Source organism: Sminthopsis crassicaudata, chromosome 2 (genome assembly GCF_048593235.1).
Source record: "Sminthopsis crassicaudata isolate SCR6 chromosome 2, ASM4859323v1, whole genome shotgun sequence".
NCBI lineage: Eukaryota > Metazoa > Chordata > Mammalia > Dasyuromorphia > Dasyuridae > Sminthopsis > Sminthopsis crassicaudata.
In genome coordinates, this window is record NC_133618.1 from 373,401,310 (window position 1) to 373,473,398 (window position 72,089).

Genomic DNA, 72,089 nt, shown 5'->3' on the forward strand with positions numbered 1-72,089 from the left:
ATTCTACCAATCCATGAAAAGAAAAAAAAGGCCCCTCTTCCATAGGTATTTTGTGGTGGTGGTTGTTGTTGTTGTTGTTTAGTCAATTTTCAGTCATGTCTGACTTTCTATGGCTCTTTTGGGGATTTCTTGGCAACAATATTGGAATGGTTTAATATTTCCTTTTTCAGATCATTTTACAGATGAGGAAACTGAGGCAGAGTCAAGTGAGTTGACCTGGATCACATGGCTATTATGTGTCTGAAGTTGGCTTGTACTTAGGAAAAGGAGTCTTTTCGACTCTGGTTCCAAAACTTCATCTACAAAGTCAACCTAGCTGCCCTTTATATAGTTTTAAGGTTTACAAAACACTTTCTTTACATTACTTATGCAATTTTTATTATTCCTATTTCAGATAAGGAAAATGAAGCTTATTGAGTTGACTAGAATCATGAGTAATCATGTCAGACTTGTTTTGAATCTGTCTTTTTATTTTAAGACCACCTCTCTTTGCATGTCATGATACTCACTATCTCAAAATAATTTGTATTTCTATAGTGTTCTAAGGTTTATAAAATACTTTTTTTTTGAAACAAGGTTTGCATGATAGATAGTAAAAGCCTTATTATCTCCATTTTACAGATGAAAAAACTTAAGCTCTTAAAGAAAGAATTAGCTTATTCAAGAATATTTAGCTAGTAAGTGTTTCAAATAGAGATCAAACACAGTGTGCCTCCATTATGGTACACCACACTACCTGAGAAGAAATAACACAGAAGAAACCTGAAACATATGATGCATGTCTTTGGTATACTGGACAGGATATACAATGAAAGAATTTTTATCCTTTCTTGATAAAAATCCTGGACTTGGAATGGCAAAAGAATACTAGAAGAGAGTGTCTACATGGACAGTATTGAAGGAAAATATTAAGTTTTCAGAATAATTAACAAGGAAGCTAAGATTTTGACAGAATCAAGACTTAGAAAGGATGTCAGAGGTAATCTGGTCTAACTCCCCAGTTTCATAGAGAAATAAGGATTTAATAAGAAATAAGGATATAATTTCATAGAAAAATAAGATCATGATAAAGAAGATAATAAGCCAATCATAGCTATCATTTTATTTCGTGCTGGAGATGAGCTAAGGCTAGAGCACAGCCTTCTTGTATTTCTGCAAATACTAGACCATAGCAAAATCTTGCTAACCCAAGAACTGGAGGGTCAGCCATGGCTACCATTTTGTTATGAATGAACACCAAGTGATAAATGTACCCCAAGTAGTTCAGGGCTCCTTAATTGGATGATTTTTACATATGCATCTTATTATGGATGGGAAGTCCAGTATTAAGTAGAATGTTGTGAAGTCTGAGAAAGACAAGATAGTACAGTGGAAAGAACACTGTATTAACTAATTAAAGGAGTGAGAAAACCTAGACTTTTATCTCTGATTCTCTAAGCAAGTTACTTCCCTTCTATAAATTAAAGCTAGATGCTCTCTAAAGTACCTTAAAGTTCTAACATTGGGTCTTTCCTCCCAGACTGACTTTTTTATGAAGGCATATTAGGCCATCTTTTGCTTTAGTACTTACCACAGAATATCATATGATACATTACTATCACCATTTAAATGTCAATTATTATCTTCCTCTCTATTCAAAAACCCAGACTTAGGTCTCCAGCTCCAGAGATGAAGATCCATTTTGCATGGTTTGTGTCCTTTCTAATCCATGCCATAGCTGGTCTTGGGGCTTGATCCTGTCTCAATCTTGTAGAAACCAAGTGGATTCCAGACTGGTCTAATTGACCGAGTATCCTTTTAAGAGGGTTCTATCCTGGAATTCACATTGACCAACATCTCTCAAGATGGCAGCGTATAGTAATGAGGAGTTTGAGTTCTGGCTCAGTAATTTCTTAGCTCTGTGCCCATGGGCAAAGTACTTTATTTTCTCACCCCAAAATGGGGTGTTCCCTTCCATCCTGCTCTCCCTTCCCTCAGCTTTCCTCTCCTCCCCCTGCTGTCCTAGGGACAGCATTGTAGTGATCCAATAAGATAACAGATAGAAAAAACCTTTGGAAATTTTAAAACATTGTACAAATGTATGTTATAATGAATGGCCTGGTTGCCATAAAGAAGATATACTCACCCTTTGGCCTAGATTTTTATTTGATTTGAATCATTTGAAAAATGATTGCACTGTCAAAAGACAAGAAGATAAATGTGTCTTTGCTTTAACTTGTTCTAAGCATCTCTGACCACAACATTGTGCAAAAGTACTTGCTCAGTGTATTAGAGTCAAAATATGGACCCATGTGAGAGGTCTTCTTATAAATGACTGGTTTTAATACTAAGGATTTGAAAACCTTACATTAAAAAGATACAACTTTTCATTGAGTGAAAAGAAAGAACATTTTTATCAAAAGTAAGTGTATAAAGACTGTATAATAGTGACCTGTCTCCATTTTTTATGGTGTCAAAAGAATCAGGATCCCTTTTTAAAAAAAATCCAGGGAATGATTCTGGGGCAATTTTTAAAGTCTGCAAGTGTATAACTATACTGCATAAGAATATTTAACTATTAAAAAGACATATTTGATTACAGTTACAAAGGATCATCTAATATAGTCCTCATTTTACAAATGAGGAAACTGAGGTCTAAGGGATTTTAGTGTATTCCAAGGTCATACAGGTAGTAAGTGATGTCTAAGATGAAGTCAAGATCTCTAACTTCAAATATACTGCCTTCTTTGAACCAAATTTTCAGATTTTAAAAGTAGTTCACATTTTATAATACTATATTGTGTCTATGGATGAAAAACTCTTTAACTCTTGATCAATCAATCAATCAACAAGCATTTTTTTTAAGCATCTAATATACAGGTTAACTCAGACTATTTCCTGGAAGATCAAATCCTGGAGCTAAAGATCCACATGATGAAAAGATGGGACTCATTAGAAAAAACCATGATGTTGGAAAGATTGAAAGCAAAAGGAAAGGGGAAGGCAGAGGATGAAATGGATAGATAGTTCCATCAAAGCAATGAACATGAGTTTGGATAGTTTTTGGGAGATGGTTGAGGACTGAAGAGCCTGGCATGCCCATGGGTCATGAAAAGTTGGACATGTCTGAATGACTGAACAACAAAAATATATTTTTATACCTTCACACAAATGCACATATGCTATGTATGTGCACACATGCAAATTCACATACACACATACATTTGGTTCAGAAGTACAGAGACACTTTCCAGCCCATGGAAATGAGCAATTGGTATTATAACTTTAATATAGTTTAATATGAGTTTAATACAGCTGCCAGGGAAAATCAAAGATTAGGTGACTTGCCAATGGTTAAGTGTGCCTCAGAGACAACACTTGAAAAGAGAACTTTCTAATTCTATATGCAATGCCATGCTGCCTCTCTTTAGAAATATGGTACAGATCTATCCTGTCTGTCTGTCTATCTATCTATTTATCTCTCGATGTAGGGAGATATAAAGATCTATTTCCATTTATATATAAATAGACATTGCTATTTATCTATTTCCATCTATATATTTAGATATGTATACACACATACAGAGACTCCTCTCCCTACACTACATCTATATGTGTGTCTGTAACACTTATATTTATATCAACACCCATATGTATATGTGTCTTGATGTAGATAGAGACACCAGGAAGGTCAAGACTGACCTTGTGATTTTCAGACCCTTGACAAATCTCTTAACCTCGAAGTGATTCAGGGAAATCTCAAAGACCACAAATGGCAAAAGAGGGGACAACCTGCCTCTGAGCTTTCCCCAACTAGATCATTCTCTATAAGAACAAAAGCATAGGTCCAATCTTTATCTTTATAAATAGAAACTGCATGCATTTTTTTTCCTCTGTATCCCTAGCCAATAGTTGTGTCTTTCACAGAATAGACATGATAAATATATTTTGAATTAAGTTAAATGTTAGACATATTTTTCAACTATGAGTTAGACTGGATGACCAGTAGGTACTTTTGAGATCTGAAATTCTGTGACTTGGTGAATTGAACCTGTGCAGCCATGTTCCCTACAAATCCAAATGTAAACACGATGCCTGAGGCATTTATTGCTTTTGTTGTTGTTGAGCCATTTCAGTGATTTCCAACTCTTCATGATCCCATTGGGGTTTTCTTGGCAAAGATAGCAGAGTGGTTTGCCATTTCCTTCTCCAGTTCAATTTACAGATGAGAAAACTGAGGCAAACAGGGTAAAGTGACTTTCCCCGAATCACACGCTGTCTGAAAGCCAATTTTCAGCTCAGGAAGAGGAGTCTTCCTGACTCTAGCACTCTACCTAGCTCCCCTAATTGAATCTAAATGTGTATATTTAACTAACCCATGCATATTTCAAGATACCACAGAGAAGAGAAAAAAACACTTTTATTAATAACAGAATGATATTTGAATCAACAGTGTGGACAGCTGTTTCTTTTTGGCAGTACCCATCCTTTTTTCCGCTTCTCTGTTAAGAAAATATATCTGGTGAGATGCTATCTCCATGTAATATATCCTACAGCCCCTCCTATATGGAGAGATTAGTGTAGTGGGAAGTGCAGTAGACAGGCAATTGGAAGATGTGGGTTCAAAACCTGGATTTATCAACTTATACTGGATTCTAAATTCTATAACAATAGGAACCTTTTTTTTTTTTTTTTTTTTTAAAAATACCCAATGTTGCATCTTCTCTGGCCTTCTTCCATGCCTGGTAGGTACTTAATAAAGATGAATTGAAGTGAATTAAATTTTGGTTCGGCTCTTTTCTGTATGACTTTGTACATTTCATTAACATGTCTGGGTCTCAGTTTACTCTTGTATAAAGTGAGAGGGTAGAGTGGACTATATGATCTAAGGTCCCTCCCAGCCTATAATTTTTCTATATACCATGAGGACTAGGTTTTTAAAAATAGCCTATCCCAGCTATTCTGTGAAAATCCTGGCTCTTTTTTCCTGCACTACCAGAACCTAGAAAGTTTCATATATACACCATGAATTTGGGGAGGTTTTTCCCCTAAGGGGGAAAAAAAAAGTTTTGATTGTTCATGGAAGTGGGAAACATTTCCTCTTGGACAGACTCCATGGCTGGAAGCCAGATTGAGAGGAAGAATAGAGGCTATATGCCCCCTGAATATGAGATTGAACAGAGCATTGGTCCGAGTTAATAAGTCCATTAAACATATATCACAGGGGCAGCCCAATTGAAGACCAGAGACTATCATGTCCATGGATCTGGGAGCAAAATGTGGAGCAAGTGGCTGCTTTATGCAAACATTTTCCGGCTTCAGAAACACACACTAAGTCCTGTGCTGTTTAGAGAATCTTATTACTTCCTTTGTTGCCATTTTAAATGTGGGAGCACACAATTTCTCTTGGGGGGGATAATGCCCAGGGATTAATTAGTGTAATTGGTTACTGCATTAAGCCAAGTAGTCAGTGTCAAAAGAGTAAAGTAAAAGATACTTTCCCCATTGAGGAAGACAAAAGCTGCCCTCTCTAATGGCTGATGGTGGTTATAAATACAAAACCGGCTTTGATAAAGTTTGCTTGAATAGCCTGGGAAGGCCTTTTGATTTCTCTAACAAAAACGCTGTCTAAATCCGCAAGCTATACAACGCCTGGAAAAGGGGGTTTCTTTTGCTAGAGGCAGCGCAATGTGTGGGATAGAGATGGAGGTCCAGATGCCTCCTGTTACAGCATTAACCCTTCTTCTGCCCTGAGAGTTTCAGGAATGATGTCCTTTGAAGTGAGAAAGTCCTTGTAAAAACCATTTGGCTATCTTTTAAAAAATAGCTAGTGCGATTTCATCCAATGTTATTTCTCTCTCCTTGCCCTTCCTGCCCCTTCACCCAGATGGAAATGTCTTTCCTTCCTTTGTTCCCACATAGCTTGGTGCAGTGTAACGAGTGATGGACTTGGAGTCAGAGAACCTAATTCTGTCTCTGCTATTTATCTGTGTGACCACAAAGAAACCATTTGACTTCTCTGGGCTTCAGCTTCCTTAATTCTAAAAATGAAGTTGAACTAGATGACCTCAAATGTTCCTTCCATATTTTAAATGGTGATCTCTTTTACAGATATGAATGCCCTAACATTATCATATTATTCTTTAGTTCTTCTCTTTGACCTTTAAAGATAAATGCAAATTATATAGGTAAAAGGGAATGATTTAAAGTTTTTTAGTTGGGAGAGTTGTACCACAAAAAGATTATTCTGGCAGCTGTGTAGACAATGGATTAGAGAATGCAAAGACTGAAAGCAAAGAGACAAATTAGAAAGTTATTGCTATTAATAATAGTTAGCATTTATATAGCACTTATGCACTAGGCACTAGGCTAAGTGCTTTACAAATATTATCTTACTGATCTTCACAACAACCATGAAAGGATTTATTATTATTCCTTATACAGTTGAGGAAACAGACAGTTTAAGGGACTTGCCCAGAGTCACACAGCTAGGAAGTGTCTGAAGCTAGATTTGGAGTTGAGTCTTCCTGACTCCAGGCCTAGCACTCTATCCATTGCCCCTCTCCTCCCCCAAAGCTGCTTGCTAGTGAGCTAGTATTATGGCACCATTGTTTGAGAAAATGGAATAGATGTGAGATAAGTACTGGAGGTAGAATCAATAAGACTGCTTATTTGGCTAATTGCAGGGTTGAGGGAAGGACATGTTAAAGACAACACCAAAATTTTGCTCCCCTCAATAAAAATAGTTAAGTTTGGAAGAAGGTAATTTGAAGCAGGATGATGATGGGAGTTCAATTTCAGACATGCTACTCTTTGATACATCAGTATCTCTACTGGGTCTGTATCCCAAAGAGATCATAAAAAAGGGGAAAGGACTCACATGTGCAAAAATGTTTGTAGCCCTTTTTGTAGTGACAAGGAACTGGAAACTGAGTGGATGCTCATCAGTTGCAGAAAGGCTTGAATAAGTTATGGTATATGAATGTTATGGAATATTATTGTTCTATAAGAAATGATCAGGAGGATGATTTCAGAAAGGCCTGGAGAGACTAACATGAACTGATGCTAAGTGAAGTGAATAGAACCAAGAGAATATTGTACATGGCAACAAGATCATGTGATGATCAATTTTTATGGGCATGGCTTTTTTCAACTGCGAGGTGATTCAGGCCAGTTCCAAATGGTCTTGTGATGGAGAGAACCATTTGTTCCCAGAGAGAGAATTATAGGGACTGAGTGTGGGTATATATAATATATTATAATATTTTCATTTTTTTGTTGCTTGCATTTTGCTTTCTTTCTCACTTTTTTCCCTTTTTGATTTGATTTTTCTTGTGCAACATGATAATTGTAGAATTGTAGAAATATGTATAGAAGAATTGCACATGTTTTAATATATATTAGATTACTTGCCATCTAGGAGACAGGGTTGTGGGAAGAGAGGGAGAAAAAAATTTGGAACACAAGGTTTTGCCATTGTGAATGTTGAAAACTATGTATGTGCTTTGAAAATAAAAGCTTTATAAAAATTTTTTTTTTCAGACATGATGCTGAGTATCATGTGCTAGTAGGCTTAAGAGCTCCTGAGCTCTTAAAGGTAGGAAATGAATGAGGACTCAACAGAGAAGACTGAGGAGGAATAATCAGGCACAGATAAGAGGAGAATCATGAGGGGATAATCAAGAGAAGAGAATATTTAAGGAAAAGGTATTATCCATAGTGTTGAAAGCTGAAGAAGGGTCAAATTGGATGAGGCCTGTGATGATGGATAAAGTCATGATGTTTAATTATTAAGAGACAAATATATTTGACATAATATATTTTAATAAGATCATGGGTCACCATCGAGAGACCAGTTTCATCAAAGTGATGATGCTGAAAGCTAGATTATAAGTGGTTAGAAAATGAATGGAAATGGTAGAATAGGAAATGATGGAAATGGAGGATGGGGAAGGGAATAGTAGTAAGGAAATGAAGGAAAAAATGTAAAAAGCTTTTTCTTGGAGTATAGTAGTAAAAATAGAGTAATTTGAAAGGATAATAATAGCTAATCATAGGGTTTATAAAATTCATTACTTACAACAATTCTATGAGATAGAATGCAGAAACATAATTATTTTCAATCATATACAATTCAGCGACAGAGGTAGGATTCAAATTCAAGTCTCCTGACTCTTAAGACCAGAATTCTTCCAAATAAAATTTCATACATCTCTTATAAACTTAGCCAATTCTAATATTCACTTTTATAATCTCATTTGATCTTCACATACCACAGTGATAGAGGCAGGAGAGATCTTTTTTTACCTTCATTTTACAGATAAGGAAACTGAGATTTAGATTCATAAAAGAGTTTTCTAAAGTCATATACCTGATAACTGGTGGCAGGTAGATTGTGAGCAGATACATAGCCCAGGATTTTTCTATCTCTAGTTCAGAGTTTCATTCTTTTGTACCATGTATTTATTTATCATTTATTTACCATGTATTGTATTTATCTCTAAAAAAATGAGAATATGTTCTTGATTTGTGTCAGACCTCTGTTTGGAGAGTTACTTTACATTTAGGAGATATATGTAATATATGCTCCAGTGAGCAGGGAGAGAGGGAAGAGGAGGAGATACTTTGAAGGGGGAATAATCTTCTTAAGTTGTATAGGCAACTATACAATAGTCTTGTACTGAGTCAAAAAGAAGAGATGTAGTCTTCCTATATTAATTTTCCTATTTATCATACATTATTACAATCATACTTTGTGAAATTGTATTACACAAAGACAAATGGTTTTGAGTTTGCAATTACAATAAGACTGATTTATACATAGAAGGAGAAGTGATACTTTGTGTGATTCATAAAAGACATCATCTTTGTTACTAACTCATGGTGCAGACCCGCAAGATCTAGGTTCACATGGCCAATCATGGGAGGTTATTGCTAAATCACTCTGGTTTGTTTGTTTTGCCCCCATATAGTTTTCTATGGGACTCTTAGAATTTAGTTTGTGTCTCTATATAGGTATAAAATAGGATCCTCAGCTCCTTTGCAAGCAATCAATTAGTAATCCTTTCAGTTACAGAGAAACTTTTACTTTTCTCCAAACAAAGAATAAAATATAACATATTATATTCTTAACAATCAAACCCAATTATTCTTCCCTCTCTGGGACCTTCGCTCTAATAGTTTTACACAATTCTTTAGACATATAGCATTGCTCCAAGAGTCTGGACTACTCCAAAAAGAAATTTGGCATTTAAGGTTACTGGAGAGGCAAACAATTTTCCTCTTCACCCATCCTGCTTCCATATATCATGGGTCAGCCTCTTGTTGTTCCTCTACCAGCATAGCCAAGTGCTTGTTCCTCTTCCCTCCAGAACTTTGATGCTATCATAGATTCACTCTTTTCTCAATGTGTCAGAAATCTCAGCAATCCTTCAGATTTCTGGAGTTTTTACTACTTCATACCACTACTCCTTGGTCATTTCCTCCTCTTGAGCCATGTGACTCTCTCCTCTTTTAGAGCCACATGATTCTTCTTTGCATAGTTTCCATTTCTTTATGCAAGAGGTTCACCATTTCTTCACCCTCTTTGCTTTCTAAGCTGCTCTTTCTGGCTTCTGGCCTCTGGAATTCTCTCTGACTCTCTGGAAAATCTGTTTGCTTCACATTCTAAGCCCCAAACCCAAGAATTAGCTCAGATCTTCCAATAATCTAATATGAACAAATGAGTCAATAGTATGTTGGATTTTATCCCAGATTCAATGTCCTGATCTTCAAATCTTGTGTTACCTAAGTTTATTCCTAATCACGGGCAACAAGGTGGTACAATGGATAAAGCACCAGGTCTGCAGTCAGGGAGGCCTGAGTTCAAATTTGGCCTCAGATTCTTATTAATTGTGTGAGTCTATGCAAGTCATTTAACTCTATCTCAACTTTCTCATTTGTAATATGGAGAAGGAAATGGCAAACCACTTTAATATATTTGCCAAGAAAACCCCAAATGTAGTCATGAAGAATTCTGGATAGAAATAAACACCACCATCATCACTCCTAGTCATACTCCCTATAGCCAATGTCTATATGAGACCTAGGGGTACCATTTTAAATCAAAGAGCAAGCAAGAAATGTTTAAAAATTCTTTTGACTTCTAGAATGCCTGAGTTTAGAGAGAATTTGGGAAGCAATTAAATCTGTGATTTCATTGGCACAGGTAACTCTTAGATGAGACATCTCCCCAGAATGCTGCAGAGGCTCTAAATAGAGACAAACCATGTTATATGAATGGCACAGCCAACAAAGAGCCCAAACCTATAGCAGGAGCCATGAACAAACCAGTATCCAGTTCAGGATCCAGATACCCAAGTTGGCACCATGGCAGGAAGTAGTGCTAGATTAGTGCCTAGGCAGCCCATACAAACCTTAATAGAAGATATGGCCAGACTAATGGACCAGCACTGAGTCCAAATAACCCTCTTCAGTACAGACATATAGAAAACAGAGTCCTGCCAACGTATGTGATAATTTACCTGAGACAAAGTAGGAAATCAGGCTAAATCAGCTCCTAGATAGCACAGTGTCTAATCTGACTGTTCTCAAGCATAGAAAGAGACACTGCTAATCCAGAACTGAAGCAGCACATGCCCAATGTAATACCCAACCCTAATTCAGAATTCAGGCAGTGCATGCCTGTATCATAGAAAGAGATAGGGCTAATCCAGTGAATGAGCAGCCCAAAATTCAGACAGTCTATGCTGTTCCCATAGCAGGGGAAAAAATGGAATGGCAACGAGGAAAAAAAAGCACCTAAGAGCTTGTGCAAAATCTGCTACCACATTATTAACAATATCTAGTTGGGGCCTGTCAAAATCATCAAATCAAAAATCAAGAAGCAGAGCCAATTCCAAGATTTAAAGCAGAAATATTAAACTCTAATAGAAATAAGGGCCACTAAATCATATTTAAGGATCTTTGTGAGTTGCATATTGACTTAGAAAATTATATAATAATTTTCCCTATTTTACTGTACTTTAATTTTTGTTAAATATTTCCCCAATACATTTTAATCTGATTTCTATTGTATATTTGACACTTCTGTGTTGGAATGTTCAAGGGAGAAAGAACAGAAAGGGATTGAGGCCAAAACCTAAAGTAACCTATTAGTAGACTAAACCTAAACCCAGAAATTCTTGAAGAAGGGTCATCTCATTCAAGACCAAGCAGGAACTACCTATATCATCTAAGAGTGCAGAAATTAACAATTTGATGCAAACATAAAACACCAATATAGAAATGGATTCTGCAAATGTGATTAAAGCCAAAAAAATGTTAAATACAGTGAACAAATATCATGAACTGAGAGAAATCTAAGAGATGAATGCAAAAGTAAAGTAACTCCACAATAAGTACAAGCCTCAGAAAATAAGACAGAATCAGAAGGACTATCAGACTATCTTGAAGAAATGAAGCAAGAAACTGAAAAATTACATTAATGTTAACTAAGTAATATAATCAAATGAAGTAAGATCTAGGGAAAAAGAATAAGGAGAAGTAATAACTTATAATAAATAGAAGATTAATGATACTCAACAATTGGAGTCTGAAAACTACAATGGTCTAAATTGAAAGCAATGATCTATGAGACAACAAGAAATATTTTTAAATATATTGAAGAAAAAAGAAGAAAATATAAAGTATATGCTATCAAAAATAACTGAACCAGAGAACAAGTCAATGAAAGGTATAGCCAAGAATCCTCACATTAGCTGAAAGCAACACAAAAAAGTTTAGATAACATATTTCCAGAAATCCAGAACTGAAACTTTACTATTTCTATTAGAACCAGAGGTCAAAGAAAAAATAGAAAGTATCTATTAGTCATCTCCTAAATGAAACCTCAAAATGAAAACTCGCAGGAATGTCATAGCCAAAATAAAAAGCTTCCAGATTAATATATATATATATATATTCTATACTATAAGCAACTAGAAAGACTTCAAACAATAAGGAACCACTCCACTTGGAAGATAATGCTATAAAAGAAGAGACTTTAGAACATGATATTCCAAAAGGCAAAAGATAAAAAGTGACAACTAATAACACCATCGTTGTGTCATTTCAGTTGCATCTGACTGTTAGTGGAATTTTTGGAATTGAAGCAAACTAGGTTAAATGACTTGCTTAGGGTCACACAGCTAATAAATATCAGACCAATTTTGAACTCATAAAGATGAGTCTTTCATCTCAGTTCTCTATCTACCATGTCACCTGACTGCCTATAACTTATAATTTACTCTAAAAATATGAATATAATTTTACAGGTTAAATGTAGAATGTTAAATGATGTTAAGAGGAAAAATAAAAAGGAGGGAAAAGGAAATATCAGAAAATGAAGGAAGGGGAAGGGGAGAGAGCTTATTAGTTTTAAAAAGTTTTTCTTTTTTTTTCTTTTTAAAGCTTTTTATTTTCAAAACATATGCATAGTTTTCAACATTCACCCCTGAAAAACCTTGTGTTCCAATTTTTTTTCTTACCTTCCCTCAACCCTCTCCCCTAGATGGCAAGTAATCTAAAATATACTAAACATGTGTGGTTCTTCTATAAATATTTCCACAATTATCAAGCTGCACAAGAAAAATCAGATCAAAAAGGGAAAAAAAGATGAGAAAAAAAACAAAAACAAAATGCAAGCAAACAACAAAAAAGTGAAAATACTATGTTGTGATCCACACTCAGTCTCTCTCTCTCTCTGGGTGCAGATGGCTCTCTTCATCACAAGACCATTGAACTGGCCTCCGTGTTGAAAAGAACCATGTCCATCAGAATTGATCTTGTTATTGTTATATATAATGTTCTCTTGGTTCTACTCACTTCATTTAGTATCAGTTCATTCAATTCTCTTCAGGCCTGTCTGAAATCATCCTGCCGATCATTTCTTACAGAACAATAATATTCCATAATATTCATATACTATAATTTATTCAGCTATTCTCCAAATGATGGGCATCCACTCAGTTTCCTATTTCTTGCCACTACAAAAAGGGCTGCTACAAACACCTTTACATATACTGGTCCTTTTCCTTTTTAAAGATATCTTTAGGATACACTGCTAATCAAAGGGTATGTATGCATAGTTCCAAATTGAGAGCTTACTATTTCATATAATAGTCATGCCATATACAAACAGAATTAATGGTTCAAAAAGCAAGTCATAGAAATAATAGATATATTCCAAAACTTTTTGAATATAGCTAAAGCAATGCTTGGGGGGAAATTTATGTAAGCAAATGCTTTCATCAACAAAAGAGAAAAGGAACACATTAAGTAACAATAACAACAACAACAACAAAAAGCAAAACAACGTAGTATAGCAACAAATCAACCCCCTCAATTAAACACGTAATTGAAAAATCTGAAAATCAAAGAAGAGTTGAATAAAATTAAAGCTTACAAGGAAAAAACCTCCATTAACTTGATAAATAAAACTAGTATCCTTTAAAAAAATAATCAGCTCTAAATAAACATTCTGGAAAAAGAAAGAAAAACTAAATGTTGGCACCAAAGGAATGTTCACAACAATTGAAGATGAAATAAAAGGAAATTATCAAAAACCCATCTGCCAATTATATACCAACAAGTGATCTTAGACAAAACTGATGAATATTTGCAAAAATACAAAATATAGAGATTAACTTAACAAGAAAGATAATTTCAATAATCTTATCTCAAACAAAGATATTAAACAAGCTCAAAATGAAATTCCAAAAAAAAACTTCCTGGAGCAAATGAATTTGCAAATGAATTCTATCAAACATTCAAAGAAAGAAATAACTAAAATGCTAGATGGAATACAAAAAATAGGAAAAGAAAGGATGTTAATAAAATCATTTTATTATATAAGTACGTTGTTATTACTTGAATCAGGGAGAGAAAAAAGCACGAGAGAGAGAGAGAGAGAAAGAGAGAGAGAGAGCGCTATAGATCACCATCTTTAATGTACATTAAGGCAAAAATATTGAATAAGATATGAGCAAAGAGCTTAAATAACATTTTATAAAGAACAAAACACTATGACAATTTTGATCAAATAAAATTAAAAAGGCTTCACTCAAAACCAAATGCAGGGAAAATTAACTGGGGAAAACAAATATTTGAGTAAGTTTCTTCAATAAAAATTTCATATTCAAGAACCATTCTCCAACAGCTAAATGGTCAAAAGATATAAGCAAGCAATTTTTAAAGGAAGAAATCCAAGATACCAACAATTGTACAGAAATGCTCCAAATAATTAATAATTAAAGCAATACAAATTAAGGCAACTCACATCTATCAGGTTGGCCTAGAAAATAAAAAAGAAAAATGGCAATATTTGGAGGGACTGCAATTATGCAGGAAGTCTGAGGCAATCAATGTTCATGGAATTGTGAGAGAATCCAGCTATTCTGGAAAGCAGTTTGGAACTATGTTCACAAAGTCACTAAACTCTGAATAACATTTAATGAGACAATAACTCTACTGGGTTTATAATCCAAAAAGACCAAAGAAAAAAGATAAAGTACCCATATGCACAAAAACATTTGTAGCAACTCTTTTATTTTTATTTATTTTTTTAAACAAAGAACTGGAAACTAAGGAATGGGGGTGGGGTGGTAAGTGCCTATCAAATGGGGCAGGGCTAATTAAATTATGGTATAGGAATGTAAGAGAATAATATTGTGCAATGGCAATGATTGCTTCAGAAAAGGCTTGTTTGAAATGATACAGAATAAAGTGAGCAGAGCCAGGAGAGCATTTTTTACAACATTATAAAGAAAAACAACTTTTAAAGACTTAAGATCTTTGCTAGATGAAATGACCAATTATGGTTCAAAGGACTGATGAGAAACACACTACCCACCTCTTGACAAAGAAAAGATGGACTCAAAATGCCAAGTGTGAAATTCATCTTTTGACATGACCAATATCCTAATTTGTTTGACATGACCCATTTGTTTTGTTTTACTAATCATATTTGTAGCAAAGGTTTCCTTCTTTGCTCCCTCCATCTTTCTTTCTCTCTCTCCTTCTCCCCCTCTTCCTTCCTTCTTCCTTCCTCCCTTTTTTCTCTTTTCTTCCTTCCTTTCCTTCCTTCTTTTCTTCCTTCCTTCCTTTCTTTCTTCCTTCCTTCCTTCCCTTTTGATGCTTCTTCTTTTCTTTGTTCTTTCCTCCTTCCCTTCCTTCTTCCTTCTTTCCTTCTTTCCCTTTCTCCCTTTCTTCCTTCCCTCCTTTCCTCACTTCCTTCCTCCCTTCCTTCTCACTTTCCATTTCTTTCTTCCTTCTCTCCCTTCCTTTCTTTTTTCCTTCCTTCCTTCTTTCCTTCCTCCCTTCCTTCCTTCCTTCTTCCCTCTTTGTGTCTCTCCCTCCCTTCCTCTCTTAGTTTATCTCTTCCTCCCTCCCTCCCTTTTCTTTCCTCCATTCTTCCCTCCCTCCCTTTTCTTTCTTTCCTTCCTTCCTTCCTTCCTTCCTTCCTTCCTTCCTTCCTTCCTTCCTTCCTTCCTTCCTTCCTTCCTTCCTTCCTTCCTTCCTTCCTTCCTTCCTTCCTTCCTTCCTTCCTTCCTCTTAGAAATTCCTATCATCACATAGTTCAGTCAAAATCCAGTGTTTAATCCACATATCAGGTCTACATGTAAGCCTTTGCCCTTTTCTAAAAACTAAGGATATTGGGTAACTTAATGCTTTAAAACATTGTTTTGGTGGAATAAAAAAACAATTTGCTTTAAAAGCTCAAGCTCAATCTTTAATTTTTTTTCTTTTGGTTTGTTGAAATGATCTTTTTTTTAGGTGGAAAATATCTATTCTTTTTGGCTTTACAAATAATAACTCATGTCCATCTGAAATTGGGCCCTGTAAACACTGACTTTAATCCATATAACTGTGAAAACCAAATGAACAAGTTCCAAGAAGAGAATTTATTATGTAAAAGGAACTTTAATAGCAAGGAAACCAATAACTCAATTCCTTTCATTTTGAAAGTGGGGGGTAAGGGGAAGGGGGAAGGTATGCTTAAGGGTATTGGCATTGATACTGCCACTAGGCAGGGAATAAGTCTTTATGTCAGCCAAGCAAAGGGCTCTGGGCTGAAGTTCAGACGTGACACTTAATAGTTTTGTGATCATCAGGCTATATCCTCTCAAAACCTTGCTTTTGCTGTCTATAGAAAAAGGGCAAAGAAATCCTTGGACATCCTACCTCACAAGACTTCTAAGTATGCCTCCTCTTTAGTCATGTGAATAATAGATAATGTTGTGATTGTACCTGTGTGGATGGGCAGCAGACAGAATAGAGGGAGTTCCAGGGAAGCTGGGCTCGGCTTTGCAAATCATCGAAACAATCACTGGACTTAGAGGAAGTGGTCACAGCATTTTAGCATCATTGATTTGGAGCTAAAAGTGACCTTAGAGATCCTAGAGTCCAGCATTGTAAAGTATAGGGATGAATAAATAGCAGAATTGTGATTCAAATCCAAGTCTTTGATTTCAAATCCATAGCTCTCTGCACTACATCAGCAACTAGATGGTGTAGGACAGTTGAGAGTACTGAGTCTGGAGTTGGAAAGATGAGTCTCCCTGAGTTTAAATCTGATTTCAGACACTTTCTAGTTGTTTGACCTTGGGCAAGTCACTTAACTATGTTTCCCTCAGTTTTCTCATCAGTAAAATGACTGGAGAAGAAAATGGCAAACTACTCTAGTATCTCTGCCAAGAAAACCCCAAATGGAATCATGAAAAGTTGGATATAACTGCACAACAGCATCCAATAAACTACTATGTCCAATGTATTTTTTTCTTTCAGATCCAGGAGAGAAAGCTATCAAGAATTCTCAGGAGGTGAAATTGGATTTGTATAATTTCAGGTTCAGTCCTTTTTTCCACGAACAAGGGAAGAGAACATGCATTTATTAAGCATCTACTATGTGACAGACACTGTGCTAAGTATTTTACAATACCATCTCATTTGATCCTCAAAGCTACTCTGGGAGGAAGGTGATATAAGTTTTGCTCATTTTACAGTTGGGGAAACTGAGGGAGAAAGAAATTTTTTTTTTTGGTTGTTGATTTGTGTGTGTGTGTGTGTGTGTGTGTGTGTGTGTATGTGTGTGTGTGTGTGTGTGTGTGTGTGTTTGTGTGTGTGATTTGCCCAGAGTTACAGCTGGATTTTCCTCTTATACTTCTTCCCTAAAAAACTAATCATTTAACCTTCTAGTGACTCAGTTGCTTCAAAAGTACCTCTGAGTTACTATCAGACTCCAGGTCTATGATCCCATAATCTTGTGACCTCTGTGACCTTGAGTTTCTCTATTTGTAAAACAGATTGAAAAATTCATGTGCAATCTTTCACAGGCATATTGTGAAGATCAAAACAGATAATATCTGTGAAGTGTTTTTTAAAACTATATAGATATAAATTGACAGTCATGATCTATTATGTCCAACTAGACTCCCATCTCTCTGCTATCAGAAAGGAGGCATTAATTATTTTTTCATCAAGACCTTCATTAGTTCCCATTACTTTCATGTAATATAGTTTTTAAGTCAGTTCCTATAATTAAGGTGGCAAAGGACATCAATTCTTTGTTCTTTTTTGGTTCTTTGCTTTTACAAAGATTGTTGCCATGCAAATTTTGCTTTATCCTGGACATTTGTTTCTATATTTGACTTTTTTGGAATATATCCCTAGTAGTGGGACTGCTTTATCAAAGGGTGTTGACAATGGGGCCACTTTTCTTGTGCAATTCAAAATAGACATTGAGAACAGTTGAATCACTTCAAAGTATATAACTGCCTGTTTTCCCATTGCTGCTCCAACATTGATCAAAGATGGCTTTGTGTGTGTGTGTGTGTGTGTGTGTGTGTGTGTGTGGTCAATTGCCATGGTATGAAATGAATTTTCAAAGTTGTTTTAATTTACATTTCTCTCAGTATTAGGGAATCTGTGCCAGCTTTGTCACTTTTCAGTAGTATATCCTTTTGCAATAAAGATCCAATAATTTAATAACTCTTGAGGTAAGCACTATTATATCCCCCCCCATTTTATAGATAAAGAAACTGAGGTTTTGAGAAATTAAGTGATTTACTAAGCTATGATCACTTAGCTAGCAAATATCAGAGGTGAGATACTTAAATCCAGATTTTTCCTGACTCCAAGTCCAGGAGTTTTCCATACCATATCACCTTTCCTCTGGGTTGTCAGATCATAAAATTATATAAAATCATAAAATTATGATTAAAGATTCATATATAAATATGAACCTCTTAAACTCAATATGGTCAAAATGGAATTCATTGTCTTTCTCTTTAAACCTTTCCTTCACTCCTATTACTTTAGTTCCCTATTACTGTTGAAAACAATACCATCCTCCCAATTCCTCAGGCTTCCAATCTAGAAGCCATCCCAGATTCCTCATCCCAACATCTAAGCTGGTTCTAAGGTCTGTTGATTTCACTTCTGCAATATCTCTTGCATACACTTCCCTCTCTCCTTTGACACTGTCCCATCTCTAGTGTAGTTCTTTATCACTGCATACCTGAACTAATGTAATAGTCTGATTGCCTCAACTCTAATGCTATTCCAATCCTTTCTCATTGCCAGTAAAATGATCAGATCTGATCATGTAGCCCTTCCTACTTAATAAATTCCATTGGCTTTCTATTTTCTCCAAAAACAAATACAAAACACTCTGTTTGGCCTTCAAAACCCTCCATAACCTTGTATTGTCCTGTCCTACTTTTCAAGTCTTCTTTTATCTCACTCTTTGACATGTATTCTTCTATCTAGTGACACAAGATACTCTATCTCTTAGTTCCAGGAATTTTCTTTGGATCTCATGATTAGAACCCTCTTCCCTCCTCCTTTTTGACTACTGACCACAGTAATTTCCTTTAAGTCTCAACTAAAATTCTACCTTCCCCAACCCCTTTTAATTCTAGTGCTTTCTTCTGTTAATTATCTTTTATTTATTCTCTATCTAGTTTGCTTTATGCATTTGTTTGCATGTGGTATCTCTCATTAGATTATAAATACTCTTTGAGGGCAGGAACTACCTTTTAGACTCTTTTTTGTATCTCCAAGGCCTGGCTTCATAGTAGGCCTTAAAATATTTGTTGATGAATTGAGTTGGGTACATATTTGTGTAGATCACATGTTTTTAGTTCAATGTATTATTTTCTAGTAAAGACTCACTCGACAAGAATGTAAAAATTATGTTTTCCTAATCACAATAAAAGGGGCTCAGAATCTTACAAAATCTGTAATACTTCAGATCTTCAAGGATCTGTGATTTCATCAGTTTAGGTCTTCCACTTCCACAGATGTAGATTACAATTCTTCAGTATCTTAGCAGATAGACTTCTTGAATTTATGTAGCTAAACAAAGTCTTCTTCTGATAGGCATTCTTCTGGCAACAAGTCTCTTGTGACTGAAGCTGGTCCTCAGAAGGCATTCACACTATTTGTTATATGGCCTGTAATTAAAGCCTTTCTGACTCTATGGGGCTTGTCAGAGCCTGAGCATGGATAGAAGAAACTAATGAAACTCAAGCTCACTTCCCATTAGAGGAGTAGGAGCACAACCATCATAATGGCAGAAGAATCTCCTAGGTGGCACAATGAATAGGGTATTGGAACTGGAGTTGTTTAGTCATTCAATTGTGTCAGACTCTTTGTGACCCTGTGGAATGTAGTACACCAGTGCTACCCACAGAGTTTTCTTAGCAAAGATACCGGAGTGATTTGCCATTTCCTTCTCCAGTAGATAGATTATGTGACTTGCACAGGGTCAACCAAGTAGTCAGTGTCTGAAGCTGAATTTGAACTCAGGTCTTCCTGATTGCAGGCTCAAAACTCAATCTTACAGAGCCACCTAACTATCTCCGAACTTGGAGTTAAGAAGACCTAAATTCAAATCTAGCCTCAAACATTTATTATCTATGAAGCCCTGGGCAAGTCATTTCATCCCTGTTTCCTTTTCCTCATCTACCTCCCAAAATTGTTGTAAAACAGAGGTATCAAACTGTGGTCATTGGGTCCCGAGTGTAACAAAAGCAGATTAAAATATAATTAGAAAATGTTTAATAAAATAAATAAAAATATAATCAAATAATATATTATTTATGTAATAAAATATAATAATAATAATAAAATGATTTAAAAAATAAAACATTAATATGCAGTTTTCTAAGTCAATTTGTACCCTGCAGGCCCCATTTCTATTTCAGTGTGACACAACATCTAAAAAGATGTCAAGGTCTGGTATTGTAAAGGTCCGGCCGTCTCTAAGTTATCCTTGGGAATTGCTGTCTCAACTCAATCCCAGACTAGACTGACTCCTTGCCCTCCTGCCCTCCTCTTTTATTCTAGCAGAGATTGTAGTGAGAACTCAACAGGGCTTGTGAGAAAATACTTCAACCAATGAACTTGTTCCTTTTAAAGGTTGTGTAAACTCCTTTTCAGAAGTTCAAAGGTGTAAACTCCCCCTAAAGGCCGGAACTAAAGGTGTGAATTCTGAGCTAGAGAATTGCCCAGACAACCTGAGTTCTCACCTTGTAATCCTAACAAAAAGATAAACTGAAATGACATTTGTAAAGTGTTCTGCAAACCTTAAGTTACTATATAAATGTAAATCAGTGTTATTAATGGAAGAAACAGGTTTATTCTCCTCAAACAAGAAGTTTCAGCAATAGTTTAATTAATGTTTCTTGCTTTTACTGCTAATATTTCTTTTCCCTCATCAACTAATGCAAATATAAAATCAGTGTAAAGAGAAAATAATCAATAAGTAAACAGTGTTTACTATGTGCTAGGTACTGTGTTAAACTCTGGGAATATAAAGATTAAAATAGCAACTATAACAATAAGGAAAACAAAATCTATTTCTTATATTCCAACAGCTACAACAGTCTATCAAGGGAGCCAGCATATATGTTAAATAAGTATTCAATGAATAAATATAAGGTGATTGAGGAGGTACTAGGAGTTGGGGGATCAGAAAAAGTCTCATATTGCACGTAGTCTTTGAGCTGAACTCCACAGGTAACTTGAGATTCTACAAGGAAGAGCTGTTAAAAGAGCTCATTTCAGATCTAAAGCATGAACTGTGCTTAATTAATACTTGTTATTGTTGTTGTTTAATTGTTTTTAGTCATATCTGACTCTTTGTGACCCCTATTTTTTGGCAAAGATACTGGAATGGTTTGCATATCCTTCTCCAGCTCATTTTACAGATGAAGAGATATATTTAGCCTTGAAAAAAAGATTTGGAAGGAAAAAATAGCTGTCTTCAGATATTCAGTTGGGTAGCACAATGGATCTGAATTGAAGATCTGAGTTCAGATCTAGCATCAGACATTTATTAGCTGTGTGATCCTGGGCAAGTTATTTAGCCTATGTCCTTAATTTCCCCATTTCTAAAATGGGGATAATAATGGAACTCCCCTCCCAGGACTACTGTGAGGATAAATGAGATAATCTTTGTAAAGCAGTTTGCAAATCTGAAAGTTCCATATAAATGCTAGTTATTGTTATTATTATTTGAAGGGCTGTTTATTATATGAAAGAATTAACATGTTCTGCAAAATTCCACTGGACAGAATTTGGGGCAAAGGTTGGAAATTGAGGAAAAACAGATTGAGGCTCCATGCAGAGAATCACACACACACACACACACACACACACACACACACACACACACACACACACCCTTCTATAACAATTAGAGATGTTTACAACATAGCATTTCACTCTTTTTGTTGTTGTTTGCTTGCATTTTATTTTTTCTCATTTTTTTCCTCTTTGATTTGATTTTTCTTGTGCAGCAAGATAATTGTACAAATATATGTGCATGTATTGGATTTAACATATATTTTTACCATGTTTAAAATAGATTGCATTACTTGCTATCTAGGGGAGGGGATGGGGAGAAGGGAGGAAAATTGGAACACAAAGTTTTGCAAGGGTTAATGTTGAAAAATTATCCATGCATATCTTTTGAAAGTTAAAACGCGTTAATAACAAAAAAATTAGAACAGTCCAAAAGAGGAATGAATTGCCTCTCAGTAGTGATTTTTTCTGTCTCTTCCCTCAGTAGAGGTCTTTAAAGCAGATACCCATTTGTTGAGGTAATTTTTAGTCAGGGATGGGTTGATCTAGTTAATCTCTGAGATCCCTTTAACTCCGAGATTCTCTGATTCTATGTCTTGCCAAAAGAAATAATCTTACGTCTCTTCAGTGCTTTTGGGTTTAAAAAATGGTTTATTTAGAACAAGAAGTTCAGATGATTTGAGTTCAGTTTCAGATATAGATAAAAATCTTCTTTTAAAAACTCCCTTTTCTCCATTTGCTGCAATAGTAACAGCTCATATTTTTATGATTTATATATCATTACAACAATCTTATCTATGCATCCTGTCTTAAAAGTATTATTATCCTTATCACAGATGGAAGAGAGATTCTGAGGTGTTCTAAGTTTCTTCTTTGTGGATAATACACTGATCACATCAAGTTTCAGACTAGTGTACAACCTTTATAATGAGAGTCACAATCAAAGGAGTTTGGTTTAGTAATAATAAACATGTAGATGAAGAATGTTTATGGCTCACAGAGTTCATATGTGACTATATATGTTAAACAATCAAAGCTGATGGACATGAACTTGATCTGTCATTGAATAGGTGGAAAAGAGCAACTTGAATTGCATTTAGGAAACTCTACAGCTTTTTTCCCCCTTTTTATTATTATAGCTTTTTATTTACAAGATATATGCATGGGTAATTTTTCAGCATTGACAATTGCAAAACTTTTTGTTTCAATTTTTCCTCTCCTTCCTCCCACTCCCTCCCCCAGATAGCAGGTAGACCAATACATGTTAAATATGTTAAAGTATATGTTAAATATAATATATGTATATATGTCCATACAGTTGTTTTGCTGCACATGAATAATCGGACTTAGAAATAGTGTACAATTAACCTGTAAAGGAAATAAAAAATGCAGGCGGACAAAAATAGAGGGATTGGGAATTCTATGTAGTGGTTCACACTCATTTCCCAGAGTTCTTTCGCTGGGTATAGCTGGTTCTATTCATTACTGTTCTATTGGAACTGATTTGGTCATCTCATTGTTGAAGATGGCCATGTCCATCAGAATTGATCATCATATAATTTGTTGTTGAAGTATATAATGATCTCTTATTCCTGCTAATTTCACTTAGCATCAGTTCATGTAAGTCTCTCCAGGCCTTTCTGAAGTCATCCTGCTGGTCATTTCTTACAGAACAATAATATTCCATAACATTCATATACCACAATTTATTCAGCCATTTTCCAATTGATGGGCATCCACTCGATTTCCAGTTTCTGGCCACTACAAAGAGGGCTACCACAAACATTCTTGCACATATAGGCCCCTTTCCCTTCTTTAATATCTCTTTGAGTTTAAGCCCAGTAGTAACACTTCAGTTTTTTTTAAGTGATCCCAAGCTTTTCCCTGAACAAAAATCTCATATTTTTGACACCAATATTCTTATTGTATGATTCTGAACCATGGAATAACACTATCTCCAAAGAATAAAAATTATCATGTACTCAAAGGAAAATGTAGAGATGTATGGTACACCACTGACTTGCACACAAAAAATGGCACAAAAGGTATATAATTGGAAATATATGATTAGGAAAAGAAGCAGATTAGTTATACTTATATCAGGAGTAAGGGATGGTAAATGGACAGTCTCAACATTGAACTGATATCTGGTACTGTTAAAAGACCTTAAAGGGAAACAGAATAGAATAAATTACCTCATATGAAAAGATGCAAAAAACCTGTTATAGTAGAGAGAAAGAAAGGAGAGAGTGAGCATTATTTGAACATTACTCTCATTGGATTTGGCTCAAAGAAGGTATAATATACATTCTCAGTTGGGTATAGAAACTTATCTTACTCTATAGATAAGTAGGAGAGAAAAGGGGGAATGAAAAGGAAGTGCTCTGATAGAAGAAGGGCAGATTGAAGGAGGCAATAGTTAGAAGCAAAATACTAGTGAGGAGGGAGAGGGTGAAAGCTGGTAATCATAACTATGAATGTGAATGGAATGAACTCTCCCATAAAACAGAAATAGAAAACAGAGTGAATTAAAAACTAGAATCCTACAATATGGTGTTTACAAGTAATATATTTGAAGCATAGAAATACTTATAAAATAAAAGTAAAAAGCTGGAGCAGAATATATTATACTTCAGCTAAAGTAAAGAAATAAAAGAAGTAGAGGTAGCAATTCAGATCTCAGAAAGAGCAAAAGCAAAAATACAACTAATTAAAAGAGATAAAGAAGCAACATCTTGCTAAAAAGGTATTATAGACAATGTAGTAATATCAATACTAAACATAATATACATCAAGCAGTACGGCATCCAAATTCTTGAAGGAGAAATTAAATGAGTAACAGGAATAAATAGTAAAACTATACTAGTAGGGGACCTCAACCTTCTGCTCTAAGAGCTGGATAAATCTAAACATAAAATAAACAAAAAAGAAGTTAAGAAAAAGAATATAATTTTTAAAAAGTTAGATATAATAGACCTCGGAGAAAAATGAACAGGAATAGAATGAAATATACTTTTTTTCTCAGCAGTACAAGACATCTACACAAAAACTGATCATGTATTATGGCATAAAAATCTCATTCAAATTCAGAAATACAGAAGTATTAAATGCATCCTTTTCAGATCATGCTCCACTAAAAATTACACCTATTTAAGGACCATAGAAAAACAGTTAAGAATTAATTGGAAACTGAGCAATCTAATCCTAAACCAGCAAATCAAACAACAAATTATAGAAATAATCAATAATTTCATCAAAGAATATGACAGTAATGAGACAACTTCCCTAAATTTATGGGATGCAGCCAAAGCAGTTCCTAGGGGAAATTTTATATCTCAAATGTTTACATGAATGAAATAGATTAATGAATTGGGCATGCAACTAAAAAAGCAAATTAAAAATCCTCAATTAAATACCAAATTAAAAATTCTAAAAAATCAAAGGAGAGATTAATAAAATTGAATGTAAGAAAACTATTCAACTAATAAATAAAACTGAGCTGTTTTTTTTAAACCAAAAAGAGCAAGAAAATAGGCAAATCATTGGCATATCATTTCATATTGTAAAATATCAATTGCTCATGAATAGATCAAGCTAATCTAATAAAAACAACAATTTTATATAAATTAATTTACTTATTTAGGTCCAATCCTGAGGTACACCTCACACCTATTAGATTGGGTAATATGATAGTAAAGGAACGTGATATATATTAAAGATGATGTGGGAAATTTTTTTCTCATGGTTTTTCCTTTTTGTTCTGATTCTTCTTTCATAACATGACTAATGTGGAGATATGTTTAACATGATTGTATTTGTATAATCTATATCAGATTGCTTGTTGTCTTGAGGAAGGAGGAGGAGAAGTAAGGAGGAAGAAAATTTGGAGCTCAAAATCTTACACAAATGAATGTTGATCTGAGACACAATTGCATTCAGATTAACTAATATGGAAAAAAAGGAAAATGATGGATTTTGAAGGGGATATGAGAAAATCTGGGACATTAATGCACTGTTGGTAGAATCATAACTAGATAGAATCTAACTGATCCAGCCATTCTGAAGATCTATTTGGACCCAAGCCCCAATAACTATAAAACTGTGTATACCCTTTGATCCAGACACAGCATTGCTAGGTCTATACCCCCAATACATAAAAAGGGGGGAAAAGATCTATTGGTACAAAAATATTTGTAGCAACTCTTTTTGTGGTGACTAAGAATTGGATAATGAAGAGATGTCCATCAATTGGGGAATGACTAAACAAATTGTGGTTTATAATTATAATGGAACATTATTGTGCTATAAGAAATGACAAGTAGGATGATTTCAGAAAAACTAGTAAAGGCTTACATGAATTGATGCATAATGAAGTAAACATAAACAGGAGAACATTGTATACACTAACAGTAGTATTATGTGAGGCCAACTATGATAGTCTTAGCTCTTCTCAGCAATTCAATAGTCTAAGACAATCCCAAAGGATTAATGATAAAGCATACTATATACTTCATGAGAAAGAATTATATTGTTTGAAAATAAGCTGAAGCATGCTATTTTTCATTTTCAATTTTTCTTTTATTTTAATCTTCTAGTACAAAATAATAAATATTAAAATGTTATACATAATTGTACATGTATAATCTATATTTGATTGCTTACTATCTCAGGAAGGGGGAAAAGAGGAAAATAATTTGGAATTCAAAACTTTAAATAAAAAAGTTAGAAAATAAATAAAATAGCAAAATGGCAAAAAGAGAATGTTGAAAGTTATCTTTATATATAATTAGAAAAAATAAAATACTATTAAGGGGGAAAAACTAGAAAAATTAATTGGGTAGATGCTTTATGGAGAACTTATGAGAGGAAATGAATGAATGCATAAGATAAGGTATGAAAAAGTTGAGATCTATACTAGTGGAGGAAATACCCTACATTAATGGAATCATAAATCCATTTAAGTTTTTTTTTTTTTTTTGATAAGGAAATTGAGACCCTGAAAGGTAAAAAGATTTGCTTACTTATACACTGGAACACATTAATAACAATGATGATAATCAAAATAGCAGTAGCTTATAGTTATAGTGCTTTAAGCTACACCAAATGCTTTGTATATATTACATCATTCCACCTGAGGTCTCTTGATTTCAAATGCCTCTTCTCCCTAGGCCTTTTTCATGTCCTTCCATTACTTTACTCACTTCTCTCTGATTTCCACCTCTGAGAAATGTAATCAAATCAATATTATATTATTCTTTGGAAAGAGTGTATCGTGTATTATCTTATTTTTCCACTAACCAAATTTGTGGCTTCCTACCACAAATTATTTTCCCCTGACCACCCATATTTACTATTTTCTCCAGCAGAATATAAGATCCTCTGAGGAGGGAAGAATATGTTTTGCTTTTATATTTATATTTTCAGTATTTAACACAGTGCTTGGTACTTAGTTAGGTGTTTAATAAACATTTTCACTATCTTACTCAAGTACAATGCTATTTCCATAACATCCTGTTGACTCTTAATACTAGAACCTTAGTTAATAGCAACTCCAAAGAAAGACTGAAGGGGGCAAATATATGAATCAAAAAGACTATTTGTCAAAAAAAAAAAAATGAATCCACAAGATACTTAGAATAATTTTAAATATCTCAAATACTTAATGCACAAAGTTTCAAACAATGAGTGGGTGAAGAGAAAAACACAAGTGATTTTCTTATGTATATAATAAAGTATACAGAAAGAAGAAATAGATGAAGAGTTTGGGAAATATGTTATAAGACTGGTAGTTAGATGGTAGTTTCCTGAAGACTTAAAATATTCAGACATTTATTGGAACTTTATCTCTGCTAAGAACAGAACAACTAATAATTTCTTGACTTACCTTAGCAATATTTTCATCTTTCCAAGGTAGTGGAACTAAGAAGAGGGAATCTTAATATAGATCTTATTCTTGGTAAGAAGGAATAACTTTCTCTAATTGATAAATGGTCAAAAGATATGAATAAATAATTTTAGGTGAAGAAATTAAATCATTTATCATTTATATTCACAAAAATGTTCTAACTTACTATTAATTAGAGAAATGCAAATTAAAACAACTTTGAGTTACAACTTCACTCATCTCAGATTCACTAAGATGACAGAAAAAGATAAATTTTGGAGAGGGTGGGGGAAAACTGAAACATTAATGCATTGTTGGTGGAGTTGTGAATTCATCCAACCATATGGATTGCAACTTGGAATTAAGTACAAACCTGTGCAAACCCTTTGATCCAGCAATATCTCTAGTAGGTCTGTAGCCCAAAGAGGCCATAAAAGAGGGAAAAGAACCCACATGTGCAAAAATGATTGTAGCAGCTCTTTTTGTAGTGATAAGAAACTGGAAATTGAATGGATGCCCATCAGTTGGGGAACGGCTGAATAAGTTATGGCATATGAATATAATGGAATATTATTGTTGTATAAGAAACGATGAGTGGAATGATTTCAGAAAAGCCTGGAAAAACTTGTAAGAACTGATGCTGAGTAAAGCAATCAGAACCAAGAGAACACAGTACACAGTAATAACAAGATTATGTGATGATCAACCAGGATGGACTTGGCTCTTCTTAATAATGCTGTGATTCAAGGTAATTTCAATAGACTTGGGACAGAAAGTGCCATCTGTATCCAGAGAGACATCTATGGAGACTGAATATGTATAGAAACTTAGTATTTTTGCTTTTTGTTTGTTTTTTTTTCTCATTGTTTTTTCCCTTTTGATCTGATTTTTTTTTGCACGATAAAACAAATATGGAAATATATTTAAAAGGATTACATATGTTTAACCTATATCAGATTGCTTGCTGTCTTGCGGAGGAGGGAGGAAGAAAAACTTGGAACACAAAGTCTTACAAAAATGAATATTGAAAACTATCTTTATATGTAGTTGGAGAAATAAAATACTATTGAGGGAAAAAAAGAAAATAACTGGTTACTGGAGTGGAAAAAATGGGAACTCTCAGGGGAAGTGACTACTTCACTATATATATTGTGATAGAGAAAGAAAAGAAATCTGGGCATAATCTGACATGCAGCCTAGATTTGGGGAAAGAAGAATTCAGAAGCCTCTGAGGAAAGATACTCCAAATGAAGTCAGCCTAGGATGGATGGAAGATACTCAAGAACTGAAATTCTAAAAACATGTAGAAAAATAATTCAAGAAGGAAGAAGAATGGAAACAGAGGCCACTAAACCACATGTAAAGATCCCTGTGGGCCACCTATTGACTTAAAAAGACATATTGCCATTATTTACATTCTATTATATTTTGATTTAATTTGCTAAATATTTCTTTATTATATTTTAATCTGGTTAGTATAGTCTAGCAATATGTTTAAAGCCTCTGACCTAGGTTATAGCAAAACTTTTGATAAAATGCCTCTTACTAGTCTTGTGGAGAAGACAGAGATATTGAGTTAGACAGTAATAGCATCAGATGGATTAAAAATGTTGGAATGGTTGGATTTAAGGTGTAAATGTTAAAATTTCAATAGTGACATAGCAAGAGGTCCTTTTTAGTAATCCTAGAGATTTATGCTTTTTAATAATTTAATAATTGGCTTGGATAAAGACAAATGATACACTGATCAATTTGCAGATGATACAAAGCTAGGAAGGATAATTAAAACACAGGATGACAGAATTAAGATCCAATTTTTTTTGGGGGGGACACAGTAGGCCATTGAATTGAACTTAAGAGGATGTCTGGACAGTTAGGTGAATACAGTGGATAGAGCATTGGGCTTGCAATCATCTTTTAGAGTTCAAATCTGCCTTCAGTTACTTGTATGATCCTGGCAAAGCCATCTAACTCTGCCTCAATTCTTCATCTGTAAAATGAGCTGGAGAAGGAAATGACAAATCGCTCCAGTATCTTTGCCAAGAAAACCCCAAATGGGGTCATAAAGAGTGGAAACATGACTGAAATGATTCAACAATAGAACAAATGTGGCCTTTCATTTGGCTATATTTCTATAGATATAGATATTCCTACTTACTTTCATACTTATGAGATGGGGGAAAGCATGATTACAGATTAATTATTCAGAAAAAAAAGATCTGGAGATTCAAGCAAACTGCAAGCTCAGTATGACTCACTACATGAAACAAGAAGCTCAGAAAGCTAATCCAATCTTGGGCTGCTTTAAGAGGAACCTAAGTTCCAGGAATAGAGTCTGCCCTTGTCACAATTCATCTAGAGCACTGTGTGCTTGAAACCACTATATAAGAAAGACATTGATAAATTTGGGATTGTCCAGAGGATAGGAATAAAGATGGTGAGTGATATGGAATCCAACTCATATGAGAATCTATTGAAAGAACTGGACATATTTAAAATCAGGAGAAAAGAAGATGTGTGTGTGTGTGTGTATGTACATACAATGAAGAGGAGAATATGATAGATGTTTATGTATTTGAAAGGATGTCATGTAAAAAAAGGATGTTCTATTTGACTCCTGAAGCAGAGCCAGGAGCAATGGTGGAAGTTCAACTGAGGCCAATTGTAACCTGGTGTCAAGAAAACTCTAGCAACCTAAAATTGTACACAAATGAAATGGTCTGTCTCTAGAAATGGTGGAATTCTCTTCTTTGGAGGTTATGGAGCAGAGGCTGGATGACCACTTATTGTCTGTGTCATACTGGATATTCTTTTTTATATGATTTAGACAAGATGGATGCTGAGATTCCTTCCATCTCTCAAATTCTGTGTTTCTGTAAGATTAAGAGAATTAAAACTGCATATCAAATATAGATCCTATTGAGACCATTTTAAAAGGATAGTGATATTTATGATAATTTGAAATGAGTAAAACTTAGAAGTACTTATCTTAAATGACAGTCATATTATTTAAAACAAAGGCTACTCTAAAAAGTTGGAATGCTTAGATACTTTTGAAGTATTAAAAATCCTACAGAACATTGTCTTTTAAGAAATAAAAATACGCCCCCACTTTAAAAAAAATCTGTCTTCCTTTTCCCTAAGAGGGATGAGGCAGAATAATATAGTGAAAAGTGGGCTGAATATGGAGTTAGAGGATGATAGTTAAAATGTAGTTCTGTTACTTTTCTCACCTGGAAAGGAAGAAAATTTGAGTAAACAAGCATTAAGGTTTCTCCCAATTATGATTCCAATTCTGTGCTATTTGCTTAGCTTAAGTAATTAGAGCTTGGGAAGTGGTATGGAGTAAGGCAGTGGTTTCCACTTAGTGGTTTGTGAATCCTTTGAGAGTTCACCATATTGGTCCAAAAAGTTCACACTAAAAATTCTCTAATGTAGTCTTAATCCATAAGTTGGGCAATTGTCTGATCATGTTACAAATATATTTTTTTCCTCTGTCTCAACAAGACTGTACGTGTTTTTAAGTATTTTAGGTTTATTTCTTCAGTAATTTGAAACAATCATAAGCTTTTTGGGGATAAAAGTTTTCATTGTAAGCAATAAATCTAAAAAGACATTATAAGTAGTATAACTGAAAGTTTACAACATTTATTGTTGTTGAAAAGAGTTTATAGAACAAAAATTTTGGGAATCCATGGTGTAGAGGAAAGATCCTGGATTTTGAATCAAGACTGAGTGAGCTATAGTCCTAGAACTTAGACTGTTTGATTCCAAGTCCATTTCACTTTCCAACACTCATGCTTCTTGGGGTAGGGACCATATTTTATTCATCAGTACCCACCCACAGTAGGTACTTTTACAAACATTGGTTAAACTGAATTAAAAATCATGGTCATTTACATGAACTGATGCTAAGTGAAGTAAGCAAACCAAGAGAACATTGTACACAGTAACAGAATTATGTCATGATTAATTGTGATGGACTTGGCTCTTTTTAACACTGAGGTGATTCAATAGTCTTGTTATGGAAAGTGCCATGCAAATCCAGAAAGAAAACTATGGAGATTGAATATGGATCAAAGCATAGTATTTTCACCTTTTTGTTGTTTGCCTGCTTCTTTTTTTTATTCCTCACATTTTTCCCCTTTCTCCTTTTGATTTTTCTTATGCAGCATGAGAAATATAGACATGTGTTTAGAAGAATTACATATGTTTAACTTATATCAAATTGTTTGCTTTCTTGGGGAGGAAGGGAGAGAGGGAGAAAAATATGGAGCACAATGCTTTGTAAAAGTAAATAATGAAAATTATTTTTGCAAGTATTTGGAAAAATAAAATAATATTAGAAAATAATTTTAAAGATGAATAAAAAAACAGTGAGAAGAAAAAAAAAAAACCATGGTCACAGTGAACAAGACATATAAATGAGAATTTACTTCCCTATATTACCTAAGTGTTTTTGTTGTCATGTCACTTTTCAGTTGTAACCAACTCTTTGTAAGCCCTTTTGGAATTTTTGTAGCAAAGATAACTAGAATAGTTTACTATTTTCTTCTCTAGCTCATTTTACAGATTAGGAAATAGGTAAAAGGGTGAGTAATTTGTCCAAGGTAACTAGTAAATGTCTGAGGCTAAATTTGAACCAAGGTCTTCCTGGCTCCAGATCCAGTGCTCTATCCACTGCATTGCGTAGCTGCCCATATTACTAAGGCAAGTTACTCCACTATAGACTAAATCCAATATCAAATGGTTTGGGATGCAATATAAAGGTAATGCAACATGGTTAAGTAAGACTTTACATTATCCTTCAAAAGAATGTGAGAACAATGTTTTAGCTTTGATTCTTAGATGAACTTGGTGTATGACCTTAGTAAGTCACTTTACTTTGTGTTTCATTTTTCCATCTGTTAAATGAGGGACCTGGGATACATCATCTCTGAAATCCCTTCTAGGTTTAACATCCTATATTCTATAATTTTCAGGTATTTTATAATTTCCACAAGCTAATTTCTATAATTTTTCCACAAAGTCAAGTTTAGAATGGACCAGAACCCTGGACTTCAGACTTAAGCAGAAAGAAGAGGAAGAGGAGAAGGAGAAAGAATCCTTTTATAGATTATAAAAATATTTAGCTCTCTTGTTACATAAAAATATTTGTCCAGAGACAAACCAAGGATCAGAGCTCTTTATGCTCCATTAACTATTATCGTTTATAGGGATTTATGACTCTGTTTAAATTTTTACCAAGTTTTCAAATCAGAACATGTGTTAGTCACTGTGCAAGTTGTGAAACAGAGGAAATACCTCCAAAGTCCTGGCCTTGACATTGCAATTTGGCAAGGGTGGGTTAGAAATAAAAATAGTGCCATTCAATCAGGCCATTTTGATGCATGTGAGAAAGAGAACCTGGGTATTGGTCACCAAACACACACAGAGAGAACAGGTTGTTTATCTCTATGGATAAAATTACAGCATAGTTCAGTTGAGATATGTATGGTAGAGAGAAGGGTGTTGAACTGAATTAGAATTAACTGATCTTCCATATGCTTAATAGACAACTAGTCAGAAAGACCTAAATTCAAATTCAGTCTTAGTCACTTACTAGATGTGTGACCCTAGACAAGTTACTTAACTCTCTGAGCCTCAATTTCCTCATCTGTAAAATGGTCATAATAATAGCATCTACCTCATAAGCTTGTTATAAAGATTAAATAAGATAACATAGAATGTGCCATAGAAATGTTAATTATGTTTTATACATACATACATATATATATATGTATATATATATATATACATGTGTGTGTGTGTAGATAGATAGATAGATAGATAGATAGATGAACATTCAAAGGTTTTATTTCCTTCCACCATCAATTATCCCCCAACATCTCAACAAATTCCATCCATCTTTCAGGGCAGAGTTTCAATCATACCTCCCAAAGAAGCCTCCTTGCTTATTCCAATTTATATTGATTTCTCCCTTTCTGACTAATTTTGCCTCCCAATTATATATTTCTTTATGTCATATAGTGGTTTTATGTATCTGTCATCATCTGTCCAACAAGACGGAAAGTCAGAAATCAAAAACATGACCCATATAGTTTTTCTATCCCTTACGAAACCTGCATGTTAAGTGTGAATATTAAGAAGAACAGCTAAGTAGTACAATGGATAGAATATCAGGAGTCAGGAGGCTTATCTTCTTATTTCAAATCTGGCCTCTAATACTTCCTAGTTATGTGACCCTGTGCAAGTCACTTAAACCTGTTTGCCTCAGTTTCTCATCTGCAAAATAAACTGGAGAAGGAAATGACAAACCACGCTAGTATCTTAGCCAAGAAAACTTCAACTGGGGTCACAAAGACCAAGAAATGACTGAAATGACCAAACAACAAGTAGGAGAAAGAACATTCCACTTGTAGTTAGAAGTCCTGGATTTCATCCTTATCAAAAAATAAAGCATCCCTACTCAAGAGTCCTCTCTATAGCATCCCTGACAAATGGCCATCCAAATTAAACTTCAGGCATCCTAGAAGGGAGGGATCCACTACATTCCAAGGAAACCTGCTGAAATTCTGAATAGCTCTAATTGTTCAGAATTTTTTTCTTTGTATCTTGCCTAAACATGCCCTTCTACAACTTCTACCCATTACTTCTAGTTATACCATCTGGGGCAGAGCTGAATAAATCTAATCCTTCTGATACTTTTACATGCCTGAAGATGACTACATTGGCCGTCTTATGTCTTCACAAATAGCAGATAGCCAGTTTCTTCAATTGATCCTCATATGGATTGACTTTAAAGTCCTCTACCATTTTGGTTTTCTTCTGCCTGTTCTCAATTTTATCATACTATTACCAAGGATTCTGAACCCTTTGGCTATCTGAATAAAAGTCCACCTTTTACAAACAATCATTCCTAATACTCTCAATATGTGTGTCTTTTTTTATTGATTATTTCCAATTTATTTTATATATATCCTATAATTTGTGTTTTTTTAGAGAGGGGAGTTTCTTTTGTTTTTCTTTGCATACTCAGTGCTTAGTACAATAACTAGTAGACCACAGTAACTGGTAGTATCATATAGTACATATATTATATAATACTACATGATTTTATATATATATACATATATACATATATATATATATAAAATCATGTAGTATTATATAATATATGGTAGTAACATAATAGGTATTTTTAAAAAATTCATTGACTGACTTTGTTGACTAACTTATTAGCATCCTTCCTATTAGCTCTAAACTGTCTTAACTGCCTTATTTTCTAAGCCACATCTTCCCTTCTTTTCTTCAAGGATAATGAGAAACTTTTTCAAATGTTTTCTAAAATGTAACAACAAAACCTCAAAACAACATATTGTAACATTTCCCTAATCATTCTAATGACCCATTTTTAAAAAAATGAATGTTGCTTTAGTATCATTTATTCTTGATGAAGCTACCCAGAATTTCTCAAAGAATCAAACTATAGCTTATAATTTGACAACTCTACTCTCTTCCTCTTTAAGAAAATCAGGATGTTTATTTTTATCTTATCACACAACTTCTCCCATTCTCTATAATCCATTAAAGATCATTGGTGGTGCCTCAATGATCACATCATAACTTATGATGCTAAACTTGTGCCTGGTGACCTGAACTTTTCAAGAGTCACTAGATATTTTCATATCACATCCTTCTGTATTTTGCTTCCTCCCTCTCTCTACCCAGATTAGTGATTTTTTTTGTCCTGTACATCACTGTTTTTGGCAAAAAAAACAGAACTAATAATAATAATGATGATTATTTGCTTTCTTCCCATTAATATCTTTTCAATCATACTGAATAGTGGTTCTATCCTTTCTTTTTTTTCCCCTCTCTTTGTCAGTATAGCTTTAATTTTGTTGTTGTTGATCTTAACATTTCATCTTCAGTCTCAGATAATTCTATGGTTTAGGAATAGAATTCCTATTCTTATAAAATCATAAAATTATTCTATGACATCCACATTAGTTTCTTTTGGTAATTCTCCATTTCTTTTCTCCATGGTAGAATTTTCCCTTTTTTCTAGAGGAAAAAAAAAATGTCATAATTTAGAAGCTTCCCAACCCCCTAGTGTTGACTTCCTTTTTCACTAGTCCTGTGACTCATTATTCATCACAAACTATAAGACAGAGTTGTCACTTCCCCCAAAGATTTCTAGAATCTATAATGCAGAAATCAATTCTTAATTGTAGTTCAGAATTAGCTCCATAATGTCAGTTTCATAATGCCTTCCTTTGACTTCTGAAGGGTAAAATTATCATTAAAGCAAGTGTTTATTAATTGATTGATATTCATTTCCCATTATCATCATCATATATTTTTGCAAGGCTTTTGTTATCTTTCTGAACTCCTCATCTAGTTTTTTCTTCTGTTCAGGTGGTCTTTAATGTAAAGGCACAATAACATTTCTCTAGGTTTTCTCTTTCTTGGTCATTGCTCCAATGTTCTCCCATTGTGTTTTTCCTTAGTTTCAGTAATTTTTAAAAAATACTAGCTCATCTTAACAAACAATGAAACTCTATAATATTCCCCTCTTTCAAAATTCTATTTTTTTTAAATAAGGGATATTCTTCCAGATGTATAGTGCTGTTATTAACTCCAACCAAAGTCAAATTTGCCTTCTTATATCGGTATTTGCAATTCATTTTCCTTGTTATTAATTTTTTGTGCATATATGTGTGTATTTTGGACCTTTCAGTACATGAGCTTTTTTGTTGCCTTCTTTTCTTGAATTTTTATTTCCTAAGCGTAACTGTTATTCTCTTTGTATTGTATTGAGATGATTATGGAATTGTTTATACCTACTCCCTTTTCAATTTAAAACCTTTTCAAGAAAATCTTTTTTACTCAGCTCCCTATTCAAACTCCATACTTGACCAAGAGGGCATGTTACCATATTTTAAGCCAGCTACAGAGATCTAAATTTAGTTTTCATGTATCATCTCTCTAATTTTTAACCAGCTATTCATTTCTCAAATTTTCCCTTTAAAAATGAATCAGTAAGTTTAAGTCTGACTATAGATCAATGCATTCTCTATTACTCTCTCTTTATATTTAACTTAATTTTTCTTTTTTTTTTTTCCTTCTCTGAGGCTGGGGTTAAGTGACTTGCCCAGGGTCACACAGCTAAGAAGTGTTAAGTGTCTGAGACCAGATTCGAACTCTGGTCCTCCTGAATTCAAGGCTGGTGCTCTATCCACTGCACCACCTAGCTTCCCCTTAACTTAATTTTTCTTAAAGGTTTTTATTTTCATTAGGGTGGGAGCTATGTTTTCTTTCACAACTTGACTATTATGGAAATGTTTTTTCACATGTGGTTTCTTAATTGTGAGTGGGAATAAAGAAGAGAAACTAGAACTCAAAAAATCTTAAAAACAAATGTAAAAATTGTTTTGAATGTAACTGGAGAAAATATTAAATAAACAAATTTTTAAAAAGTCAATCAGTAAGTATTTGTCAAGTGTATCCCTTATTTATATCAAAGATTATAATAAGCACTGAGAATATCAATAAAAAACATGAAACCATACTTGCTCTCAAGAAATGTTCTTTCAGGGGCAGCTAGGTGGTGCAGTGGATAGAGTATCAGTCCAGAAGTCAGGTGGACCTCAGTTCCAATCTGACCTCTGGCACTTAACGTGTCCTATCTGTGCGATCCTGGGCAAGTCACTTAACCTCAATTGCCTCAGCAAAACAAACAAAAAAACCATAAGAAGTATTTTTTCTGAATCCTTTCTCTTTGATCATCACTTGTTCTTTGTGCAGTGACTTCATAACTTTTACCAAGCATTCATTCTGTTATTCAAATAAAATACTTATAAAGTGCTCCCATATCTTGAATTGCTAGATAAACATAAACTATTCCTATTTCACAACAGAATCTTACATACTTATATGAATTACTTAATAGGTAATAGTGATCAGATTTTCTAAATCTTAAATAGTTTTCTATTTCAGATATATGTTCTGAGAAGGCAGCAGACTTCATGGCCACATTAGGCACATTAAGCTGTCCTCATCAAGCACTCTCTTCTCTGTCAGTCTCTTAATAGGTAACCTCTTTTTGGACAGATCTATGAATTCACTTAATCACTCCCTGAGGCAAAAAGTAATTGCTTCCTCCTCAGAGAATCTTACTCTTCACTCCTCAGAAAGAGCCTCACAACTCAACACTCACTGGTCCTTCTATTTCTACATTGTGCCACATTCTTCTAAATTCCAAGCTCATAACACAGATTAAGATGCCATTCTGCCTCTTCATATCTTTTCTCTATTTTTGAAATCCTTCTTTCATTCTTTAGATAAAACTTCATTCTCTTGGACAGTTTGGTGAGTAGATAGCTCTATTATGTACCTGGCACACAGTAGGTATTTAATAAATATTTCTTTTATTTTTTTTTTTAGCTAGAAGTTCAAGTATTTGGACAAACTAATAGATTTTTAAGGTAACATAAAATCTACTGATTACACATTATTATTCCATTTCCCCATATTTACTGTTCTTGTGTTTAAAACTCTTGAGAAAGAGCTAATATTTACATTGTATCTACCCCAAAGCAATTTTCTATTGAAATCAGCCTAGGAGTGTGAATGGCTATTAAGAAATGACCGAGATAGTGGTTGTCCATTGAAAAAGAAATATAATCCTGTCCCTTCTCTGAGACTGTTAGCTATTCTTCATGGCTTATCATACCTATGGAACACATATAGAGTACAAACCCCATACAAACAAACATGTTTTATAACTAACCTTATTTCAAAGCAATTTCCTATTTGTCACATCTTTATTATGTTTTCAATTATACTTAGAGGATCATATTTCCCACATATTGAAATTTTCTTTTATCATAATATATACAGAAAGCATTCAATTTACTTAAGTCACATCCCTTAAGATGAGACCTGCTCTGTCCATTTCAAATATAGTGATGTGTGCCTCCTCTGAACCTCTGAAGCCTGTATTTCTTGTGGTACTCATTGGGCACTTAGATTGTCATCTCATCTTATTGAAGAGGAAGAATGGAAAAATCTCCTGACTCAGAGTTGGAGGACTAGCTTTCCATTCATGTTCAATTACTAATTACTTTTTATCATCATATGATGATCAGATTCAGAATGGAAATCATAGCAATCACAATGTTTTAAGGACCCTTTATAACCTTTCCTTTCCTATCTTTCCAGATTTCGTGCTTTACTTTCCCTCAAAAACTGGGCACTTCAGAGATACTGATTTCTTTGCTGGTCCTCTCACAAGGCTCTCCATCTTCTTACTCTGGGAATTCTCAATGACTATCCCCCTTGTTTGAAATTCTCTCCCTCCTCATGTCTGTCTCTTAACTTCTCTAGTTTCCTTCAAGTCTCAGTTAAAATCTGTTTGCCAGAAAGTTTTTGACCCTATCACTCTTCTAAACTAGTGCCTTCTCTCCTTAGTTATCTGCAGTTTATCCCTTCTATATCCTTTTTGTTCATAATCATTCACATCTTATCCTTCCTTCCCATTAAACTGTGTACTAAACACTATCCTCAGTAAGTAGCATAGTGCCCTGCACACAGTAGGTACTCAATATATACTTGTTAATTGACTGACCTTAGCAACTATTTAGTCCAATACCTTTATTTTTCATAGAAATAAACAAACGCAGAGAACAGAAATGATGACTAAAAGTTACAGAAATAAGTAGTGAGCTAGGATTAAAGCCCAGTTCATTTGGCTCCATACTGCCTCTCTATTTGAATACAAGCAAATTATTTAATTTCTTGTGGATTTGGTTTTCTCTCTGTCTCTTCCAGGCAGGAAATGAGGAAATTCATGAGGAAAGAGTATAATGGAAATGTGCTACTATTTAACAATATTATTTAATTTTTTGTGATTAATAATTTTATCTCTCCAATTAGACAATAAATTTCTTGAGAATAGGTACCATATATTTAGCTGCTTGTCTACTTCTCAGTGTTTTTAAAATAGTAGATGCTAGGTAGTAATTTTTAAAATCAATATATGAAGAAAGGGTTCTGGAACATAGAAGAAAGAATGATTTGCTGCTTTGGAAACCTGGCTTCTTAAGAAGTAGAAAGAAAGATAAGGAATCCCAGAGTCTAGGGAAAAAACATTTGAGAAGGAAAAGATTGTTTTCTTTCTGTACAGGCTTAAGAGTAGGGGTAGGAGTGAGGGAAGACTTTTGAGAGAAATAGAACCTGACTTGGTACTACAAGGAAGAGAGATATTTCAACAAATGGGGGTGGAGGAAATCCATTCAAAGAACAAGGGACATCATGAACCTAGGTACAAGGTTAATCAGGGGCAGAATGACAGTTAGTGATGTTGAGTACTCCAGTTTGGCTGGGGAGTAGAAAACTTAAAGGATAGTACTCTGTGTTCCAGCCAAATGGAAGTACTTTTGATCCTCATTCTGGTAAGAATGGTCGGTCATATCGTTCCCTAATCTTGGAACGCCTTTTGCCTCTCATTTCTACCTGGAGAAATGCTACCCTTCATTCAAGACCTGGCTCTCATGTTGCCACCTCCCATGATGCCTTCTGTCATGTCTGCTCCCTTCCCTGCCTACTCAATTGGATCTGACTAGATCTCATACAATTTTTTCTTTGAATCTTTTACACAGTGCCATGTTTTATTTTAAATAAGTTATTTATTTAGTATCACAACTTTCCTACCAGATTTTGAGATCAATGAGACTGGGGAAGACATTTCATCTGTGGTTCATTTCCTAGTGCCTAGCCTAATGGTAAATGTCTGTTCAAACCCTATTTCCAGAGAAGAGTTTCAAAAATAATTTTCATAATGGTCATCTTAATGGAATCATATTGTAAACACTTTGGTAGAATAAGTTCTCGTCTGTTAAAATTATATATCATTATAGTCATGTATCATATGTAGAACTTTATATGTGGAATCAAATTGTGAAACTTTAAAGGTTAAAGGAAATTTCATCTATTTCAAATTTCTTATTATATTGTTGAAGAAACTAAGGACAAGGAAGAGGAAGTGAGGGACTTGTCCATAGTTACATTGGAAATAATCAGGAAAAACACTTTTAAAACACTTTCTTTTTTTTTATTTTAATTGAGCACCATGATAGGATTTGGAAAGACTAGATGTGGGAGGTTAGGAAATTTACTGACAATGGAGCTTAAGCTTCTTGAAGTCAGGAACTTCCATTTCTTTGTCCCTTAGGAGCTAGCATAGTATCTCAGATGTAGCAGGGTTTTATAAGTATTTTTCTCTAAATTTAATTGGCAGCTGTTCATCTTCTGTCATCCTCTTAAGGATAGGAACTCAGCATTCTAAACCCTACTGTGTTTAAAATCATTTGCTAAGGGTTCTATGATGGTAAGAGACCTTTAAGAGTTAAGATATTTTAAATCATGGAATAAGAAGTTACCAAAAAAAGTTTTTGAAACTCTTTAAGAATGGAATGGATAGTTCTTTGAGATTACTTAAGTGAAGCAGGGAGACAGAAGAGATGGCAGCATGACAGAGGAAGTGCTGAAAGTAGAGTTTGTTAGTTTGATTCCCATACCTGCCATTTATTACCTGTGAATTTTTACTCAAATAACTTAAGACCTCTACATCTCAGAGGCTCTCTGAGTTTTTCATTTTTAAATGAAAGCATTGATATTATTGGTATAATGTGGAGGAGCAGGTAGAGTCTTCTATTTATTAGGATGCTTTGGTCTCTACTAAGTAACAATTTTTTTGGCCTTCTTTAATTAGAAAGACTTCAGGTGCCTGAGTAAACACTATAGTTTTTTTTTTAATAGCACATAAACACATTTGTATATAATTATTCTGGTTTCCCTTTGTGATTTATTCTCTTTTTTAGAGCTCTTGTCCAGATCTTATATTATTTATATTATGTCTATCCCAAAGCACAAAGTACTCAATCGTTGCTAAGGTTTTTGTTTTTTGTTTTCTTTTCTTTCTCTGACTCTATAATGAGTTATCAAGCATCTATATTTCTTAATCCACTATTTTCCAACCATGGTGGTAAGCTGGTATAAACTAACTTCCTCCATTGCTTTGTAAAATGAGATTACAGAATTTCTTTCTCTATAAAGCTTTGAAATCTAAAATCTTTCTGAGATTATCCATTATGATGCTTCTTGAAGACAGGCTGGATTAGGCAACTTCTTAAAGTCCTTTCCATTCCTATGTCCACAGTTATTTTCCATTCTCTGATAAGAGTGGCCCCTAGTGGTGGGCAGTGTCAAATGATAAGCAGATTTTTGAACTTGAATCTTAACTTCTGAAAGATCTAGATTCCTACAATAGTAAACTCCTTCTTCATAAATGTCTCATATGTCTTCCTTTGACTTTAGTCATAGACAGGAGACATATATGTTTTAAATATCCAAATATACTGCAGATGTAGGCTTTAAAATTCCAATTTCCTAAAATGCAGTCTGAAAGATAGAGATATCAGGCTGGCTTTATTGAGCTCATGACCCAAGTACTTTCCGTTAGTTTTTTTTTTTTTTTTAAAGGATCATAATATGCCCATTATATAGTAAAATAGAAAGAGTACTTTATTTGGAATTAGAAGACCTGTGTATAAATCCTGGTTTTGCTATTTACTATACTAGAGGCAACAGCCTAGTAAAGTGTTAGATTTTTTTTTTAAGTGTTGGATTTATTGAAAAGAAGAAATCAGTTTAGATCTTTCCAAAGATGACTTCTAGTTGTATGACTCAGTGCTCACCTTGGTTTCTTCATCTATAAAATAGAGATAGTAATAACAACTACCTTATAGGATTGTTATATCAAATGAGATAAAGTCCTTTACCTCCTCAAAGCATTTTACTACTACTACTACTACTACTACTACTACTACTACTACTACTACTACTACTACTATCATTGCTACCACTACCATTACCACCACCATCACTACTATCACTATCACTACTACTACTACTACTACCACCACCACCACTACTACTATTACTATTACTACTACTACTACTATCACCACCCCTACTATGATCTTGGACAAATTATTTCATCTCTTGAATCTTAAATTTCTTCATCTGTAAAAGAAAAAAAAAAGTGGGAGTGACTCACTTAGATTTCAGATGCCTATTATCTTAAATCTTATCACCTCCTTATTTATTCACTTCCAGCCTTCCTTCTAGGTTCTATACCTATTTGCTCCTAGAACAGTAGGAACAATTTTTTTTTTCTTATTGGAAGCACTCCAAAGTGTGTGGTACTGTTTGGTCCATAGGCAGCATGAAAGGAAACTTTCCAAAAACATATAGTATTCACAAGTTTAAAGTTGAAATGGACTTGGGGGGCTAATTGATCTAGCCACTCATTTTATAGATGATGAAAGTAGGTATCTATACTTATAAAGTTAGGTCTATCTGCTGCATTGAAAAAACCCTCAAAATTTCAATTCTAATTTAAACCAGAAATTATAATTCTCACTGCACCCCAGAGGAAGTTCCCTAAATCCTAACAGCTCCAAAAAGGAAAAGATCATAATCTAATGATTAGAGGCCTGAAGGATGAATGAGACCTACACAATAATTTAGCAAGAAATAAGGACAATAAGCCTAGTGAACAATGTAGTGGAAAGAGAAATGGCTTTGGAGTCAAAGACTAGGGTTCTAATCTTTAAGCTAACACATTATTTGATCTTGGATAAAACTCTTGGCCTCTCTTGATCTTTATTTTTTCATCTCTTAGATGAAGAAGTTGGATGAAATTATCTTTGAGACCTTTATATGTTAAAGCCTTTGATTAGCTCTAAAATTCTCTTCCTCTTACTGGGCAGACCTACAATATTTTTAGTTCTGGTTGTTCCATGCAAACATTCTTCTTCTTTACAGTCTTGGTGGGTCCAGAAAAGTAAAAGGACCCCAAAGAGAAAAATAAATTTAACTGAAGTAACTCCATATGGTTGAAGCAATGAAAAATGAACACAATTGAAAAACAAATTGAATTAATAAAGGAATTAATGTGAAGATAAATCATCAAAGTCATGATAATGTAAAAGACAAGAAAAGTAAGTCAGTATCCATCCAAGGAAATGAAAAGCATGAAATATATGCAAAACTGAAGCAGGAGATGAATCTGGCACAAATTGAAATATATAGAGATGTAGCATGAAATAACAATTGGAAATCCAACTAAAGTGGACCTTTCAACTGGGAGCAACTCCATGCAATAAGAGGCAAAAGAAAGAGCATTGAATTTGGAGAGTTTGAAACTTGGTTCTGGTGATTAGGCATAGTGATTAGGCTCTTTTTAGATATTAGGATTTTTTGTTTTCCTTTAAAAAAATGAAACATTTCTTTGCTTCAATAAACCTACATTCTTGGGCAGGGGAAAGGATAAAATGTGGATATAGATAAGTAAGTGCCATGTAATTTGACTGTAGGATATGAATGAAGGAGGGCAGATTATGGAAATTAAAGTATAGAATGACAGAAAAATTATGAAAATGAACATCAATCAACATCCTCTTTTTTTCCTTCTCTTTCTCCTTCTTCTCCACCTTCTACTTCTCCTTTTCCTTCTTCGCTTCTTCTTTCTCCTCTTCTTTTCTGTCTCTGTGATTTTCTGTCCCTGCCTCTCTCTCTGACTTATATCTCTCTTCTTTTCCTCTGTCTCTCAGAATGAATTGATACAGAATAATAAGTTTCAAAATGCTGATGTAATTTCCTGGTTTTCTAAGCATCAAAAGTCAAGATGTTCCTTTAGTTTGGAAAGGATGAATGGGTGAATAGATGAGTTGGAGAACAAGGAGATTAGGGGATGGGAGATGGAGGGTTTTTTTTTTGGGGGGGGGGTGAGGAGGCATATTGGGAAATGTATAGGCAGGGAAGCTGCATCTGACTGAATTAATGTTAAATCCTTGCTTTGGAAGGAAAAGAGAAGATCATATTTGCTGTGAATTCTTAAACAAATCTCTTTTCCTATCTGGTTCTCAGTTTCTTCTTTTGTTGAATGCGAGTTTGGTCTAGATCAGGAGAGGGGAACTTTTTTTCTGCCAAGGGTTATTTGGATATTTATAACATAATTCTTGGGCCATAAAAAATTATTAATTTACAGAACTCAAATAGTGGGAGGTTGTTATACCTACCTTGCAGCTCATCATCACTTTGGTTGATTATACAAATCATTTCTATAGCCTTACATGTCCCACTTATCCCCAGTTAGAAGTTCCCCATCCCTCCTCTAGATGATATTAAAGGTATCTTCAAAAATCTAACACTTTGTAACTTTATGAGTTACTTCTGAATGGAAAGTTCTGATTCTATGGTCCTTCACCATAAAGGTAAGGAGCTAGATGGTATAATTATTCAATTGGATATGGGCATTGCAGGATGGTCATTCTTGGCCTGTTTGGTCTGAGTTATGTGCAGAGACTGGTAGGAATAAACTAGGTCAGGTTCCTACAATGGACTGTGAATTCTTCTTAGTTATTTTGTCTTTTCCTCTATCAGCCTAAACTTGGAATCAGAAGATTTGTTATTGAGTCCTAATCTGATTTTAGTAATTATTTTACTATGATGTATATTGTAGGGAAATCATGAGGTTATATCCAGGCCAAAATAAAGCACAAAATCAACAACAACAACAAAAAAAGAAGTCAGGTTTTGTTTTCTTGTTTCTGTTGACCATCATTCATAACAAAGGCAGAGACTGGGCTCAGGAGGAAAAATTGCTATGCTCTAGCCATCTTCACTTAACTTTATTTCTACTCGTTAATTTGTATGTCATTCTGGAAGATTTTAGGAGAGTGGGCTTTGTAGTCTCGATCCTCACAATAGCTCTTATGAAAGTGCTGTTTTTTGTTTGTGTTTTGGGAAGGGGAAGAGAAGAAGGAAGAAAGACTTAGTAAAATGGTAACAAAGTCTCTGTAATAGATTGACTAGAAATTATTAGTAATTTCTAATCCATAATCAGTTGTCTGAAATCATAGACCTGGAATTAACATTAGACATAGAAAACAAACAAACAAACAATAAATAAATAAACTTAACCTTACCCCGGATCACTCTAACTAGCTTTTGTTAGTTGTCAGGCTAGATAAGGTGACCCACAGACAATGAAAGAGACAGTATGTCCTTGTCAGGAAGAGAGTTTCTGGCTTTTTCACCTTAGGAGACTTGAGCAAAGAGAATTTTCGTGACCAGAGAAAATATACCTGGCAAAGGCCAGTCATCATCATCATCATGACATCAGGAACCCTACAGAGTCAAAGGTATTTCATACCTTGATCTTGTTTGGACTCTGACCTTGTTGGTTCATATCCTGAACATATGAATTAGCTATATGAGTGGCTTACATGTGTGTTCCCTTGTTACATATCTCTAGCTTCCTACACAGAGGTGGAATCTGTGGAAGAATTTGCTCCAGTGTATGCATTATTAGAATAGTATCTTGTTTTTCTCCCTTTTCCTCCACCCCCACAGTGTTTGATTGAATCTCTTGTTTTGAACTATCCTGTCTTTTAGCTGGTAAAAGAAAACACAGTGGAGATTTATGAGCAATAGTTTTTGAGTAGGTATTGAGTCAGAAACTGGAATTCAGGATAACTTTTCTGGGAACCTAAAAGTGAGTAGAGTAGCCCAAGAATTACAATAGATTTATTTATATAGATACATTTCCACATTTTAAAATGATTTATTCACTTTTGAAAACAAAGATCAGAATTAAGTCTTAATTTACCTGGAAAGCTATATTCTTTACATATAAAGTTATAGATTCAATTTATCTAGGAAATTATATTCTAATGTTATTTATCTAGAAAGTTATATAATACCATAATGCAACATATTTCTAAGTTCATGAATATTATTCAACATATCTTGTTCTTTTTCTTCTTTCTTTCAGACTGAGCTGAAAACAGGGAAAGAATCTAGATGAATAATGTCATAATGTAATATTAATGCTGTCAATTGTTTTCAAAATACCAATGAACAGGTGTCCCCTTTCCCTTTCCTCTTTAGTCTAAAGGTTATTCCTAAAAAGCAGTCAACATATTTTTAAAATTTTTTTGAGACTGAGACTTATTTACCAGGAAAATACAAAGTATTTGTTTTACTATACACTACTCTCCTATTGACACAAGTTTGTTAAACTAAAGCCATTTGATAACAAATAGAAGTTCACTTCAAACACTGAAAAAAAAATTTTTCAAACCAGTAGTTATGACGTGAAATTAGTTGCAGATTAAACCCCAAGGTCACTCATTTTGTTAAATATTAGTCAAAAGTTGCTGCTTTGTACAAAACAAAACAAAAACAGAAATATACTCTTGGTAAAATCTCTCAAAAAAGAGAGCCGGAATATGACTAGGTTTTCTCACATGACTTTCATTTCAGAGTCTATTAAAATATTATAAGCCGACTCTTAAAAACACAGAAATCTTGGGAGTCATTTACCCTTCCTTCATAGTTCTCTCAGAAGCTTTCAGAAAAGAAATCAATTATGTTTGAGTCTAGTTGGCACATTCTGCCTACACAGAAAGCAGCTAGATTTCTTTTTCATAAATCCTAAAGGAAACAATTAATTCCATATGTCAAGTTAACATAGAATAATTTTATTTTTTATTTTCATTAAGACTTCTTTTTAACCAATAGAAGAGAAAGAGATTTTAATCCTTTGCCACTATTTACCTATGCATTGTTTTCTTGGTTTGGGTTTCTGTTAATTTTTATTATTTACTTAATTTCCATGAAGGTTAAAAAAACCCAAAACAAACATTTATTGGTACCTGTCAGCTCTAAATTCCATATCTGCTGTAAGAAACATTTTGAGAATTTTGAATACTCTGACAAAATTAAATATCACAATGATTGATTTTTAAGAGAACTCATTTTTCTTGAAGTTCACTTTGCTTTTGATTGTTCAAACTATTCTTTTTCAAACTATTCTCAGAGGAGTTTAATCTCAGATGTTTGCTGGTTGGGAAAAGTTCTCTTACCTATTTTAGTTACCAAGACTTTGAAAAGTAAACAACAGATATTTCAAATAATTACAAAAGCTTGTTTGCCTATTTGAATGTGTATTAAAAGGAGAAATGGAAAGTGTAATCGGGTAGACACAGATATGCATCTGTTATTTCTGCAGCCTCTTTATATTTTCTTCACCAAGGCTGGAGAGGTACATTACTAAAGGCTCCCAGAAATGCTATCTAGGATAGGCAGGATTTTAGAGCGTATAGCCCAAAGAAGCTACTATTTATATAATAAGTCTTCCCCTTTCCCTCAGTTGCTCTTTGCATTCTGGACACATATTTTATCATTTCAGAATCAAAAGACAATAAATGTAAAGCATTTTGTCAACTCAAAAGAAACACAAAAACACAATTTAATAATTATTCTTATGATAACAGCTCCTTGAGTTAATGTTGAAGGGAATTTAAAGATCTATTCCAAACCCCCTCAATTCACACAGAAAACAGATCCAGAGAAAGGAAGGGACTTGTAATGTGCTTTTGTTTACTTCCCTATCTTATGAGTAAAATCATGTACTTATTTTAATCATTATTTTGTAGATGAGGAAAGAGGGGCTGGAGAGCTTAAGTAACTTGCTCACAATCACACAGCCTATTGTATCAGAACTAGGGGTCATTTGAAACCAAGACCAGCAATTTAGACTAGAATGAATTCCTTATTAAACTACAATATATTCAGTTGCAAAGCTTTTGCTTGGAACTGAAGCGTTTGGATTTCAAGTCCTGTGTTTTTTACCATCATTTACATTATTTTTGTTCTAAAAGACAAAAATATAAGTACACCAGAGGATACTTCACTAGTTAGGAGTTAAATTTGCCAATCCTGCCTCACAAATTTATAGATATTGTGCAATTTCTGAATTGACTATTCAGCTGAACGGTTGGCTACAGAGAGAACCCAGGAGTGTCTTAACAGCTGTATTAAATGACAGGCAACTTTCAATGCAGGGGAAAGGTCCACCTTCCCCAGCTCTTCCTCTCATCATGTTTGCTACATTTCTAGCTTTGAGCCCTTGGTAACTGCTCATTAGAAACTGTCATACTAGAGCATGGGAAATCGAATGGATAGGGCAGCTCTCTGTAGGTGTGTAACGTTGTGTTGTTTGTGTCTCTGTGTTGGAGTGGTAGTGCTGGTGGTGCTGTTGCTGCTTCTGGTAGTAGTTGTATGGAGAGGAGACGGGAAATAATGGTCTGAAAGTGGGCGTTTAGAGAGGAAAGGAGTATTTAAAAAGTGAACTGAATTTGTGGCAGGTGGAAAAAAAGTTCACAGACTTCTTTGGCTATCTGCCCAATGAGAGTTTTATCTAGAGTTTTTCTTCTAAACGCAACAAGTTTAGAGTTTGAGAATCATTTCATTTTACAGAATAGAAAATCAAGGCCCAGAGAAGTTAAGTGAGATTTGCCCATTAAGTAGCAGTCGGGATTCGAATACAGTTCTTCGATTTTTAATTCAGTGGTTCGTTCTCCTTCCTCCACTTGTCGGGCTGTGATTTAATAGCCAGGAATCCCAGTCCCACAAATGTTTCTCCTCCCCCTCCCCCTCCCCTTCCCTAACCATTTCCTCATTCTCCCAAATCCTAAAGTTTCAGAAATCGGAAAGTAACCTTTACAACTCCCAAAACAAAGTCTCTTTCTCAAACAAAGGCAGTATCATCCGGCCCCCCAGGGACATATTAGGGGCAACAGGACCTTTCTCACCACAAGGGCTTTCTGTTGGCAGGGAGCTAGCTAAACCAGAGCTGACAGTAAAGCGCATCTCCGGGATAGATTAACTCCGGGCACAGGCTACTAAAAGCGAGTGTCCTGAGTTTACTTTTCCGCCTGGCTTCAATCTGACTTTTATCTTCGCTCTCCTCCTCTCCTACAGCCCCCATCTTAACGAATTCCAGACTTTCTACTCAGGAGGGGCAGGAATTCAGCCCCAGCGCTCTTTCGGTTCCCTCCAGGGATTTCGGTTAGCTGGGAAAGACTGTTCCACGCCCAGCAGGAACTTCCAGTTAAAGCATACCTTTTGTAAATTGCCTGGGTGCACCTTTTGAAGGTCTGGTGTTTTTGATTTTTTTCTTCCTCCCCCCACCCTTCCCTCGTACTCCCCGCGCCTTGGCTGAGAGAATAACATTAATATGTTCAATGCCATTCCCCTCTTCCCCCCCCCCCCCCAAGTTCCATTCCCTGGCAGATTAAGGATTTGTCACTCTTGCTGCTTTTTCCCCTTCCTTATAGTCTCATTCTGAGCAGGGTAAGGAAATCTCGGCTTGAGGACAACTAGCTCCCGATGACTGGATTAGGAAGCAAAAATTGTTTATTCATTAGTTCATTCATTCATTCTACAAACACAAGAGGGAGAGTGATGTGGTGCAAAGAGCTCAAGCTGGAGGTTTTCGCTTGGTATCTAGGCTCTGCTTACTACCTGTGCTGTACTGGGCTCCGTCACATTCTCTCCGGGTCACATTCTGTGTAAAATAAGGGGGTCGAATTTGACTGTTTCTAAGGTCCTCTCTAGCGTCTGATCTTATAATTGTAGGAATGTCTCTACCTTTCTCTAAACGTACAACCGAAAACACACATTTCCAGTTTTTCCTCCAACCACAAGTTCTGAGACCCGGGAGGGGTGAGACAGGGAAGGGAGGATTTATGCCAGCCCAACTATTGTCCGAGGAGGCCAAAAGGAGAAGCACTTTGCAAGTTGATGAAGAAAGATAGTGATGATAGGCATTAGTGGAGAAGTCAATAAGCTAACTGGGTTCAACTAGGTGGCCTAGATGATATATTGCCGAATTTAGAGTCAGGAAGAGATTCTTTTCTGAGTTCAAATCTGACCCCAGCCCTTTAGTAGCTTCCGGGACAAGTCACAACCTTTCTATCTGTTTCCAAATCTATAAAAAAATGTCAACCTGCTCCAATCTTTGGCAAGAAAACTCCAAGCGCGGTCAGGTAGAGTAGAAATCGACAGAAAAAACGATTCAACACAATGGATAAACTAGAGATGCATTGTAAAGAACTCTGGATTTGCATATATATATATAATATGTATATATTATATATATATATATGTATGTATGTATACACACACTCACATACACACATGTGCACACACACACAAATACAAACTGGGATCCAGGACCATGGCCACTGACGAGGAAAGTCACTTCCTCTCTATGTCTCAGTAGCCTTTAAAATGCTGATAAAATAATACTTAATCCCCTTCTCTTGGAATCAGTGTACGGTCCAAATAAGATAATATATGCAAAGTGCTTCTTAATCTGTAAAGTGCTATATAAATGTCAGTATTATTTCTAGCAGCTGTGTGACTATGTACACGTTAGTACTCTTCTCCCAGTCTCAGTGTTCCTCTTCTATGGAGGTGGTTGGGCTGGAAGATCTTTCAGGTCCTTTCTAGTTCGAACAGTGTAGCGTTCTTTTGGGAGATTTGGAAGTGGTAGAAGGCCGAGAGCGACGAACTAAAAGCTGAGAATGAGATTCCTAACAAGAGGGGGGCTTTGAGGTCAGCTTTTGTAAAGACCAAGTATGCAATCGTATGCAATCAGAAATCCAAAAAGGGAAGCCCCCGCCCTCTTCCATTCTACTTCTTGCCCCTCAAAGGGTTGCTTATTCCTCCTCGGTGGGGGGGAAAGTGATGGGGGAGCAAGAACCCCTCCAAAGGGAGAGTCGCTCCTTTCAAAGAGCAGCGACCCCCCCCTCTTAGTTCCTCAACACCTCCCCCCACACACACCGCCCCCGCTCCTTGCCTCTCGCCTTCCAGGCCTCCCAGCGAGCTTCTCTGGGAGTTTCTCAGGCTGTCACCAACCTGAGAAGTCCTGCCTTCCTCCGCCCCCCACCTCCCCAGCAACCCAGGGAAGTTACAGCCCCCAAGGGAAGGAGGTGGAGACCACCCACGGTGGCCTTTTATCTGGGAAATATATTTCAGGGCAGGGGGTGGGGCTCGGCCAGGGGAATGGAGGCCCAAAGCGAGTCCTAATGATGTGTTTAACAAATGGGGAGGATGCGAGGCCTGGGCCGGGGAGTGGAGAGTGCAGGCGGTGCGGGCCCGGGAGAGATGGGGGCATTGGCCCCCCGGGCAAGGAAGAAATCAGACTCTGAGGGTGACTAAAAACAACGACACATGGAAACTGGGGGCTATTTTTTTTAATCGGAAAAAATCATAAACCAAAACAAAACAGCACACACAACGCCAAACACCAAAATAATACCCCCACGTACGTGAACTCACATGTAAACAAGGGAAGAGAAGTTGCTAACAGCTGCCCTCCCCTCTTCCCTCTTCCCTTCCCCCATAGACAGCCCGGAGCCACCTAATGCCTCGGAGCTGGAGGATGGGCATAAAAAAGAAAAGAGCGAGGCGGGAGACCTGGGGAAAGGGGCTCTGGCCACTGATCTCCTTTCAAAACAAGGGAGACTGAAAAATTTACGGGGAGAAAACAACCGAAGGCGGCCGGTTCTTGGCCCGGGACAAAAGCACAACGTGTTACATAAAGCTCCCCGGGACTGCGCACCGATCTCGCCCTCTAGCCAGGGCATGCTCAGTGAGAGGGAGGGGGTGCGGTTTATCAGGAGATAGTCACCTTGGAGAAGGGTTTCAGCCTTCTATGAGTCGAGGTCGGGTGATAGAAGAGTTAGGAAGTGGGAGGCGAGGGAGAAGAGGATGGGAGAAGGAAGGAGGAGAAAGATCTAGAAGTATGGTGGATGAAGAGAGGAAAATGCAAGCTAGAGGGGAACAAGAGGAAGAAGACATAAGGAGAAGGGTACTGGAGTGGAAGCTAGTTCGTGTGCTGAAGCCTATTCCCATTAGACAAGATTCATTAAGAAACTTTCAAGTCGATTTTAATCATATTAACAGCCCTCGGGACATAATTTGGGCTGAAAAGTACGAGAAAGACTAGATAAAAGCATGTGGAAGAAATCTGAGGAGAAATAGAAGTCAGGGCAGCTTAGGGCAGTTCCTCGAATTTTAGAGAATAACAATCTTTTCATCTCCCCCTACCTCTCAATTACCTTAGTTTTAGGCTACCTTAGGCAACCAGGGGACACATTTCACAGAAGTGTGAAAACCAGAGTTTTTAGAAAATGCATTATTTTGTAATTTTTCTCCCAATAAAGATAGAAAGTGGAAGTAGGAAAGGATGAGTCAAGGAGGTTGAGACTGGAGGAAGAGGAAGACGGATAGAGATAAGAAAAATTCAGAAAAATCTGAGTTAGAAGAGATTTGGAAGCCATTTTAGTAAAATTCAAACCTAATTACAAATGTCCTCTACAATGTTCCAAGAGATTCAGACTATGTTTCAAGGACCTTGAACGAAGTGGCCTACAGTACCTCCTTTTAGAAGTTGGTTCCATCTATGTCTAATGTCTAAAATGGCATTAACTTTTTTTTTTTTTTTTGCTTCCTTGTAATACAGTTTAGGAAGACCTGGATTAAAATACCACCTCAGACAATTGCTAACTGCATGACTCCAGGCAAGTCATTTAAGCTTTCTCAGGCTCACTTTCCTCTTCTGTTAAATCGTGATAATATTGGCACCTTTCTCTCTCGTTGTGAGGATTAAATGAAAGAATATTTGTAAACCATTATTAGCAAAGTGGCTGGCAAGTAGCAGACAATCAGTTTGTTCTTTCCTCCACTCCCTTTCCTCTTAGGGTTGTTTACAAGGATTAGAAGGGATAACACTTAAAACACTTTGCAAACCTTAAAGTTTGGAAGAAAAAAAAAAGTTTTACTAGTGTTAACTAATATTGAGATTAACCTCCTTAAAACACCTAGATTTTTTTTTTATCTGAGAAAACAAAATGTTGGCTAGCTATATCTCCTTCATCTTGTACTTGTAAAATAGATTTTTTTGAGTCCAAAGATGTCTTAATCTTTATTCTATATGATTTTAGCTATGATTCAGTGTTCTATATCACTAGAAAGTAATCTAGACAATTCACTTTTGATTCTGACTAGATAACCCAAGTGCTATTCATGTCTCCTGGCTTTGGATTATCTGCAAATTTGATAATCATGTGAGCCCTACTTTTATTCAGTCCCCAAATGGCTTAATAGTACAGGATCAAGTATATGTCTCAGGAGCATTCCCCTAAAGATTTCAACAAGGCATTGAGTCATTTTGTCTGCTCTTTCAGTCCAGCTATTCAGTCCATTTCGAAAACATCCACATGTCCCATGGTCTGATCTCTAACTCTCATCTTGTCAATGAGAAATTTATGGGATATTTAAAACTAATAGCCATTCCTTAATAGATAAGTGGTCAAAAGATATAAACAAACAGTTCTCAAAAGAATGTCCTAAATCTTTATTAACAAGAGAAATACAAATCAAAATAAACCTTTCACTTCATATCCAGCAATATAACTGGCAAAAATGGACAAAAAAAAATTGGCAACAGTTAATGTTGGAGGAGCATAAGAACACTGTGATATGGTACATCCATTTTGGAAAGCAATTCAGAATGATGTAAATAAAATGCTTTAATGCCCATACTCTTGGAACCAGAGACTCCATACCTGGGCTTAAAAGAATCTCATTGGAGAGAGGACCAGCCCTGGAGTCAAGAGGACCTAAATTAAAATCTAGTCTCAGACACTTACTAACTGTGTGATCTTGGGCAAGTCATTTAACCCCAATTGCCTCTTTAAAAAAAAAAAAATCTAGGTAAACAGAACTTTTATGTAGATGATTGGTGAGATTCTTTTAAGTAATCTTTCCCCAGCATCTCAAAATAATAATAAATGCATCTAACAGAAAAAAGATCAGCAATGATAAAAGCCAAAGAGAGGAGAATTTACTCTAAGATCCATTTCACAGAAAAGTCAGCAGAGAAGTTGGTAAGAAAAGAAAAAAACGTAGATATCCAATCATAGGCTCTAATATATTAAATAAATATAATAGGAATACAAGAAAATGACTTGAAAACCCAAATGAGAATTAAAATGCTACACCACAAATTAGGTGCTACCTTTTATTGCAGATATTTCCTGATGTCCACAGTTATTGTTGTTCTTGCCCATATTGGTTTTTTTACTTTCTATCTACATATTTTTCTGCAGACAACTTGTTTTACCCCTGTAGAATTTAAGTTCCGTATGGGCAAGGATTTTGTCTCTGTATTTTCAGGAAATGTCACACAGTAAATGCTCAATAAATGCTTACTAAATTGAGTGGAATTGAAGTGAACAAATTGAGATCTCCAGATATGATTAATGCAATAACTTTAAGAAACTCCAGAATACAGAGCAATGCAAGAATAAAAGAAATAAATAAAGAATTGAATTTGGACAGAAATTAAAGTTCTACAAGACAAAAAATAAATAACAGAATAATGTCCAACATCTCCAAAACAATAGATTCTCTGGAAAAGGGTATAGCAACTTTGGAACTGAAAAAATGCAAAAATGGAAGGAAGATTGTTAGAGCAAGATGAAGAGAAAAAAAAAATTGTTATGAGGGAATCGCTTTCTTGGAACAAGGAAGGGGAAAGATACAGGAGAAATCTGGGCTATAAAAAAGGAGGCAACTATCTATCTGTCTGTCTTTCTGTCTATCCAAATCAATGTTAGAAGAAAACCTTAGATCTTTACAAGCCAAGGTAGCTGACCTGACTGAATGGATCTGAGAGAAACAGATCTTTAACAAAAAATAGAATTAAAAAACTAAATATTATTCATCAGTACACTATATAAGAAAATTCCTCAGAAGTACTGGAAAAAGTGGACAAAGTACAGATAGATGTAGTCCACAGAAATTTGGCAAAGAGAAACCTATTAATATGCCTTGCCTATAAAAGGTAATCAAACTTTAGAATTTCCATTGAACACCAAATCTTGTAAGCATCTAGTCCATAGAAATCTGACAGAAAGAAATCCTAAATTTGAATTATCTATAAAAGTGACCAAGCTTCAGAACCTCAATATTGAATATCAAAGCTTACAAGCATCTAAGACGATGAAATGTACCAGATTATTCTCATTTTCAAGAAAACAGGAATGTATTATTTTGAAAAGCAAAAGAAATTTGTTTGCATCCCCAAATTAGTGTATCCTGAAAAACTGAGCTTAAATTTTCTGTCAAAAAGGAAGCTCTGAAAAAGATAAATGTGGCCAGGGAATTTAACAGATTAACTCATCAAACAAAAGATCCTTGAGAAAGATAAAGCAGGAGTAGCACAAAAATAGGTATTTAATTAATAAAAGTGTTTATAAAATTCTCTCTTTGCTTCAGGTCACTGAAAGAATACTTCTGAATAAACTTCAAAAAGAGAGAAGATTTATCAATTCCAATCTTATATTAGAACCCAGATCTCTGATTATGCAATTAATATTTCTGGAAGTGAAACATAAGTTTTATTCCATAGATGAAGATCTTTCCAAAAAGAATATGATAGTAAAGAGAATAGGAGGATCCAGAGACCCTCTCTACTTGATTTGGGCCAGAAAAGAATGGGAGTCCTTTCTTTTGTAATAGTTCATCCTTCCTTGTAACTGAACTGGGGAAATTATGAAAATAACACTTGGAGTTAGAACCCTTATTTTAGGGAACATGCATCTAATTCCATCAATAGAAATGTGTTGATGTAGGACTTTTCCAACAACACTTTATTGTGGAAGTGAGGAGGTTCTTTCAAGACTTGCAGAAGGTTCTATCTGGGAAGAATTGACTCTTGGTTGAGTCCTTCAATTGAATTCAATTGCTTCTTTCCTCTAAATATATTTCCAGTCCCCCTCCAGCAAAGAATAGCTGTAAGTTTCTGAAGAAAAGCAGAAAGAGCAAGCAGATGGGGAGAAAAGAGGACCAGAGGTATAATATGATTGACAGAAGGATGAACAGGTGATGAAATTAAGATGATGGTTTTACCTAACTCTTCAGGGTCTGAATATAAAGCTCCTTCTCTTGTTTCACATGGACTCCTTAATGAATTAGTATTTCTGGAAATGGGTAGCCATAGAAAAAGGGTTCTTTGTACAAAGACATGAAAAGGAAACAATGAGGGAATCAGATGTAGATTAGTTTTGTCTTCCAGAAATATCAAACAATATCAAGATTATCGAGAGAGTAAAGTATCAGTGGGATTTGCGAATATACTAGAAAGGGCAAAGAAAAAAAAGGGATAAATTAAAATATTTCTTGGAAACAGACAAGATAGATAAATTCAATTCAGAAAAGAGAGAAATAGGCTGAGGAGGAAGAGAGAGGAATAGTCCAATAAAATTACATTCAAGCAATTTTATTTTGGCCTACAAAACAGGAAAGTTGAGTGAGGGTCTTTGGAAAGAGCCTGAGATTAGGGTAGTGTAAAACAAAATAACCCCCCTCATAGGTACATCATATTGATTTTATACACATACATATTTAAATATATATTCTATGTATATACATATATTCTCCATTAAGCCAAATGATTTTATACATACACATATATAACAGATTTTAATGGAGAAGCATAAAATTTATTATTATATATATACATATAAATATTTATAACTTTGGTTATATGAAATTACTAAATTTGTCAATAAAATGGAAGAGAACGTCATTTGCTACATAAAAAAATAAATTTAAAACATAAAGACACAAAGTTAAAATGAAAGAATGCAACTAAATTTATTATGCTTTAAACAATTAAAAAAGAAACTACTAGTTACAATAAGACTTTTATATATGGCAACACTAAAGATTGATTCTGTCAAGAAAAACAAACAGGGAAATTACATTATGCTTAATGATACTATAGACAATGAAACAATATTTTAAAATACATTTGTATCAAACTGCACAGTGTTATAAGGAGTGAAAGAAAAATATTATTAAAATTAAAAAAAATACAGACATTAAATACAAGTGACTATCATTTCTTTTTTCAGATATGAATAAGTCTAGCAGAAAGATAAAGGAAATTACAAATTAAAGCATATTATTGGGACAATGAGATATGAAAGATCAATGATAATTTTAAAGGGAAATTGATACAATTATTATAGAATAATATTAAAGAATGTGTGTATTTTTCAGCAATAAATAGTACCTTTACAAAAATGGATCCTATGTTAATGAATAAAGATATTCTAAGCAAATATAGAAAATAAAAATCCTTTTATGCAATAAAAATAGTAATCAATAAAAAAGTATCAAAAGATATAGACAAAATGAAGCCTAAATGACATTCTAAATAATAAGGTTGAAGAACAAATCCTAGAAATAATTTTTCTAAAGAGAATGATAACTATGTGACAATATATCAAAATATATTGGATACAGCTATAGCAATTCTTACAGCAAATTATTGTTTCTGAAGACAATTAAAAATAGCTTAAGAGAAGATTAATAAATTGAGTTCACAATAAAAAAGACAACTGGAAAATAAATTAACACTCCTCAAAAGCACAAAATTAGATATTTTGAAAATCAGAGAATGTTAAAAACAAAGATTATTTAACTGATAAGTTAAAAAGCTGCTTTTAAAAAATTAACAAAATCAATAAACAATATAACTAATATGATCAAAGGAAGAAAAATCAAATTACCAAACTAAAAATTGAACAAAGTGAGGGCATGGTAAATAGAGAGGAAATAAAGAGAAATATTATAAATGATGCCCAATTATAAACTAATTAACCTGAGACTAGAAAGAAAATGGATGGCTATTTAAAAAATGATAACTAGCTAAATTACAAAATAGAAACTAGAAATGGAAGCAAAATCTTAGAAAGACAATTCTAGAAAGCCACAAATAACAACAAATCTCTGGTCTACTTATATTTACATGTGAATTCTATCAAAAATTTTGAAAAGCAATTGAATTCTCTCCTACATAAACTATTCTCAATAATAATACCTTAATACATTTCTTTTATGAGACAAGACTCTGATATTCCAATAATGGAGAGGAAAATAGAAAATGAGAACTCTAAATCAATATTACTAAGTATTGACGCAAAAACTTTGTTAAAAATTTAGCAGACTACAGTAATATATTACTGTCAATTATATATAAACACATACAATAGCATTATATTTATAATGTATAAAGTATTTCTTTTGACTGAGTTGAATTTATACAAGAGAATGAAAAGATGATTCAACACTAGGCAAACATTTAGCATAATTAGTCATATAAATAACAAAACCCCAAAATACATGATCACACTAATAGAGGCAAACAACAACAAAAAATCCAATCTCTTTCTTTTTGACTAAATATAATACTCATTTGTATTTACAACTCAATGAAGTAGACATGGAAAGTTCCTTAAAACCATCATAGTGAGACCTAGATCTTAATAATTTTAAAGTAAAAGGACTTGGTTTTAAATCCCTGCTTTGTTACTTGCTATCTGTTGTGACCATGGGCAAGATATTTTATTTCTCTGGGTCTTAGTTTCCTTTTCTGCAAAATGAGGGTGTTGGCTTCTAATACCTCTTCCAGTTTTAAACCTATAATGATTTAATCCAAGAACTAGCATTATTTGTAATGAAGACAAATCAGATTAAAAAAAAAATAAATTCACTTGTAAAACAAGTTTTTCCATTATAATTTGATACAGTATTAAAAATGTTGGTTATAGCAATAAGATAAGAAAGAGCAAAAAAAAAAAGATAAAATAATCCTTATTTGTAAAAATCAGTTCTTAGAAAATCTAGAGAATTAATAAAGAAATTTAAAGAATTGAGATGTACCAGGATAGAAAATAAACAAAATAGCCAACCTTTACATATATTATTAGAATAATGAAAGCCATTCAAAATGGCTGAAATACATAAACTATCTGGGAATTCAGTTACCAAGATATACACTGAACTTCTATAAATAATACTCTCTACAAAAATAGAGAAAGACTCAAATTGATGTAGAGGTAGTTGTAGCTCATGGCTTGACATTGACAATATAATAAAAATGATAATACTACCTAAATTAATATATCAACTAAGTCTTATGATAATGAAATTACCAAGGGTTGATTAATAGGAACAGACAAAATAATAAAGTTTATTTGGAGGGACAAAAGCAAAAAAATTTTAAAAATTTAAAAATTAAATTTAAATTTAAAAAATTAATAAGAAATGGAGGAGGCTTAATATAAACAGTCTTAAATTATCTTGTAGATTAATTATCATCACAACTATGTAACATTGATAAAGATATGAAAAAGTAGTTAATAGACATGAAAATCAAGATGGAGAAACAACTACATAAAGCAATCTAATTTTTGTCACTCCTGAGATGTTCTATAAGCATATTTCAAATAATATATATATATATATATATATACATATATATATATATATATTCTAAAATTTGTGTAAGAGTTAGTCATTTAGTCTATAGTTTGTAGATTAAAATCAGGATAATTTTTTTCAATCCTGTGACATTTTTCTTATTTTCTTATTTCTTTTGGTTCAGTAATCCATTCTCTCTCTTTACTCCTCCCTTTCTTACCAATACCAGGGGATGTAATTGTATTAGACCAGGTAACCTGAAATCATTATAGGTATCTTGGTGCTCTTTTACAATATGAAGATAATTTTTATTGGCAGATATAATGCAAGTATAAGAAGGATTGAATATCTCCTTCATTCTATATTGTCATCACCTCAATATCATTCATTTGGAGGTGCATACTACTATGATTAAAACACACACTGATTTATTTTTGTTGTTGTTAGCTTTCCTCATCAGTCTTATATAATATTTAACTTTAATGTTCCTGAACTCTTATTGCAAGACTGTGGTATACTATTTTATTTTGATTATTCTTTACCTACCCTTATTTCCATATCTTAAAAAATTTTTTTCCTAGCAGGTGAAAATTATATACATGTTCATTGATCTCTTTAGGTAACTTTTTTCTCTTTAGACTTCTTCCTCTTTGTATCTTCACTTTTGAGAGCTTCCTACCTCTCCTGTGCTGTCTTCCCTTTACAATTTTAGTCCTTGGAACCCTACCTATGTTTTCTCTGAAACCTCTGAAATCTGCTCTTCAAAAATAAAGTGCATTTTGGCTTTGTTCTCCTCTATTGCAAATTATAAGAAAATGATAAATTCCCCCAATATTTCCCATTATTTCTACTTTAGCAACACGTTTCTCTTTATTGGTCAGAATCAGGTAAAGAATTATAGTCCTTCTAGTTGATTCCTCTACCTTATAAATAATTTTTAAAAATATGATTAAGGCAAGCCAAGAGTGTACTAACTACACTGATTTGGCAGAGAGTGCCAACAGATGTCCAGATAATTGAAGTTCCCCATTAATTATATTGCATATGTCTGAGCCAAGCTTGGGTTCTGGTTCCCAAATTCTTAATTTCCTTGTTTTAATTCTAAAATATAATGCTACCTATGTTTTATGGCATTTTAATTTTGTTAAACATTTCCCAATTATATTTTAATCTACTTTGGATTTACTCCAGCATGTTGCCACCATATTTGTCCCCTATTTGACACCTCTGCTCTATATGAGCACTCTGATGACATAACATTTCTATCTCTATTGAACTTTATTAAAACATTCTTTATAATGCTTCTTCCCTTTAGTTCCCAGTTTTCTTTTTCTTCTTTCTCCTTAACATGCAGTTCTATTTCCTCCATCATACTTTTTTCTTATCCTACTCTTTTAATTAATGTATAGCCTTTCAGGGCCATACACAGATGATGGATCTCCTCCTACATCTTAATATCTACCTGTCAAATTTGCCTTGTTTGCTTAGCTTAGTATTTTTAGTTTATGTTGTTTATTATACATATATATGCATAATATGTTGTTTATTATACATACTTTTCATATTTGAGCATAGACATCTGAAATCATGCATTGTATCCCACCTAATTTCATAATTCTTTCGTGAATTTCTACACTTCTCTACTGCTAATAATTCTCCATTATAGATACGCTCATAGTATCTAGTTGAGTGCATACATACACAGGCAGTTTTCTCTTTCCCCCTTCTTTAAAGACTTTTTTTTTTTGATTTGCAATAATTCAAGAAAACAACCCTTTAATTTTTTTAACCACCCACTGTTAGGTTTATTTTCTTTGTGTTCATAAGTCCATCATCATTATATTTTAAACCATGGTTTAGAAACTCAAATTCCACTTTATATATCATCATCTTAATCAGCTGTTCCCTTCACAAATCTGTCTTTCTCTTCCAATGTCTTTGTCTTTCATCAGCTTAAAGGATAAAAACATCACATGTACACTCAGGTCTTCAGTATCTTCCCAGGAATTAAAATCTCTAGCAATGCTTTCAATATTCTTTCTGGCTATATCATCTGTACTCATATGCATCACCAGGTATGGTCCTCAATTTTTACTACATCTTGGAAAGTATTTCATGTCTTATATACATGAAAGCATATCTTTTATTGTTATTATAATGTTGACAAATAGTTGCTTCCTTTCATCAGAGAATCAACCACCATTAGTAGTCTCTTTCTCTTCCTTCTCTGAGTTTTACACATAGTACTATATGTAAAACTCTTACTCTGTGGATCTACTTCATCATTCCTTCTAAGACAAGCAGCTATTTTCTTTTTCCAGAGTAAAGCTCTATTTTCTTTAGAAAGAAGATCACATACTTAGCTACAAGCATTCACTAGTTCTCATGCTTTCCTTTAAAAAAAATAGAGAGAGAAGGAATGGAGAAATAAAAAAAAAAGAAGAAGAAAAAAGTTCAAAATACTGAGCATAGAGCAAGAGTCAGAGAAAGAATACCAACAGAGAAAGAAAAAACAGAACCAGAAGAAGAAGAAAAAAGTAACAAAGAGAAATTAGAAGAAGGAAAGAAAATGATGAGAAGACAAAAGAAAAAAAAAAGATTGTGGAGTCAATCTGATAAAAAAGAAGAGGAATTGGAGGGAATAGAGAAATAAGAATAAGAAACTTGGAATCACAGCATCTCAGAGTTGGAAAAGGTCTTAAAGACCATTTAGTCTAATCCATACCTGAACAAGGGTCTTCTCTAAAACATCCATCAATCAATAAGCATTTACTAGGTATTTAATATGCTGCAGGTATTGTGCTAAAGGCTCAGGATATAAATAAACCTAGCAATTTAGCCTTTGCTTAAAGAGTTCTATTCAGGGAGAACACATGCATCAGACTTTGGATTGCCCAAAATTTTAGAATGCTTTTCTTTACATCAAGCTTACATCTTTCTCTGCAATTTCTATCAACTTTTCTTAATTCTGCTTCTAATGCCTTTTGTTGTATATTTCTTCCAATACTTGAAGATAGCTATCATGTTCCTTTTTATACTCTTCTAAAATTAAACATCTCAGTTTCCAAGTTCTTAGATGGCATACCTAAAAAAAGTACCTTTCTTTACCATCTTAAGTGTCCTTTATACATCCTCCATCTTTTCAAAATTCTTTCTGAAGAATGGAACCCAGAATAAAATCCTGGAGAGAATAAAGAGGAAGAAAAGAAATAAGAGAGGAGGAAAAAGAAGAGCCAAATAGAAGAGAAAGAAAGGGTGAGGAAGAGATATATTGGTGAAAAGGAAAGTAGCAGGAAGAGGAGAAAATGAATATTCGTTGAAGGATATGGAATATTTAGCCTGCCTAAGATGTAACTTGTATCAGAGATGGTTGTTAATCAGGCTAAAAGCCCTAAATTCTACCAGTTCTTCTGGCAGAGTTTGCATCATCCAGGTTCAAAATTAAGCATTATTATGCTTAAAAACTGTAAAGGCTCTTCCCACACCCATATAATACAATGATTATCTCCAAATTTTCTGAGAGAAACTGAGCTTAGGGTCCCACAAATGTAGGATAGAATAGAGAGGAGGCTCAGAACACTATTGCTTTACAGTAAACTTTCCTAGAAATACTTCCCTGAGGTAGGTGGATAGTGCCAGAAAATTATCCTCTTTTTTTAATAAATGTGGTTTTGGGAGACCTTATCTATGATTTTTGTAGGGCCTCCTCCTACCAAATCAGATCACCACTTTCTTTGCCAGTGACAATCTTAAAAAGTTGCCCGAGGGATCTGAAAGATTAACTCGCTTGCCCCAAATCACACAATTTGAATGGGTTAGAGTTGTATGAACTTAAGTCTTCCTAACTCTGAGGTTCACTATGCCAAACTGCCTCTCCAAAAAGAAATCATAATGGGAAATCTAAAGGTAGGCCACTATACCAACGTGGAGGATTTATGGATAGACAATGACAATAGTAGTCTAGGAGTTGCGCTGAGAACTGAAATCCTTGTCAAATTAAGGCTCCATAAATATTGAGGTATGACAGTGGAAGAATACAGTTGGAGGTATTAAATGATTTGCTCATAGACGCAGAAGTTGTCATTATGTAACGATGACTCGAACCAGTTCCCTACTCGGAGTCTAACTTAGCCCAACAAATCTTTCCTTTACTCTATCAACAAACGTTAAGAGCTTCCAGGTAAGGACCCGGGCTAGGTATGGATATCCAAGTACCAGGCTTCAGGAAGTTTAAAGCTGAAAAGGAACCCACCCGCACTACACCCCCTCCACCGAAGGTCTAGCTAGAAGTCCTAGATAGAAGAATACGCTTCTTTGGGAACTAGTAGGGAAACAGGCTTTCCAGGGTTAGGTGATTCCCACATCCCTAGTCCCTGCTTAGCATTGCTTGCTCTGATGAAGGATCTAGTTCTGGAGGGGGCCACTGAAGGGACGCTAAAGTTAGGTATTGGGTGCAGTGAGGGGTGGGGAGGAAAGGGATTTGGCTTTTCGCAAATGCTGGCTCGGTTAGTCATATCATTCTTCCCTTATTTCTCCAAACCAGCTTTGGCTACACGTAGTAAACTGGAGGAACGATTGCAAAGTCATTAGGAAACAGTTCCAAAACTGGAAACCAGATGGGAGGCGCAGGGACTGCTCGAGCGGAGCATGCGACCACTTTCCTCCCCTCCTTTCCCCATCCTCACCTGGGTAGCTGAGGGAGGAGGGAACAAAACAGGCTCCCAGGCGAGGGAGGGAGTGGAGAGAGAGGAGAACAGAATGGGAGGGGGGAGGGAGTGTAGAGCTGCAGCTCTCTTCCCACCCTCACAGCAGGCTCGAAGCCTTCCCACGCTCTGCGCCCACACCCCGCGTCCTCCCTCCTTCCTTCTCCTCCTCCTCCTCTTCTCCCCAACCATAGACCCAGTCCGGCTTCCTCCCATTTTGCCCCCCGCCGGGTTGGACCATCTCTCTTACCTTTGCCTCTGCGGCGCAATTTTCGTGCCGCCTTTTGCCTGCAGTCCCTTAAATTATTGGGACCAAGCGCTCTCTACAGTGCCTAGGGGAAGGTGTGGAAGGTGAAAGGGAGACGTGGAGTGGAAGTGGGTGGGTGGTGACGTCCCCCCCGGAGGAAGGCTCAGGGAACCCCGGGTTTGCCATTTTCCTCCCTCGCATTCGCCCTAGGCTGTGTGAGCGCTCTCGACCTGAAAGGGCAGCCAGGGCCCTAAGGTCATTTGAGGACAGCGGCCTTGAAGAGCCCGCGCCAGACTGGCTGCGAGCGCCTCCCGAATACTGATGCTGCCGAGTCGGGTCGCTGCCGGTGACTGACTCACAATGGGCCGCCTAAGTAGCCGAGGTAAAAAGCTGCTGCGCGGGGAGGCTGCTTCAGTCTTTGGGGAAGCTGTCCCCCAGTTCTTAAGCCGATCCTGGAGACCCCTGCAGCACTTTGGCTGCTCTCTGACTCCAGTTAGGATCCTCCCTCTTTGTGCGCGTTTCTCCTCTTACCAAAGGGAACGCTCATATTTTGCTTTGTCCAACATAAACTAAAGATCTTCCCTTTCCCAGTCTTACCCCTATACACACTTTGTTGAGAACACAACCTTTCCCCTTGGAATAATTTTCCTTCTCCTCCGCTCCCCTCCCCCTCCCGCCCCCAAGGTTCTTGTAAGGAAAGCACTTTCTAAAACTTTAAAAGTGCTATAGAAATGAATTATTACTATTGTTAGCAACCTTGTATGAGTAACTTCCCTCTGAAAGATCTCTTGTGAGGAAAATGTTTTGCCAACTCTAATGCACAAATAAGAGGATTTTTTTAAAAATTATTTTTTGTTGTCTTTTTCTTTGCAAATTTATGGGTGCCAGAGAGTAATTTCTCTTCCTAATGTAGAGACTTGTTTTGAAAATCAAAAAAGACATAGAAATGTAAATTTTATTCTGAAGTATTCAATTTTGTAATTACTATTATTCTGCAGTCTTTAATTCTATTATTACTCTGCAGCATTTAGTTTTGTAGTTGTTTTCGAGGATGTCCATGTAGCTCAAAAAAGTTTCATAGAAAGTCAGCAATTAAATTCATTAGACTTTTTTTTTTTTTTTTTCCCTTGGATGTCTTGCTGGTGCCCTTGTAGTCTTTTAAAGGTTAGAGTCTTGAAAGGCCTGATCACAATCATATTAAGCAGCCAAAACTCCCACAATCTTCAATAGGAGGGACTCAATATTTTCAGAGTTTAGCTAGTTCATTGGGAACCATGGGGTAAACTTCCTCCTTCAGCTGATTCACAACAGCCTGGCCTTGAACTCTTCACTCCTTCCTTTCCCAGCTAAATTCTTATTGGTAAAAGAGCTTAAAAAGCTAGAGTAAAAATCAGTGTCTACAAAACAGGGTGGGATGGAATTGACAAATATTTAAATTTGAAACAGTTTAATTCAGTATCATCATATTGCAACAGTTTAAATAAATCAACCTAGTCTTTGTACCTTTTTTCTTCTTTTTGAGATGGAAATACATTTTCACTCCCTTCTGTTTGAAAATTGATTAGCTAAGATTTGAAAACTAGGTCAATGAAATTTTGCCATGCTCAGAAAAGATCATGGAGGACAGAGTTTCAACTTAACTCACTTTGGATGCCAAATTATAATCGACAAGGTAGACTATTGAGAGAGGAAAGAACAGTTCTAATAGAAATAATAAGGTCTATAGACCCAGCTAGCAACCTGATTCCAAAATGGTGAGCTTATCCAGCAAATCAACAAAACTGTTATCAAGTTGCTAGTTTTAATAGGAGAAAGCTGAAAAATAAACTTCTGAACTGGCTATGTGGGGTATCTCTCTCTCTCTCTCTCTCTCTCTCTCTCTCTCTCTCTTCCTCGTCCTCCTCCTCCTCCTCCTCTTCCTCCTCCTCCTCCTCCTCCTCTCCTCTTTGTCTCTCCTTCTCTCTCATCTATTTATATATTTTAACTTCACTTCTCCCTAGCTATCCCCCAGCTTCCATTCTACTCACCCTAGAAATTTAATCCTGAAGGGCTTAAGACTTCCTAAAGAGAAATTGCTTTCATCTCTGACCCCACAACATGATTGTTGATTGATAGTTCCTATCATATCACCATCCCTCAGGTTTATACTCTCCTCTGTTGCCATCCTCTCTTCCAATTTTGGAAACATAAATCAAATCTTGTTATTTTTCCTGGAAAATATGTCAATCTATTATCCAGTGGCTCCAGTAACTTTCCAAAACCAAAATATCCCCTCCATCGTCACTATTCCTCAATAAATGTTGCTTCCACTGTATACACATATATACAGTGAGCTTTTCTAGAGCAGGAATTGTCCTTGTTTTTGTATTTGTGCCTCCTAGTTTAGGACTCCTTGGAATTTAAATGAATGATTAAAAATTCTTTTGTCATTCCCTCATTCATTTTGATTTTTCTGTATCTATAGCAAAAGTTCATTACTTATCACACATAGTGTGTCCTTTTCTATTTTTTGCTGTGTCCTTTGTCCTTAAATTTTTTGAAAACTTCATTCAGAAATTAGTATTTAAAAGAGACATAGTGTTTTAAAGAATTAATATTTCATTGTCAGATGAATCAGTAATATCCTTTCTGTCAGTGAAGATTTTCAATCTATCCTTGTCTTTTTATTTTGTGAAATTCTTGACTATGTTCTTTCACTGACTAGTCTATTTCTTCTTCTAGCCATGCATTTCCTCCATAACATTCTTAACTCTATTTTTTGCTTGTAGATCACCCTTTGAAACAGGTTTCAGATTACCGGTACTCACTGTGTGCATCTTATTGCTCTTTGGGTCACTTACAACTTTGTGAAATTAATCAAAGGTTATAAAGAACTAAAGTATAAATAGTACTCAGTTGGAAAAGCCAAGTGCTAAATTTAGAAAAATTTGGATTTTGTTTGCAGTTTTCAATCACATATATTAATTTGAAAAATAGTAGTCTGTACTTAACATATTCTGATTTTACTTTGTCTTTGCATCTAAACTATGAAAAGTTTCTAAACAGGATATTAAGATCACTCAATCAAATTCATTTGACAATATTTATTAAGCACTTATCAATCAATCTATAAGTATTTATTAAGTACCTATCCTATATCTGCCACTATGCTAAGCATCGGAAATACAAAAAGAGGCCCAAACTTCCCATCTCTTAAAAAACTAATAATCAATGGGAGAGATAACATGCAAATAAAAATATGTAAAGCATGCTATGTGAAGGATAAATGGAAATAATTAAAAGGGGAAATCACTGTAATTAAAAGAGGTTAGGAAAGGCTTTCTGTAGAATATAAGATTGAGGCTAAAAAAAAGTCAGGAAAATCAATATTTGGGAGTAGGGAAAAGAGAGCATTCCAGGCATGGGAAACAACCAGAGAATCCTGGGAGCTTAGAGATGTATGTTGCTGAATCAGAGTTATATGCTAGAGAGTGAGGTGTGTGAAGACTGGTAAAACAGGAAGGGGCCAAATTATGAAGGAATTTGAACACCAAACATCTGAAGGCGATAAGAAGCCCCTGGAGTTTATTGAATGGGATAGAGGAAGACATTATCAGACCTGTGTTTTAGGACAATCACATTAATGGCTAAAAGGACACTGGATTGGAGTAGGAAGAGCCTTGAGGTAGACAAATCCATCAGTAACCAAGGCATGAGGTGATGAGAGCTTGAACTAAAGTGGTGGTGGTATCAGGGGAGAAAAGGGGGCATATCTGAGAGATGTTGCAGAAGTGAAATTGTCAGATCTTGTTAACAGCTTGGAAATAGCAGTAAGAAATGGTGAGTAGTCTAGATTGACTTTTAGTTGCAAACTTGAAGGATTGGGAGGATGGTGTTACCTTCTATAATAAAAAGGAAGATAAGAGAGGATAGGATTAGGGTGAAAGGTAAATTCTAATTTGGTCATAGTGAATTTAAGACTTCTAATGCACTTCTAGTCTTAGATGTTTGAGTGGAGGCCAGAAGAGAGACTGGGGCAGGAAAGATAGATTTGAGAATCATTAACACAGAGATGAAAATTTTAGGAGCTGATGAGATCACTAACTAAAACAGTATAAAGGGAACAAAAAAGGACCTAGAGCAAAAACCCTGAGAAAACCTTAGAATTAGAAGGTGTGAACTGGAGGTAGATCCAGCAAAAGGACACAGAAGGAGAGGAAGGAGAATTTGGAGAGAATGGTATCCCGAAAACCTAGAGAAGAGAGTATCAAAAAAAGAGTGATCAGCACTATCAATGACTACTGTAGAGAAGTTAAGGAGAATGAGGATTGAGAAAAGTCATTGGATTTGGTAAGTAAGAAAACATTAATAACTTTGGAGAGACCATTTTCAGTGGAATGATTAAGGGTGGAAATCGGATGTTTTATGTTAAGAATGTTAAGAAGAGAGAAAGTGGAAGCACCTAGATGTTCTTTTTAAGGGTCAGAAGAGATATGGGTTGATAGTTGTCAGAGATGGAAGGAGAAATTTTATTTTTTTTTTCATCATAAATGTGGGCAGGAAATGAATGAAAGAGACTGAAAAAAGTGAAAGAGTAAGGAAAACAGGGAACAATTTGTTGGAGGAGGCAGAATGGCATGGGATTACTTAAACAATTACAGAGGTTTTATATATGACTTTGTGATAAACAGAAAGATGAAGAACTACATACTTTTTTGCCCTTATGAGACTTAAATCTCCATGGGGCTAGGAATGGTGGTATTAGGAATACAACAGATACAGTGATAAAAATAATACAGTGTAGAATGTAATAGGGATCAAAGAGAGATGGAGATAAAGAGCTCTAGGAAAATATGAGGAAAAGAAAACACTTTCAATGGGAGAGATCATTGAATGCTTTCAGAAGGCAGTGATACTTGAACTGAACCTTGAAAAAAGAAATTTGAAAAAAGTAGAGAGAAAGGAGAGCGTTCCAGGTAAGGCAATAAGCTGTGAGTCCCTAAAAAGAAATAGTAGTTTCTAAGTACTTTGTGTATCAAAAGTATCTATAAACTCATGAGTCCCCATTGCTGATATATTTACTTTCATCAGAGAGAATTCTTAGTTCAAAGCAAAGACATTTAGCGAAACAACAGTAATTAAAAACAACAGAATATTCTTCCATGACCCTTGAGTTAGTCGCCCCAAGATACATACATTTGTCAATAGGAAAAGTGCATATGAATAGAAACCAAGTATGGAACACACAAATAGGGGGATTACATGTGGTGAAGCACCTGTGAAGAAGGGCATAAAATGGCGCTAAGGTATAATGGAGGGGTCTAATGCCTTTGATGCTTAGAAGACAATGGTCTTGTAGATAAATGCTTTTTATTCATTCATTCTATCTGTTTGACCAACTCACCAGTGAATGTTGAATCTCTAGTATTCCCCAATAAGTACCACATCTTTGCTTCACCCCACTGAGCATAATACTTTTCTTTTAAGCATATTTTTATTTTAAAGTAAGAAGTATTTTTTTAAAATCTGTCCTTTTCAGTCCTCATTGAACATAATAGTTTTCTTGAAATAATTTTTAATTTTATTTTTTAAATTAAGAAGTTGTTTTAAAAAAGTTAATCTGTCTCTTCCACTAACCAAGTCCCACTTCAAGTAATTTTTTTTTTTTTAAGCTTTCAATACATAGCTATTGGCTATGTAACACATACTCTAGCAAAACAAATTCCCACATGCAACTTGTATCTCTCTATCTGCATTTTAAGTTTATCTTTTTTTTTTTTTTCTGTTAGAAGATATATTTCATTTTCATTTCTTTGGATCTGTGGTTTATCATTATTTTAATCAGAAGTGCTACTTCCTTATACATCAGTTCATAAAGTTCTTTCTAGTTCCCTTTGAAATTGGCATTATTTATGGCACAATAATATTCATTTCATCAACATATCACAATTTGTTTAGCTATTACTCAATAGACCACTTCCTTAGTTTCTAATTTTTGTTTTCCAATTTTTCTTCATGAAAAGAACTTCTATAAATAGCTTTATATGTATTGATCCTTTTCCTCTGTATTTGATTTCCTTGGGGCAAAGACCTAGCAGTAATATAGCTCTGTTAAAAGGTATGCACAATTTAATAATTTTATGGAAATGATTCTAAATTACTCTTCAGAAAAACTGGAATAATTAATATTTCATATTTCTGGTACTTGTCTTACCATAGCTTCTCTAACATTTGTCATTTTCTTCTTTTGTCATCTTTACAAATCTGATAGGTGTGAGGCAGAATCTCACAGTTGCTTTGATTGACATTTATTCAATTCCTGGTGAATTAGGTCATTTTTTCCATATGATTGTTGATAGATTGATTTTCTTCCTTTGAAAACCATTTTCTTTTTTTATTTCTTTTGAATCATTAACTGGGAATGGCTTTTAGTCTTTTAAATTTCAATCAGTTCCACACACACATACATAAATATAATTTACATATCTTGGAAATGAGACCTTTATTAAAGAAACATGTTGCAGAGATTGTTCTTTTCTTTCTTTTGGGGGTTAAATGACTTGCCTAAGGTCATACAGCTAGCCCATGCTAAGTGTCTGAGGTCAGATTTGATCTTAGGTCCTCCTGACTTCAGGGCTGGTGCTCTACCCACTGTACTGCCTAACTACTCCACGTTGCAAAGATTTTTCTTTCCAGGAACCCATTTCTCTTTGAATTGTTAGTATATTAGATTCATTTGTGCATAATATTTTAAATAATTTATAACCAAAATTTTTCATTTTATCTTCTGATCCTGTCTTTTGTTTAATTATAAATTTTTCCTTATCTATACTTTTTAAAGGTAATTTATTGCTTGCTTCTCTAATTTAAGATGTGACTCTATGTTATACATCTATTTGGAGCTTGTCTTTGCATATTTCTGAAATATTGGTCTAAACCTAATTTCTTATAGACTACTATCCAATTTTCCCAGTGTTTTTTTTTTTTTTTTTAAACCCTCCAAATAGTGAGTTCTTCCTCCAGTAGTTGTGGAATTATCACACTTTTCTACTGTATTTGTTTTTTTTTCATCTTCCTTCTCCTCCTCTTCCTCATACCCTTACATCTGTATGTTTTACCCAAATTTTGATTGCTTATACTTCACAAGATATCTTGAGGTTTGTGGTCTAGATTTTTATTCTTCTCTATTTATATCATTAAGGAAAAAAAAAAAAAAACCCGAGACAGTTAATTTTTTTGTTTCTAGTAGTATTCATTTATGATTTATTGAAATGTTATTGTTAAGTTAGACTTTGATAAAAATCCACTGGAATCAGATGGAGCTGTCACTCCATTTGCTGTTTGGCTATAACTGACTGGTCAAAAATAGGTCCCTCATTTGCTCATGGTTTGGGTTTTAATGGCTCAG